At 40.9% G+C, this 72,089-nt stretch overlaps 3 protein-coding genes across 3 annotated transcripts in view; 1 reads left to right on the top strand and 2 right to left on the bottom strand.

The window, feature by feature from the left end:
• The window catches only part of OR10AD1 (olfactory receptor family 10 subfamily AD member 1), an 18,064-nt gene extending 14,555 nt beyond the window's left edge, over window positions 1-3,509 (bottom strand). Inside the window, 1 exon segment of the mRNA XM_065888181.1 lies at window positions 3,390-3,509. Within this exon segment, the coding sequence (XP_065744253.1) occupies window positions 3,390-3,509 (120 nt within the window).
• A 9,111-nt stretch (window positions 3,510-12,620) lies between these two features.
• On the top strand, window positions 12,621-39,007 carry H1-7 (H1.7 linker histone). Its single transcript, XM_065888180.1, has 4 exons — window positions 12,621-12,709; window positions 30,350-30,453; window positions 34,048-34,193; window positions 38,117-39,007. The coding sequence occupies exons 1-4, from the start codon at window positions 12,621-12,623 to the stop codon at window positions 39,005-39,007; spliced, it is 1,230 nt and encodes a 409-aa protein (XP_065744252.1).
• Window positions 39,008-49,550: 10,543 nt separating this feature from the next.
• Window positions 49,551-56,268, bottom strand: ZNF641 (zinc finger protein 641). The gene is made up of 6 exons (XM_065887980.1): window positions 56,252-56,268; window positions 54,108-54,316; window positions 53,394-53,485; window positions 52,086-52,215; window positions 51,177-51,290; window positions 49,551-50,305 (listed from the first exon to the last, which is right to left on the bottom strand). The coding sequence occupies exons 1-6, from the start codon at window positions 56,266-56,268 to the stop codon at window positions 49,551-49,553; spliced, it is 1,317 nt and encodes a 438-aa protein (XP_065744052.1).
• Between the last annotated feature and the right edge of the window lie 15,821 nt (window positions 56,269-72,089).

Below are 72,089 nucleotides of genomic sequence, written 5' to 3'. Positions count from 1 at the left end.
CGCCTATCAATATTCCTCACTGCAGCAAGACTGATCTTAAGATGTAAATCAGTTTGCATTGTTCACTCACTTAAAAAAAGACTTTCTATTGTACTTAGAATAAAATTTAAACTCCTAACAGCATTGGAAGCCATGTATTATCCTCCTTCTGCCTATCTCTCTAATCTCATCTCATTCTGGTTTCTTCTTTTATTCACTATATTCCAGCCACAAGAGTCTTATTTCAGAAAAAAATTTCCAAGCTCTTTCCTGTATCATTCCCTTTGCATATGCTGTTCAATCTCTCTAGAATGCTCATCATCATCCCTTAAGTCTTAGTTTATGTATCATTTTCTCAGATAGGCCTTCTGTGACCCTCCTCTCTAAAGTCTGTCCCCCTGCTATTCTCTACCTACCTCTTTGTTTGATTCTATCATAACTCTTATTTGTTGGTTTACTTATCTCCTCAACTAGAGTATAAGCACAATGAAGGCAGGAACCATTTCTGTGTTGCTCACTGTTGTATCCCCACACCTGGCCTTGACCCTGGTACTTTGTAGGTTTAAAAAAAATGTTGAACAAATGAGTGTATTAATGAATAAATGAAATAATGAAGTTGTTATCCAGTGCAGTGGCCATGGGGAAAGAAAAGAAAGAACACTTGAAACTTTTTAGACCCAGGTTAAATGTCCAATCCTTTCTGAGGCCTCTCCTTATCTCTCTATTAAGAAATTGAGTATAGTGTTCCATGGCTGAACGATCTCTGATTTTTGTTTGTGCCTAATTTGTGGTACTTAACATTCTCTAATTCTTGTAGTGATTGTTTTGAACAACTACTCTCTCCTGTCAGATTTTTACCTATCTTAAAGCAAAGACTGTATTTTATTCATCTATCTCCCATAATATGCAGCACCTGACTTGGCAAATAGTAGACTGAATATATGTTTTGAATGAAAGGATGAGGGGATGATCTGAACATTTTCCTGTTCTAGGATGAGGGGAGGGAGGGGCTCATGCTTCTTGAAAGTTTTCCAATCTCATTACAAAAGTTCTTTGCCCAGGGCATGAGCTTGCCATGCTTCACTTTCTGAGGGAGACCAAAGAAAGATATAAATAATGGATTGACCTCTTTCCAGAATTAATAATCTTGAGTAAAAAGTCTGTTATTTCCCAAATGATTATAACACAGAGCATTTCCCAGCACAACCCAGTAAGGCCAATAGAAATTACTTTGAACTTGCAAACTTTTCTCCCTGGGGAAACCTGGTAATAGTCTTGAACACACTCTGAGGAGGCACTTGGGTCCCAGCCAGTCTCTTCCCTCCTTTGGTGTGTGTGGGAATAGGTTTAAGGGGAAGAGAAGGTAGAATCAAACTGAGACCCTCACGGCCTCATTAGCATTTGTTACTTAGAGATTCCCAGAGGTTCCAAGTATGGACATCCCAACAGGCAGCTTTACTTCAAACCAGTTAAGGCCAGACTGAGTTTTGCTTTTACTCTAAATGAGTCTTAGGAGGTTAGTTAAGAAGATGCCTACAGGAACTCCCTGAGTGACAGCCTAAAGAGGATCAGGAGCAGCTGGGATTTATTAAAGGAGTGAGCAAAGGGCATACATCCAGGAGATGTCCCTGCAGATCTTGTTCTGAACATCCTGAGTAGCCTGGCAACTCCAGGGCCAACTGTCCCTGCTAAGTAACTTAAAGACTGTTCCTGGAAGACTCTCTCTACTCCCACCACAAATCTTTCCTTTGCAGTCTCTTTCGGATTAGTCAGGAAAGGCGGATCTCTGATTTTGGGACATTCCTGTTAACTGTGCATTTCTCTAATCCATCCCAATCACCCATAGACAGATTAAATTCCTCTGGAAACAAGATTTTCATCTTATTTACCCTGTATCACAGATTGTTTGCAATAACAAAAAAGTAAAAGCAATCCAATTATTCAACAATAGATAAACTGTTAAATAAAATATGGACCACCTATATAATGACATTTTATGCAGTCATAAAAATATTTATGAGTTGTTTACTCCATGAATACCTATTTACCTATAATTTTAAGTGAAAAGTCAGGATGAAGAATTCTATATGTAATATGAAAAGGCTATATAAAATCACATTTAGGGAAGGAATAAATGGAAATATACCAAAATGAGAACAATGGAAGTATTATAGATAATATTTCCTACTTGTTATTTTTCTTTAAATGTTTCTATAGTTTCAATAGCATGTATTGCTATCATAATAAGGAAAAACACATTAAAATGGTAATGGAGCCATTCAGCACAGAGATTTGATTGTCTCACATAACACCAAAGAAAAATCACTGATCAATGTATTTGTTTCCTAGAGCTGCCATAACAAATTACCACAAACTGGGTAGTTTAAAACAACAGAAATTTATTCTCTCATAGTTCTGGAAGCTAGAAGTCCAAAATCAAGGTGTTGGCAGGGTTTGTTCCTTCTGGAGGCTCTGAGGGAGAATTTGTTCCATACAGCTCTGGTGGTTGCTGGCAATCCCTGGCATTCTTTGGCTTGTAGAAACATTACTTCATCATCACATGGCATTTTCCCTGTGTGTTCTTGTCCAAATCTCCCTCTTCTTATAAGGACACCAGTCATTAGATAAGGGTCCACCCTCATCCAGTATGACCTCATCTTAACTTGATTACATCTGCTAAGACCCTATTTCCAAATAAGGTCACATTCACAGAGAGGTTGCTGGGAGAATAAATACCCAGACTTTACTCTGTTCTATCTCTCATCTCTAGCCAAATGGTAGAACCTAAATGGAAGCCAGAGGGCAAGGAAGCCTATGATGGAGACCATACACATCATCCTCTGGGAGCACTGAGCAGAGTGAGGAATGGAGTTGTAACGGCAAAAGGAAGCTACCTAGAACACTGCATATTTATTTAGTGTCATGAATGTTTGTATGTTTGGCCTGAGGCCTCAGTTCCTCCCTAGTACTTGTTGGGAGGCTGTTCCTTGCCATGTGAGCCTTTTACATTGCTTCATCAAAGTAAAGACTCAAGAAGATCCAGAGAGAGAAAATCCCAGCCAGATGGAAGCTGGAGTCTCTTATAACCTAATCATGGAAGTGACCCACCATCATTTTTCCTGTACTGTATTCATCAGGAGCAAGTCAGTAGGTCTAGTCCACACTCAAGGGGAAAGAATTAAATAAGAATGTGAACAACACGGCCCCCTTCATTCTCTCTAATAGAGGGCTAATTTTGTTCCCCTCTTCCTAACAACCAAATGCTTCAGAGGTAGCTGGGTCCCTTCCCAGCTCCAGGGGGTCAATCTTAATTAGCCTAAACCAAACATGGTTATCCTATTTCCTTTGCCAAGGGTTACTTTAAGTATAAGTGTATGATACAATTCTGGCAAAAACTATGTGAGGCTAACCTCCTGGGAAGCTTCTGAGAAGATCATCCTCATTCTTGAAAGGGACACAAACACAGAGACACTTCTTGCTCCTATGAATGTAGTTTTTTTGCATCTGATGCCCGGAACCATGTCAGCCATCTTGGAAGCATGTGGGCATCCAGACTAAGAAGGCAAACCAACACTAAGTGAAGATGGCAGAGCAGAAAGATTTAGCAAACACCTGGGATTCTGATAATGTTGCTGAATTAACCAACCCCAGATCATCCATCTCTATAGTCCTTGTTATGTGAGTTAACAATGTATTCATTGTTGTGTCACTTTTGGTTGAATTTATATTAAGTTCAACTAAAAGTATCCCGACAGACAATACTGTGATTTATTTGTTAAACAGCAGCTATGCCACACTGAGTATCTAACTCTTATTAAAGTCTGTGACCTTGGGCAAGTAATTTAACCTCTCTTCAGTTTTCTTATCTGCAAAATGGAAGTAAAAATAATACCTATGTCACATATCTCTTGTGAAGATTAAATCCATCAATGTACATAAACAATGACTCACATATTACAAGGGTGCAATAAATGTGAGATATTATTATTACTGTTGTTGTTATTATTTATGTCAGATGTTAAACTAGGCAACTTACACAGTCATTATTTTCTTTCCAGGTAGATATTACTACTTTTATTTTACTGGTGAAAAAATGAGATCAAGCAGAGAGAAAAAATGTATTCAAAGTCACCCAATAACTATATTAGGTAGGGATTAGTGTATCTCTATTTTATAGATATGGAAATTGGGTTTAGTCACATGTCTAGTAAACAGTAAAGCAAAACTCTGAAGACAGACTTTCTAGCTCCAGAGCCCATGCTTTTAACCACTGTTACATGTACTGCCTCCAAAGATGAATCATAATTTATTGAACCATTCTCCTACTGTTGGATAATTCGTTTTCTAAACTTTCACTGTTACAAGTAAATGAACACCTTGAACACATATCCTTGACACAGTTAAACAACTATTTCTGTATGATAAATTCCTAAAAGTGAAAGAGGGTCTGTTTTTTAATATCCAACAATGCCTTGCAAAATCAGAACAAAAATTCAGAAATTAATAAAAAACTTTTTAACATGATCTAGAGCAAGGCATCTGAATTGGAGAGGAGAGAGATCCTTGCATATTTTTTCCACTTTTGAAAATCAATAATGGTTTTTATTAGAATACAAAAACTGCTGCACATGCCCATTAAAATTCCATTTAGCATCCATTTTATTCGAGATTAATGGGGCACCATTTTATTTTTTTTATTTTTTAAACATCTTTATTGCAGTATAATTGCTTTACAATGTTGTGTTAGTTTCTGCTTTATAACAAAGTGAATCAGTTATACATATACATATTCCCATATCTCTTCCCTCTTGCGTCTCCCTCCCTCCCACCCTCCCTCTCCCACCCCTCTAGGTGGTCACAAAGCACCGAGGTGATCTCCTTGTGCTATGTGGCTGCTTCCCACTAGCTATCTATTTTACGTTTGGTAGTGTATGTATGTCCATGCCACTCTCTCACTTTGGCCCAGCTTACCCTTCCCCCTCCCCGTATCCTCAAGTCCATTCTCTAGTAGGTCTGTGTCATTATTCCCGTCTTGCCCCTAGGTTCTCCATGACCTTTTTTTTTTTTTTAGATTCCATATATATGTGTTAGCATACGGTATTTGTTTTTCTCTTTCTGACTTCACTCTTTTATTATTATTATTATTTTTGGTACGCGGGCCTCTCACTGTTGCGGCTTCTCCCGTTGCAGAGCGCAAGCTCCGGATGCGCAGGCTCAGTGGCCATGGCTCACGGGCCCAGCCGCTCCGCAGCATGTGGGATATTCTCAGACCGGGGCACGAACCCGTGTCCTCTGCATCGGCAGGCAGACTCTCAACCACTGCGCCACCAGGGAAGCCCTGACTTAACTCTTTATGACAGACTCTCGGTCCATCCACCTCACTCCAAATAACTCAATTTCGTTTCTTTTTATGGCAGAGTAATATTCCATTGTATATACGTGCCACATCTTCTTTATCCATTCATCTGTTGATGGACACTTAGGTTGCTTCCATGTCCGGGCTATTGTAAATAGAGCTGCAATGAACATTTTGGTACATGACTCTTTTTGAATTATGGTTTTCTCAGGGTATGTATGCCCAGGCCTGGGGTTGCTTGCTCTAGTTCCTCCTCCAGCTACTCTCACCCTAAGCAGCTTCTTCTTTCTCATAGAGGACAGGGCAGCTTCCTCCACCACCACCCCAGACAAGTGAGGAGGGAGGTCCCAAGAAAACCTCCAGTTAGTTTGGGGGGCTGTATTTAGAAAAGGGAAGCAGGTGTGTAAATCCCTGATTGGATGCTCACAGAATGGTGGAACTCATGAGCTGTCACCAAATTTTGTAGGGATCTTGTCATATTTATATGTTCCTAAAGATGTGTGCCTACATTTTGCCTTGAAATGTCTGATTGTAAGAGGCTTGCTGCGGCAACCTGAGCTAGTAGGGTAATAGGGGGCAATGGAAGTATGATGGTTAATTTTATGTGTCAATTTGACTAGGCCACAGGATGTCCAGATATTTGGTTAAATGTTATTTCTAGGTGTGTCAGTGAGGGTGTTTCCAGAAGAGATTAGCATTGGAATAAGTATGCTGAGTAAAGCAGATTGTGTTTTCCAGTGTGGGTGGGCATCATTCAATCTGTTGAGAGCCTGAAAAGAATAAAAAGGCAGAGGAAAGGAGAATTTGTGCTCTCTGACTGCTTGAGTTTTGGCATTGGTCTTCTCCTGCCCTTATACTGGGACTTACATCATTGGTGCCCCAGTTCTCAGGCCCTTGGACTTGCACTAGAACTATACCACCAGCTTTGCTGCGTCTCCAGCTTGCAGACGGCAGACTGTGGGACTTCTCAGCCTTTATAATCATACAAGCCAGTTCCTCATAATAAACCTCTCGAGATATATGAAATTTATACTGTTAATCTTCCTCCCGGCCTTCCCCAAAGGGACTTAGGGCCTTCTATCAGAGTTACTGTGCACTGAAGAAAATGAAATAATCAAACCTTTCAGGGACTACTGGACACTGACTCTGAACTGATACAAATTCCAGGAAACCCAAAATGTCACTGTGGTCCACCAGGCAGAATACAGGCTTATAGAAGTTAGGTGATCAATGAAGTTTTAGGTCAGATCCATCTCAGAGAGGGCGCAGTGGGTCACCAAAACCTATTGTGTGGTTATTTCTCCATTTCAAGAATACACGCTTAGGGCTTCCCTGGTGGTACAGTGGTTGAGAATCTGCCTGCCAATGCAGGGGACACGGTTTTGAGCCCTGGTCTGGGAAGATCCCACATGCCGTGGAGCAACTAGGCCCGTGAGCCACAACTACTGAGCCTGCGCATTTGGAGCCTGTGCTCCACAACACGAGAGGCCGCGATAGTGAAGAGGCCCGCGCACCGCGATGAAGAGTGGCCCCCGCTTGCAGCAACTAGAAAAAGCCCTCACACAGAAATGAAGACCCAACACAGCCAAAAATAAATATAAAAATAAATAAATAAAAGATTACTAAAAAATAAGAATACACGCTTGGCAGAATTCCTACGTTAGTTCTCTGACTTGCGGAGTGAGGGCTATTATGGTGGGAAAGGCAAAGTCGAAGCCACTAGAACTGCCTCTATCTAGGAAAATCATAAACCAAAAGCACTACCATACTGCTGGAGGGATTGCAAAGATTAGTACCACCACCATCAAGGACTTGAGGGATGCAGAAGTGGTGAGTCCCACTACGTCCCCATTCAACTCTCCTATGTGGCCTGTGCAGAAGGCAGATGTATCTTGGAGAATGAGAGTGGATTATCATAAGCTTATCAGGTGGTGACTCCAATTGCAGCTTCTGTACCAGATGTGGTTTCAATGCTTAACCAAATGCTTTTTTCTTGATACCTGTTAGTTAAGACCACAAGAAGCAGTTCGCTTTCAGTTGACAAGGCAAGCAATACACCTTCACTGTCCTACCTCAGAGATATACCAACTCTCCAGCCCTACTTCATAATTTAGTTTGCAGGGATCTTGATCACCTTTTCCTTCCACAATATATTCCACTGGTCCATTAAATGGTTGCTGTTATTGCAAGTATGCATCATCAGTGAAAAAACAGCCTGTTTTCATGTTTATGCATGAAGCTTTAGAAACCATGGAAATTATATAAGCTCTAAAGTCCCCAAGCACCTTGCCTTCTTGCCTCTGCTGACCTTAGTCCCTAGGGGGCAGGCCAGCTACCCTTATTAACATTTCTCTTCCACATAGAGCTAAATGCATACGTGGACTTAGGGCTCCTCTTGGGGAGCCACACTATTATTTTCTCTTTGCAAGCACACCTGGGAGTATAGGTCCCAAAATTTAGAGCTGGGGATCAGAGAAAAGAGAAAGCCTTCATTTAAGGCTTGAGCCTAAGCAATACCTGCTAACTCATAATTTACCAAAAGTCCTATACTAGGAATTTTTAGACACTGACTCAACTAATTAACGATTCCCATTCTGTCACTTCTTATTTCTAAGTCTAGGATAAGGTCAGTCATGAATAGGCCCAATGAAATTTCAGAAGGAAGAACAATATTAGATAAAGTGCCAGTCTAGTACTATCCTGCAAGATTTACCATTCATTCCCCCACAAGAAGTCTGCCCATAACCTTGGTAGTATCCCATTAAAAAATTCCTCACTTTTTCTTTCCTTAGCTGGATGTTTTCTTCAAATAGTAGAAAGGCAAAAGTCTATAGAAATTTTTTAAATGCACAAAGGTAAGTAAATTTGAGATTTAATACTTGAGGAATGTGGTAGTATTTCCTGACTCCTGCACTGTTTAACAGAGAAACCAAATCTCTCTTTATAACCCAAGAAGTTATTGTGTAAGTGATGGAAAGGGGTCTAGTTAAAAGGAAAAGAGTAGGCAACAAGCAAAAGAGGTGAAAACCAAATAGAAGGTAAGAAGTTTTTTTAAGGAAAGACAGAAGTGAGCAGAAGGGGCAGAGACTTCCTATTGGCATAGACTTCCTCTTAATGATAAATCACTGCTCAATTATTTCCAGTAAATTCTTGTAATTCCTTTTCTACTTATGGGCTATTCACTCTGCTTTATATAAAATTAAAGTCAGCTCCTGCTTAACGAAAAAAAGCCAGCACAAATCATTATCCAGTGAAACAATATCTCAGCAGGTCTCCTGCTTGAGTCCCTCTTCTGATTGAGGAATTTTGCTCCTCCATTCTTTCTGGAAGAAAGATACACTTAAGTCTTCACACACTGTTATATGTGTGTGGCATATGGGTTCCTCCTTTATCCATGTATCAGGGGGCTTCTAGACCACTGTATTCTAGAACTTTAAACATTTGAGATTCAGCCTCATAATTATCGAGAATCTACTAAGCTCCAGACACTCTTTTAGATGCAGGAGATGTAGCAGTGAAGAAGACAGACAAGTCCCTTGCTCTTATGGATTGTAGATTCTAGGGGAAGGGGAAGTTAACTATCAAATCAATAAGTAAACAAACAGGATATTATTCAGATAATAATAAATGCTATACTACTTTATATTGGGTGTTCAAGGAATGACCTGAGAAAAGAATGATATGAAGGAGCAAGTATGAAGATTTTGGAACAGAGGGTTACAGGCAGAAAGAACAGAAAGTGCCGAGTGTTAAGAGGGAAATAAGAAAGACTAGTGTGACTAGAGCAGGGTGAGCAAAGTGGAGAGGAGTGGCACAGGTGTCCAGAGGACAGTTCATGCAGGGAGTGTAGGTCAGGGAAGGAGTCTGAATTTCGTTTTACATGTATAGGGAACAAAATTCTCTATAGTAGGATTCATAAAAACTTCATCATAGAGGAAGTCAAATTAATAAGTTTCTGGTTGAACTTTTCTTTTTGCTTTCAAGATAGCTTATTATATCTAGCATCAATTATGAAATAATCTGCTGAGAAAGAATTCTTAAACAAGAATTTAAAAATACATTAAAAAATAAGGATTTCTGCCCAAAGAAGAACTTTATTGGCATTAATTATTATATAATAATAGAATATTAATATTATATTAATAAGAATTTTTCAACAAATACTTTTATCCTAATAAATAGAATCTACTTAAGTAATTATTAAAATATACTCATGAAAAATATATTCTTAAATAAAATCACGAGAAGTCTTCATATTCCAGAATACATTCTTATTACTCTATTATTTTTATGATCTTTAATCTCTTCCTCTATCTGTCCCTCAAAATCTAGCTATAGTAGCAAGAGATGGGGTAAAGAAAACAAAACATTATTTAAAACACTGTTAGGCAACAAATAACTTTTAAAAAGCTTTAAATAGTAGTATATAGTTAAAATAAAGAGGTAAATTTGTTGAAATGATGATTTGGTGAATTGACAATTTGGCAAACTAGCCATTTGCTTTTGTTGAACTGGCATTCTACATATTGTTAGTGAATTAACTGAGGGCCAACGAGAGAGGTCAAAGTTTACGGGAGCCAGAAAACTGTAACCTGAACACAAACATTTAATTTTGCTCTCTCCTCAACCTTGCATAAGCTATAGGAAAGAGGGTTTTGTTTTTTTTTTTTTCAAAAGATACAAACCTACAGAGTAAACAAAAGATAAAACATCAGCAACAATATATTTTGGAAACTGAAGGTAGATAGATGTGTGGTATCTGATTTTGCAGAGCTAAGAAAGATAAATTCCAGGTCAGTAGCTAGGCAGGGGTATGGAACTGAGAATAAACTGATGTGTACTGCAAAATCCTCTGGAATTGGGAGTGAAAGGTATGAGGTAAAGGCTAAAATAGGAAGAACTGGTTGAAAGCTACCTTAAAAACTTTTCAATCCTTTCATCCCTTTCCGCATTGCACACTGTTGTGAGATCATCTCTCACTCACCCTAGCAGAAACTTGGGAGTTTATTCTTTGCAGAGAAGAAGCAGTGATTTGGTCTCAGACACACTAGGTCTACTTGAAAGCATTAATATTATGCTTAAAATAGGAGGGATTAAAGAAACATATGCTTCCTAAATGCTAAGAGGCCCAGATCTCTTTCCCACCTTAACTTCCAGATGCTGACAGCCACGTCTTAAGCCTCCAGGTAGAAGACTGGAAGAGTCTTCTCTGAGGAATCAGAGCAGCCTAAGAGGAAAGGCCTAAATGTATTGACGTCAGGGCTTCTTAACCAAAGACCCAACCAAATTAAACAATAAAAAACCCCTCAAAGTTGACAAGTTCCACCAAAGAACTTGGAATTTCATCCATGTTTTCATCTTCCACTGTAAATATGAACAGGCAACAAAGTATTACTAGGCAAATGGGGAAAGCTTTCAATATGAAAGATAAAGACCAAATCAAACTAATAGAAAAAAAAAGAGCAGCTAGAAGAAAAAGAAAATATGCAGAGAGAAGAAAACCAAAAGTCAACACCCAGAGAGATGAAATGCATCCATGAAGCAAGTATAAAAAAGAATATTTAGAAAACAAAGAAAGGGCTCTTAGCATTAAATATGATAACAGAAATGAAAATTTCAATAGAATTGGAAAACAAAGTTAAAGATATCTCCCAGGAAGTAAGGCAAAGAGCCAAAGAGGCTACCACGTGGGAGAAAACCATCACCATGATAATTTTTTTTTCTTAGAACCTAACAGTTTCTTACACTGCATGAATTTTCAGATTGAAGGGTTCTTTATCATTGTGATAAAGAAAATAAAAAAACATTGAAGTACACCACTGTAAAATTATAGTACACTGGCACAAAGAAAATTCTATAAGCTTCCAGATAGATAGAAATATGGAAAAATAGGATAGAAATAATAAGTTAAAAAGAATCATAAACCGAAAATGGTTTTGTACTTCTCAAAAGTTACTCCAGAATCTAGAAAACAATGGATAAATACCAAAGAAAAAAGTATTTCCAAACTAAAATACTGTATCCTGTGAAACTACCAATCAAATGAGAGGGTATAATAAACACATTTTTGACATGCAAGTTCTTACATTTATCTTCTTTGCACTTTTTTCTCAGTAGATACTAGAGGACAGTTTACTTCAAAAAAAGGGAGTAAACTAAGCGGAAGATATGGGATGCAGAAGACAGGAGATCCAGCAGAAGTGAGAGGTGAAAGAAATCCCCAAGGATTAAGAGATATCCTAAAATGAGAATTATGTACCAGATTAGAGCAGTGCCACTCAAAAAAATACATATTAAGGGCTGTCATCCCCATTCCCTGTCATTATTCCATTTTTTAATCTTCACAAAGCTACTAGTAAGTGTATTCCCTCCCAAAACACAAAAGCATGAGATCCAGGAAACAGGGAATCCAAATCAGAAGAAAGCCAAAGGGAATTCCTAGGATGGCAGTAAAAGGAAGTCCCAGGATCATAGTTTCAGAGCAGGACCAAAAAGCAATCAGGGCAGAATGAATCTCTTGGAAGAGTCTTAAGTATCTGTCTGTGTGTCTGTCTCTCTCTCAATCCCCCATAGACTCACACACACACACACTCTGGAACTGATATATTAGCTGATAAAATTGCTCTTGTGGAAAATTATAGTGAGAGATTATTGGAAGATATGAGAAGAAATAGCAATCGGTAAAAGAAAAATTATGTAAAAACTGCGAAAAAAACAAAGCAATTATTTTTTTAACATCTTTACTGGAGTATAATTTCTTTACAATGTTGTGTTAGTCTCTGCTTAACAAAGTGAATCAGCTATATGTATACATATATCCCCTCCCTCTTGCATCTCCCTCCCACCCTCCCTATCCCACGCCTCTAGGTGGTCACAAAGCACCTACCTGATCTCCCAGCGCTATGTGGCTGCTTCCCACTAGCTATCTATTTTACATTTGGTAGTGTATATATGTCAGTGCTACTCTCTCACTTCCTCCCAGCTTACCCTTCCCCCTCCCCATGTACTTTAGGGAAAGACATAAGAATGTAATCCTAGTACCTTACAATAATATGATAGACATATCTGGACAGACAATAATCATATAAATACTGAATACTGATTAATAAAAAACTATACTATAACTCCACTGGGAGGATGGGGAAGGAAAAGCCAGAGAGGATGGAAGCACACCAGAGCTAAATCCTCTCTATACCATTCCTATCTACCAAAATAGGATGTCAAAGGACAATGTCAAAAATAAATGAATGAACAAGATTAGAAATTTGGAGATAAGTAAACGGAGATGTATAAAAGCCAGAAGACACAGCTAGAAAAGGAGTCAGAAGTTGTTGCTTCTGAGGAAGAAGACTTGGGGAAGCAAAGAGGAGCAGGGTAGTCACTATATTTACACTAAGTCTTTCAGTACTATCTGATAACTCTTTATACTTAGTGCGTGTATTATGTTAATCAAAATCAAAAGTAATATTTAAAATTCCTGGGTTCCAAGAGAGGCCATAATACCTGATTTTGGCCTATATATAAATTGGATATTCACTCTGAATACCCAGCTTGCTCTCCCCTTGTAAATGCCCACAGCTTACACTCCCCTCTTTATGTCCCAAAATGCACAAAGAAATCTCATGGACATAGAATATGGGTGGGCAAACTATACCCCTTAGGGAAAATCAGTCTGCCACCTTTTTTAGTATGACCTATGAGGTAAGAATGGCTTTTACAACTTTAAGCAGCTGAAAAAAATCAAAAGAAGAATATTTTATGACACATAAAATTATATGAAATTCATATTTCGGCGTTCACACTCACTTGTTTATTTTTTGTCCATGGCTTTTTTTTTTTTTTTTTTTTGCTACTAGTAGAGCTGAGTAGTTGTGACAGTGACTGTGGCCAGAAAAGTAAAGAATATTTGCTATCTGGCCCTCTACAGGAAAGGTTTGTATACCCATAACCTGGAAGCTTAGTATCACAGGATGGGTACACATAGGACCATCCTTCCTCTTTTAGCACCTTTCTGAAATCATATTCCAGAAATACATGCACATATAAGCGAACACACGCTCTAAACTATCAGAAAATCATCTCCTTTAGCTTCACTACTGAAGCTTTTTGTCAAATTTCATCACCGAAATTTCCTTGCAGTCCCCATTTCCCAGCACTATCATTTTGGAATCATTAACTTAGTCTGTCATCTTCTCAATTAACAGAGAAAAACTGAGGACCTGACTGTAAGAAAACTAGGGATGCCATATTCCAGTCTAGTATTACTGTCAGTAGGAAGAGAGGGAAACTAGGAAGGTGGATGATCCATAAAAGAAAGTAATTAGAAAAAAGCAATATTTTGATTTTTTTCATTACAAGAGGGTCTATCTCCCCAAAGGTACTACTACTAGCGACCCTAAGAAAATGAAAACCGAAATGTAGTTTTTTTGTCATTAATTTGAAATCTAGATCCACTCTCCATAAAATTGATTCTAGAAAGTTAGTTTGGTTGGTCCCAATCTGAATATGCTTCTCAGAAGGTGAGATTAAAAAGTTTTGGGTGGGGACAAAGGATAGAGGTCATAAACAGTTCTCTGTCCCATGAGTCCATATCGGGCTTAAACTTCTGAAACTTCCACTCACTTACCTAGGCCTTCCCTCTTCCTCTAATCTGGGATACAGATGTTGTGACTCTTCTTCAGGTTATGGTACAGTTTTCGCTACTGGGGAACTCAGTGATGCTAACTCCACCAAAAGAACTCTCTGATCCTATTTCTGGATTGTGACCTGAACACTATTCCTTGTTTGCTGTAGCATTCAGGATTGAGGCTTCTTGAAAAAAGTGGCCTGACTTTTGCATAGAATAAGAGAAGGGAAAACAGAAAATAAAGTCCTGTTTTCAGGGGTTGTTAAGGAGAATAAAGAAATTTCCAAAAACTTCTGGCCTAAAGCTTGAGCTAGGCAGGGTAATGAGAGTTAGCAGGACCTTCCAGTCACTACTCTACTTTGTTGCCCTCTAGTTTCATTCATACCTATCATGACCTCTGCTGTGCTTCAATATTTAATAACTTCAAGCAAAGAGACAAGTCAATACTGGGGGCTAATGGGCCTCAGGAGAGAATCACTAACCTCTTCTCTCAAAAGATTAGGGGCCCAAAAGAAATATAAATCTTCGTAACATGAAGGAAGGGTACTGGCCCAAACATAAACTCCTTCCTCTCTGTTCATTGTTTTCCTTTCTGGGAGAAAATTCTCAAAAACATTTACAAGTATTCTTCATACTGTATTTGTATGTGTCCTTACAGAAAACAAAGAGGCAATGAGCTCCCTTCCTTTTCTCCAACTCTGCCCTTCTAGTCCCACACCCCCCCTTAATATGAATACCCCATTTCATCTACTGTGTGAGCTCCCAGGACTCTTTCTGCAAGTTTTCTCTTATGTCATGGTCACAAATTCTTCACCACATCTTGGATGCTGGTACCGAACCCAGGACTAGATATTCTTGGGCAGAATTGTTCCTTGGTGTGGTTCTGACCTGAACTCAAGGCATAGCTGCCAGAATTGAGTCAGAACTAATCCAAAGAAGCTATGGCAGAAAATATTGGGGCCAAAAGAGATCCCACTTAGGCTGAACTTCTGATTCCATGTGGGCAATGTTCCTGAGTTTCACTGCAGGTACACTTCTGGCTCCAATGCCTGGCCCTAAAGGCATTATCTAGCTCAGAGAACAACTTCAGGCCAGCGGGAAGCCAGCTTCTTTTTTTTAAATTATTATTTTTTTTAATTAATTTTTTTGGAGTATAGTTTCTTTACAATGTTGTGTTAGTTTCTACTGTACAGCACAGTGAATCAGCTATACATATAAATGTATCCTCTCCTTTTTGGATTTCCTTCCCATTTAGGTCACCACATTGCATTAAGTAGAGCTCCCTGAGCTATACAGTGGGTTCTCATTAGTTATCTATTTTATACATAGTATCAACAGTGTATATATGTCAATCCCAATCTCCCAATTCATCCCACCCCCCTCCCACCGTGGTGTCCATACATTTGTTCTCTACTTGTATATCTCTACTTCTGCTTTGCAAATAAGTTCATCTGTACCATTTTCTAAATTCCACATACAAGCGATATTATATTTGTTTTTCTCTTTCTGTCTTATGTCACTCTGTATGACAGTCTCTACGTCTATCCACGTCTCTGCAAATGGCACTATTTCTTTCCTTTTTATGACGAGTAATATTCCATTGTATATATGTACCTCATCTTCTTTATCCATGCCTCTGTTGATGGACATTTAGGTTGCTTCCATGTCCTGGATATTGTAAATAGTGCTGCTATGAACATTGGGGTGCATGTGTCTTTTTGAATTATGGTTTTCTCTGGGTATATGCCCATTGCTGGGTCATATAGTAGTTCTATTTTTAGTTTTTGAAGGAATTTCCATACTATTCTCCATAGTGGCTGTATCAATTTACATTCCCACCAACAGTGCAAGAGGGTTCCCTTTTCTCCACACCCTCTCCAGCATTTATTGTTTGTAGATTTTTTTTAATGATGGCCATTCTAACCAGTGTGAGGTGATACCTCATTGTAGTTTTGATTTGTATTTCTCTAATAATTAGTGATGTTGAGCAGCTTTTCATGTGCCTCTTGGTCATCTGTATGTCTTCTTTGGAGAAATGTCCATTTTGGTCTTCTACCCATTTTTTGATTGGGTTGTTTGCTTTTTTAATATTGAGCTGTATGGGCTATTTGTATATTTTGTAGATTAATCCTTTGTCCGTTGCTTCATTTGCAAATATTTTCTCCCATTCTGAGGGTTGTCTTTTTGTCTTATTTATGGTTTCCTTTGCTATGCAAAAGCTTTTAAGTTTCATTAGGTCTCATTAGTTTATTTTTGGTTTTGTTTTCATTACTCTAGGAGGTGGGTCAAAAAGGATCTGCTGTGATTTATGTCAAAGAGTGTTCTGCCTATGTTTTCCTCTAAGAGTTTTATAGTGTCTGGTATTACATTTAGGTCTTTAATCCATTTTGAGTTTATTTTTGTGTATGGTGTTAGGTAGTGTTCTAATTTCATTCGTTTACATGTAGCTGTCCAGTTTTCCCAGCACCACTTATTGAAGATACTGTCTTTCCTCCATTGTATATCCTTGCCTCCTTTGTCACAGATTAGTTGACCATAGGTGCGTGTGTTTATCTCTGGGCTTTCTATCCTGTTCCATTGATCTATATTTCTGTTTTTGTGCCAATACCATACTGTCTTGATTACTGTCGCTTTGTAATATAGTCTGAAGTTAAGGAGACTGATTCCTCCAGCTCTGTTTTTCTTTCTCAAGATTGCTTTGGCTATCTGGGGTCTTTTGTGTTTCCATACAAATTGTAAAATTTTCTGTTCTAGTTGTGTGAAAATTGCCATTGGTAATTTGATAGGGATTGCATTGAATCTGTAGATTGCTTTGGGTAGTATATTCATTTTCACAATATTTATTCTTCCAATCCAAGAACATGGTATATCTCTCCATCTGTTTGTGTCACCTTTGATTTCTTTCATCAGTATCTTATAGTTTTCTGCATACAGGTCTTTGGCCAGGTGAAAAGAGATACAGACTTCAGAAGTGCAGCCCTGTGAATACAGGAACTATATGGAAATTAACTATATGGAAATTAAACACTATCTCAGTCTATGTGATAGCATTCCAAATTTCTGTTATACACTGTTCCCTCAGGGAGAAAGATCTTCTTCCAGGATTTCCTCTAAAAGCATTTTTTTGTGTACCCTGCTTTTCTAGTTCTTCAACTATAATTCATGGACATTTGGGGACCAGAGAGAAGCCAAGTTCAAAACCCTTGAAACCAGTGTGCCTTCTACCATGTGTTAGTGCTTTACTCTGATAAAAATCTCATTTGTGAGGTTTTTTTTCCAAGACTATCTACCACAGCCTTATGAAGTATTCGTATCCCCATTTAGTAGATGAGAAAACTCAGAGAAGTAACTTGATTATGTCAGATTTAATGATAGAGCTGCGATTTGAATCTAGGCTTTTCTAAGACCAAGGCCTCTATTCTTTCCATTTTCCATGTTGGGGGTCATCACTCAATTAGAAATTCAATTTCTAAAGTTATCTAGGAAAGAAAGAATGAAACCCTCTAAACCCATCATTTCAGAGGTTAGTTTAGAATTGATAAGAATCATTAGGAGAAGGAAGAGACATGAAATGGAAAGGATAATCTAGCTTAGGCCGGACTGTGTGATACAACTGAATATGTCCACTTTACCAATTTCATGTATCCCAAGTTCCTTGTCACTGGGGATTCAAACAGTTAATCCTCCTGTCCTGAAGCTCAAAGGAAGGGTAAGCTCTCTTTGTAGAGCCAAGCTACACAACATATTCCCTAGGAGCAGGAGGCTTCCATTTGTCTAGGCAGAAAACCCAGATTCTAACATTACCTTTCCCTAACACTGCCTGCCTGGCCTTTATGCACCCCCGGAGGTGTAAGAAGCTGATTTCCATACTTCATTGGCTCACTTAGAGCTAAATCATTGGAGGCAGAGCCCTGGGTACTAGTTTCAATGTTTTTGCTATACAGTGGTGGAACCCTGGGCGGGGCCTTTTATCTCTGTTTTCTCTTCTGTAAAATGAGAGAGCTGACCAAGACCTACTGTCAGTAGTCAAGCAATGGACAAGGGCAGATCCATGTAGCCTCTGACCCACACCATATATTGCTCCCTTCCAAGTTCCTAACCCATAATGGGTAATACTTTTATTCCCAGAGCCCTTTACCATGTTAGGGTACAAACAAACACCAATATCTACTAGCTTTTTTGTGCCAAGCACTGTGCTGAGCATCTTCACATATTTGGGGCTTTCCAATTGGCACTCTCATGGAGAAACAAAAACTAAACACATCCTCACTTCCACACCTAACGCTTGGGTGAACAAAATAAAAGTCCCAGTCAGATTCTGGAACACTCCGCAGTTCCAAGGCAAGAGACTTAAGGAGAGTAGGGCCTGTTCAGGAGGGTGAAATTTAGGAGGCTGTCAAATTCTACTCCAGATTGTCTATAGCTATCTTTCTACCTATTTCTTATTCATATGTGTCTCATTAATAAGGAGCACAACAGCCTTCTTCCTTCAGAGGCAAATGACCACGACAGCATCTTGAGGCTTAGCGGCTTCTCAGGCTCCACATCAGCCTCAGGATACAGGAAGCTCTGAGACTACATTTCCCAGAAACCACCGCTCCGCTTGTGGTCTCAGAACAGCTTTTTGAGGGGGCGCGCATGCTCTGACCATTAGCACCAGATTCTCCTCCGCCCCCTATCTCCCCCAACCCCGCGATTGGAGTATTGACAAGTTAGACCCACCCAGCCTTCAGAGTACCGGAAAGGGGTGAGCAACAAGACCCGAGCTTTTGGCTTTCACCCACTCCAGGCACCCAGTCTTTCTCCACCTCTTTTGGTAGTCCCGGGACCCCACATCATCCCTCTTTTCGATGCCCGTTGTCCTTTGAGGACGGGAGTCCGCTGCGTGCGTCCCCTCAGCCTTAAGACAAGAAGGAGAAACCAAAGCCCCACAAAAGGGGCTTTGGCGAATCTTCATGGAAATTTTTCCTGCAGCTTGCATAATTTTAGTTTTAAGTGTAGTAGGTGGGGAGAAAATTGTTAACAAGAATGAGATAAGCAGTCAATTTTTTATCCAATTGTAATGCACAAGTTCAGTTGCAGGCCTGAAAGGCCCGCCCCGTTACCAAGGCAACATAAATAGCCCAGGGACAAAAATTTCTCTTTTCTTTCATTCTCAGATCAACAAACACTGGTAGAGGCCCATCAAATAAGATCTGGCCCTTGTTCTCTAGGAGACGAAGTAAAGATGACAGTCAATCGATAAATATTTATTAAACTCCTATGTTGGCAACACATTAGACACGGAAGTAAAACAATAAATAAAGTGCTGCCCTTGCTCTCCTGCAAACTATTCTAAGACAGAAGCGATGATTGTTGTGATAGTGTGGTATGGGAACAAAAGGCAAAGACTCCTAACCCCGACCATTAAAATGGAGGGGGAGAGAGTCAAGGAAAGCCGTCCGGAGAAAGTGATGGATGTGAATTAAGTTCTGAAGTGACCTATATTTGTAAAGAACTTCAATCCTCATTATCTGTACACAAAATTAAAGTCCAAAAAAAAAATTGAAGTCCAGATGATTAAAGAGCTAAACATTAAAAAAAATAAAGTAGAAGTATTAAAAGAAAATATAGGATACTAATACTCTTTCTATGATCTAAGGCAGGGAAACAAGTCACAAAACTAAGAAGTCATCAAGGAGAAGACTGATAAAACTGACAACATAGAACATACTGTATAGTACAAGGAACTCTACTTAATACAATGTGGTGACCAAAATGGGAAGGAAATCCAAAAAAAAAGGGGATATATGTATAGCTGATTCATTTTGCTGTACAGTAGAAACTAACACAAGATTGTAAAGCAACTATGCTCCAATAAAAATTAATTTAAAAAACTGACAACATAAAATTAGAAACTTATCAATAACAGAAGATACCATAAACAAGGTTAAGAGACAAGAGACAGACAAGGAAAAAAATATCTGTGTCATGCACTAGAGCAATCAACATCCAGATGTTTGTGCCCACCAGCCAAAAGTACCAGGAAACACAACAGTAGGCAAGCAGAGTTGAGTCTAATACTTACTGCAGCAAGGAAGACTGCACACCATGGGCAACAAGGGAGACATTTCCGTAAGATGGGGTTAAGAGGGGATTGTTTTGTGATTTGGGCTTGTGTTACATTTGCGGAGAGTCTTTCAGAAATCGGGGCAATTCTATGATTGGATATCTTAATTTTTATCTGGGATGTGAGAGAAACCGAATGGAGCTGAAGCTGTAATTGGTAAAGCAGCAGCAGGCCCTCCTGTTCCCTGGGAGAAGGGGATGTTTGGTCACTTTTTGTGATTTGTACAGTGTTCTTGTTTTTATCTGTGCTCAGATAATTTCAGAACGGTTGTATTGTTGTCCTGCTCCATTGGAATCACAGAATAACCTTGTCTGACATTGGTTATTCTCTGTAGTTGTTTATATTAAGTAGGGAACGCCTGGGCCTAGGTACTAGTTGCAGGCTAGCTCCTCCTATCTGACACCTGTCATTTTTGTTTCTCGTAGAAGTCAGTAACAAAACAATAGACAACACAATAAAACATTAGGGAAGTATAAGAACAATAATTCACAAAAGAAAAAATAAAAATGAATAATTAAACACATGAAAAGATGCTCAACTGCACCAATAGGAAAATGCAAATTAAAACAGTAAAACACTGTTGGTGTTAATTTAAATTGGTCCAGGCTTTTTGGATGGCAATTTGACAATATCTACCAAAATATTATATGCAAGTACCTTTCAACCAGGAATTCCATTTCTTGAAATCTCTCCTAGAGAATTATATGCACATGTACACAAAGAGGAATATAAAAGGATATTTATTGTAGCATGTTTATAATAGTAAAAACTGGAAAACCTAAATAACTGGCAAAAAGGAATAATTCACAGTAGTTTAAGTTTGATCTTATTTAACTTTCTGTTATTTAATTAAAAAAAAACACTTGAAAGTCAATATTTATGGCTCTAAGTAGCAACATAGGAACACAATTATAACATTTAATAAGGAAAGCAGCACTCATACATCAGTATGATTCTATTTTTTAAAAAATTTCCAAAGAAAAAAAAAAGATTTAGGAAATACTCCTAAATACGAATAGTACATTTAGATGGCAGGGCTATGGGAAATTTTTTTTCTTTCTAATTTTCAGTATTTCCAAACTGTGATTAATTAGTATGCATTTCTTTTAGAAATGAATAAGAACATTTAAAAAATGTAGCAGCCTACAACACGTCAGCAAGTACTAATCCAGACTAGCTGGACTGGCTAAACGATTGTCAAAAAATAGTCCCTATGCAGAGAAGAGTTCACAAGGGAAAACAAGATTTTCCAAAAGTACCCAGACTCCATGACCCATTTTAAAATCTGGTTGCTCTTATGCACAGGTGCTGCCATGTTCCAAACTGATTTAGTGACCCTGGTGACATGTTAATACTGCTTTATAAAGCTTTTGTTATTTTTAATTACCAAGCATCAGGCCCTATTATTTTTATCACTGAGCCTTACCCAAATCCTTGGCTTTATTCCAATTCTGGGCTTTGCCAAATAGGGTCAAGGACTGGGTGAGTTTCAGGAATGAGGTTAGGGAAAAATGTGTAATATGACTAATAGGATATAAACCTATTCATGATAAAATATTTAAAACTGTTTCTATATGCTTAACTTTCACTGAAGCTTAATTTTCATATTTTCACTTCCTTCTGGAATATCTCCTTTTATTAACTCAATGCAAAATGCTCAAAACCAAATATATCATTTCCTCTCACCATGAGCCATTATTTAATAATTAACACAGAACTTGGAGAAGAATATGATCAAACTCCAGGCCTTTTAAAATTTTGACAAAAGTGTATCCCACGGTTGCAGATATCATCTGAGCTTATGCAAGTAATTCCACCATAAATAAGAAAAGAGTAGAAAATGTAACCAAGAAACAAGTCTAAGGAAGTCCAACTGGTAAAGAGGTATAAGAGCAGGGCTCACACATATTTCAGGGTTATGGTGTGGTAAGGGTCAGGCTCCAAGTGAAACTGCCACATAGACTTTGAAATGGTTTTATAGAGAGGGGTAAGAATAAGGGCTTCAGTGGGTTTGCTGAAGGAGTTCACTATATAACACTGTGATGGCAGGTTAAACTTGATGGTAGAAAGCTTATGAGCATAATCAAAAGTTTAGACCCAATTAAAAGATATAAGCAAAGTACAGCTGCTGTAATATGACTGGATCCAAACAGTATTATACCTACATTGCTGGTATAGCTCTAGAGAATGAGATGAATGGGCAATTTCATTTGGGTAAAAGGATATTCTCATATCCTTATGAGAATAATAATAGTGATAACAATAAATATAATAACCAACAGTTTTGAATGCTTAATATGTTGTAAGGCCATGATAAGTGCTTTACATTCAATCATTTAACCAATATTTATTGAGCACCTGGTATGTGCTAGTAGGCACTGTGCTAGTGAGAATAGGGTGGTTAACAACTTGGACAAGATTCTTGCTTTCACTGGGCTTATTTTCTAGTAGAGCTCATGAGTTATCTTACATAATCCTTCCAACAATGTCTCATAGGTATTATTAAACCTATTTTATAGATAAGGAAACCTGACGAACAGAGAAATTAAACAACTTTCTAAAAATCACAAAGCCAGAAAGTGTCAGAGTTGAGAAATAAACCTAGATGGCCTGACTCCAAGGTCACCTTAAAACATTTATGTTATGATCAGGGTTAATTAATCAAGGGTAATAAAATATTTCTATCTACATGTATATCAAGGAGTTCTTATACTGCTCAAAATGCAAAACTTTTGAGGGGAGAAGAAAGTTCCCAAAAGGAAAAATTTTTCTTAGGTCCAAGACCAATTAGAGAGCCCTCCAACACTTATTTGTGATAGCCTAAATTTTAGAGTTCAACAACAAGAGCAAAGCAAAACTACCTTTTATAATTTTTGAATTAGAAACATCAAATGAGGTTTTTATAAGTGAAATGTGGTGAGAAAAAAAAAAAAAACCTACCCTTAATATCCAGGAACCGATTTGATACAGCTAAGCTATGTTGTCCCGGACATAAACAATCTCACAAGAACATCCACTTCAGATAAGATTATTCAACAACCCCACAAAATACCAAATATTTCCCTGTCACCTAAATGAATGATTGCTTCTTCTTTACCATTATAGCTTTACCTTTGCTCTAGTTTCCTCTCCCTATAGATAAAATTTATTGATATATCCCATCATAGTGTTGTCCCTGCTTTTTGACACCACCAAATCTAGAATGTCTGCTTTCTTAGACTCTCCCCAAAATTATCAAAGTCAAAATCCCAGAATAAGTTTTTGCTAACATCCTCTTACTGAGACACCGCACAGCTTCCCATGGTGTGTGTTCTACCTTGCTACAATGAGTAAGATTCAACTAATTTAACTGCAGGTGTTCCTGTAGCTTTTGGCTGAAGAGCGTAGACAGCATAAATATAAAAGTAACTGGTGATAAATTCCACTAGACATGTATTGACCCTATATTATATGCAAGGTAATGTGTTAGGTTCTAGGAAGTATTTGTGCCAAGGAGCTTATAATCTACTGAGGGACAAAAGGAGCACACTAATGAGGCACAAAATGCTTGAATTTTAAGCAGAAGCAAAGGTTATATTATATTGAGGGAAATCAGAACAACTTCATGAAGAGGTATATTTTGAAACTGGTCTCAAAGTAGAGGAGAATTTATGATTTCCACATGTTGAAATGAGAAGAAGGATATTAAGAGCTAAGGTAAAAGACTTCCGTATTTGCTTTCTTAAATGATAACAACACTGTCTATAAAGCACTGAGCGCTCTAGAAATATTAGCCTTATTTATTCCTCAAAATATCTACATTTTGTAGATGAAATCGAGAGGGGTTAAGTCACTTCCCCAAGGTCACACAGCAAATAAGTGACAGAGCTATGATTCAAACCCAAGTCGGCCCAACTCCAAAGTCTATGCTCTTAAGCATTACAACAGTGCAAGCCAGGCTTTGTGGCTGAAGTTGTGCTCTGAATCTTTGAACTGGGCTCCAGATCCCAAGCAATGTGTTGATATAAACTGAATTTCATTTTTCTGAACTCCATTTTCACTTCTCATTCCTATTTCATCTCTGGGCCAAAGTAAAGAAACAGAGATATCTATGGAATTATCCTACAGACTCAAGCCTTGGTCAAGCCAATTATAATTGATGTAGTACAAGTTTCCATAACCTTATGTCAGCACTAAGCCTATAGGAAGCCAGACCTTCAGAGAATCATAGTATTAGGAAGAATAACCTTGAAAATCAAACATTTCTGGGATGTCAAGCCTGTGGTCTCCAAACCTGTAGGAATTCATAAACAATTTTCAATATTTCAAATGTTCTCATAGAAATCACATAGCTACCTAAGTCTGTGCATGCGAAATAAAACCTTGTTTTTTGGTTTTGACTGACATAGCAACTCAGGGTGGCAATCATGTTTATCTTATGCTAATCAGAAACAAAAATTTCTTTAATTAATAAGAAATAGAAAACAGTTTCTTAATAAATATGGTATGTACCTTACAAGACAGAATCTTTCAAAGCATGAGACCCAAGGAGGAAAAATAGTAACAAGTTAGGGTTCCTGATGGTCTCACTGCTGTAGTCAACCTGCCCATTTTGAGGATACCTAGGCTTGGAGAGGTGAAATAATTTGCCCAAAGCTACTCTCCTAGGAAACACAGTTCAGCAAAGGTATGTAAACAAATGTTTTTTACTGTGTTAAAATAACATAAAGTTTACCATCTTAACCATTTTTAAGTGTCCAGTTGAGTGGTATTATATATACATTCATTCACATTACTGTGCAGCCATCACCACCATCCAACCCCATAACTTTTTCATCTTGTAAAACTGAAACTCTATACCTATAAACAATAACTCCCCATTCTCCCCTTCCACTCACCCCTGGCAAACACCATTCTACTTTCTGTCTATGATTTTGACAACTCTAATAAGTACTTCAAATACGTGGAATCATATGGTATTTGTCTTTTTGTTACTGGCTTATTCCATTTAGCATAATGTCCTCAAGGTTCATCCATGTTGCAGCATACGTCAGAATTGCCTTCCTGTTTATGGGTGAAAAATATTCATTAGATATATATACCACATTTTGCTTATCCATTTATTATCAATGAACATTTGGATTGCTTCCATGTTTTAGCTATTATGAATAATGCTGCTATGAACACGGGTATACAAGTATCTCTTTGAGACCCTGCTTTCAATTCTTTTGGATATATACACAAAAGTGGAATTGCTGGATCATATGGTAATTCTATTTTTAATTTTTTGAAGAACAATACTGTTTTCCATAGCAGCTATACCATTTTATATTCCCACTAACAGAGCACAAGGGCTCCAATTTTTCCACATCACTTGTTTTCTGTTTGTTTGTTTGTTTTCAGCAGTAGCAATCCTAATGGGTGTGAGGCTGTATCTCATTGCAGTTTTGATTTGCATTTCCCCAATGCTTAGTGATGTTGACCATCTTTTCATGTGCTTATTGGCCATTCCTATATCGTCTATGAAGAAAAGTCTATTCAAGTCCTTTGCCCATTTTTGAATCAGGCTGTTTGCTTTTTTGTTGTTGAATTTTAGGAGTTCTCTGTATATTCTGGATATTAATCCTTTATCAGATATACGATTTGAAAATATTTTGTCCCATTCCGTAGGTTGCCTTTTTACTCTGTGGATAGTGGTTTATTTTTTTTTTTTTTTGCGGTACGCGGGCTTCTCACTGTTGTGGCCTCTCCCTTTGCGGAGCACAGGCTCCGGACGCGCAGGCTCAGCGGCCACGGCTCACGGGCCCAGCCGCTCCGCGGCACGTGGGATCTTCCCGGACTGGGGCACGAACCCGTGTCCCCTGCATCGGCAGGCGGACTCTCAACCACTGCGCCACCAGGGAAGCCCTGGATAGTGGTTTTTGATGTACAAATTAAAAAAATTTTTTGTAAGTCCAATTTGTCTATTTTTTCTTTTGTTACATGCCTTTGGTGTCATATCCAATAAATCATTACCAAGTCCAATGTTGTGAAGCTTTGGTCCTATGTTTTCTTCTAAGAGTTTTATTATTTTAGGTCTTACATCTGGGTCCTTGATCCATTTTGAATTAATTTTTGTATATGGTATTAGGTAAAGGTCCACCTTCATTCTTTTGCATGTAGATATACAGTTTTACCGGCACTATTTGTTTAAAGACTATCCTTCTCTAGTCAATGATCTTGGCACCCTTATCAAAAATCATTTGACTGGGGCTTCCCTGGTGGCGCAGTGGCTGAGAGTCCGCCTGCCGATGCAGGGGACACGGGTTCGTGCCCCGGTCCGGGAGGATCCCACATGCCGCGGAGCGGCTGGGCCCGTGAGCCGTGGCCGCTGAGCCTGCGCGTCCGCAGCCTGTGCTCCGCAACGGGAAAGGCCACAACAGTGAGAGGCCCATGTACCGCAAAAAAAAAAAAAAAATCATTTGACTGTGTATGGGAGGGTTTATTTCTGGGCTTTCTATTCTGTCCCAGTAGTGTATATGCCTGTCTTTATCTGCACAGGTATTTTAAACCATAGGGCAATAGTGTTCTGTGACTGCTTATTCTTTAGATCAGAGAAGAATGTGAAGCTGGTGGCTGGCCTGAAGGTGGAGAGGTGTGTTTTTTGTAAACTTCAGTAGCCTTCTCTGAGAATGAATAATATCAGTCATTATGTTCAGTCAGGTTTCTTCTGCTGTTAGAGAAATATTAACCCCTATCTGTTACATTTTGTTTGTTTTGGTTTTTTTTCGGTACGCGGGCCTCTCACTGCCGTGGCCTCTCCCGTTGCGGAGCACAGGCTCCGGATGCGCAGGCTCAGCGGCCATGGCTCACGGGCCCAGCCGCTCTGCGGCATGTGGGATCTTTCCAGACCGGGGCACGAACCCGTGTCCCCCGCATCGGCAGGCGGACCCTCAACCACTGCGCCACCAGGGAAGCCCTCTGTTACAGTTTTTATAAGAATTTCATGTAAAATAAACCACTCATTTAGTAGAATGCCTGAAATTCAATAAATTTTACCAATTAGATATGCTAGACAAGTAGTTCTCAAAATGTGGTTCCCAGATCAGCAACAGCATCAGCTGGGAATTTATTAAAAATGCAAATTATTAGGACATAAAGATGGCTAACAGGTACAGAAAAAATGCCCAACATCACTAATCATCAGGGAAATACAACTCAAAACCACAATGAGCTATCACCTCACACCTGTCAGAGTGACTATTACCAAAAACACAAGAAATAATGAGTATTGGCAAGGACATGGAGAAAAGGGAACCCTCGTGCACTGCTGTTGGTATTGTAAATTGGTGCAGCCACTATGGAAAACAGTATGGAGGTTCCTCAAAAATTAAAACTAGAACTACCGTATGTTCCAGCAATACCACTCCTAGAAATTAATCTGAAGAAAACAAAAACACTAATTAGAAAAGATATATGCACCTCTAATTTCATCACAGCTTTATTTACAATAGCCAAGATATGGAAGCAACCTAAGTGCCCATCAACAGGTGAATGGATAAAGAAGATTAGGTATGTACATGTGTACACACACACACACACACACACACAATAGCATATTACTCAGCCTTTTATGGCTGAGTAATGAAATGAAATCTTGCCATTTGCGACAACAAGCATGGATGTGGAAGGTATTATGCTCAGACAGAGAAAGATAAACACCATATGAGCTCACTTATCTGTGGAATCTAAAAAAAAAGCACAAGCTCATAGATACAGAGAACAGACTGGTGGCTGCCAGAAGTGGGGGGTGCGGGTGGGTGAAATAAGTGAAGGGGGTCAAAATGTGCAAATTTCCAGTTATAAAATAGCTAAGTCATGGGGTTGTAATGTACAGCATGGTGACTAGAGTTAATTATACTGCATTGCATATTTGAAAGTTGCTAAGAGTAGATCTTAAAAGTTCTCATTATAAGAAAAACAATTTTGTAACTATATATATAGATGGTAACTAGACAATATATACAAATATAGAATCACTATGTTGTACACCTGAAACTCATATAATGCTATATGTTAATTATATAAAAACAAACAAAATGCAAATTCTTGGGCCTAACCCTAAATGTACTAAACCAGACACTTCTGGAGTAGGACCCAGCAATGTTTTTTTAACAGGCTCTTCAAGTGATTCTAATATGTATAATTTGAGAATTAGTTCCCAGCATGACAAAAAAACCGAAATTCTCCTGAAGATATATTTACAAGTATCTTGTTTATCATTTATACATTCTCAAAGGCATAAACTAGCAGTAATACTGGGAGTTAATTTTAATAACACTGCTTGTCAAAACTTGCTGATGGGCAGGAGAATGAGAAAAAGAAAGCCTGAGTGCTCAAGGCCACTACAAGCACGCTAGATGGAGAGCCTGTAGTGGGAAAGAACATCAAAAGGCGAGGAAACGCAGGAAGGGAAAGGGTATTTTCGTTAATTATTCAGAAATCTCTAAGCGCTGGGGAAAGGCCGTCTCCTGGCTCTGCCCACGCCATTCATTCTGACTAAATGCCTTGTTTCCTTTTCTCTGCCCAGCCTAGTCCTTTGATAAGCAACTCTTCCTCACCTCAGGAGTCTCCTGAGCGGTCCACTTGGCCAGCGTGTTCCTCTCCCCGGCCTAGCGAAGTAACCTTTGTTCTCTGCGTTCCTTTTGCTCTTTGGCCTTACCCTAACAGAGACTTTTCACGCCTTAACTGTTTGTCTTTTTTTTGCTCCGGGTATCCCTCTCGGCACGTGCTCTTCGCCAGCGGTTACCAATTCCCTTCACAATTCCCGTTCTAGGCTCTGAGGAGCCTCCTACCTCGGGGCAAAGGGTGGGAACACAGCAGGGGCGGGGCCAGGGGAAAGCTGCTCTCATTGGCCAACGTTTGCTTCCCTGCCCCCCCCCCACCTCTGGGGAGGGGGGGTTCCTGGGAGGGGAAGCACTGCCCTAATTACTGGACTTCACTGCTATTGGGCTCGTGGTTTCCCGGTCCTCAAGGCACTGGGTTACCTTCCTCTGTGGGCGGGGCAGCTCTGGGAGGTTCTACCCTCTCTCTGAAGGAGGTTTTCTGGAAACCATCGATTTAATGTGGATTACTCTGAGCTCCTGAGGGCCCCGCAACCGCCCTGGCAAGCCTTCTGCCTACATCACTCACAGGACTTCCTGTTGTGACTCCTCACTTCTGGAGGTGAGAAAGATTAAGAATTTTTGAAACCGGGTTTTAGAAGACCCGTTAATGGAGGTTTCCTGACGGTTTTTTGATGTTCTTTCCCACTACAGGGTCTCCATTTAGCGTGCTTGTAGTGGCCTTGAGCACTCACGCTTTCTCTTTACCTCATTCTCCTGCCCATCAGCAAGTTTTGACAAGTAGTGTTATTAAAATTAACTCCCAGTGTTACTGCTAGTTTATGCCTTTGAGAATGTATAAATGATAAACACACTGTGGAAGGAATGGAAGAGGCAGATGGAGATTCATTATGTAATCAGTGCGGGTAAAGCGAACAGGAGGAAGATTCGCTTTTTTGAGAAAATTTCTCAAATTTTCTTTGAGAAAATTTTCCTGTCTTTTATGGATTGAAAACCCTTACATCTTTGTGACCACGGGAGGAGCAGTCCTCCTTGGAATCTTAATTTATTTGGGCATTCTTTCCCTGTCCTTAATTTTCTCTTTCTAAAAAAGGCCTACCGTAACTTCTTCAGAGTAGATGCTTTCACTTTTAAGGCTCCTTTAGGAATACTCTTATTTATTTATCTATTTTTATAAATTTATTTTTTATTTTTATTTTTGTCTGCATTAGGTCCTCGTTGCTGCACACAGGCTTTCTCTGGTTGCGGCAAGCAGGGGCTACTCTTCGTTGCGGTGCGCGGGCTTCTCATTGCGGTGGCTTCTCTTGTTGCGGAGCACGGGCTCTAGGCGTGCGGGCTTCAGTAGTTGTGACACGTGGGCTCAGTAGTTGTGGCATGCGAGCTGTAGAGCGCAGGCTCAGTAGTTGTGGCGCACAGGCTTAGTTGCTCTGCAGCATGTGGGATCTTCCTGGACCAGGGCTCGAACCTGTGTCACCTGTACTGGCAGGCGGATTCTTAACCACTGCGCCACCAGGGAAGCCCCTATTTATTTATTTATCTGTAGCACTTTTTGTATATTCCACATTCTTAATAATGCACCTATATGAATCAGAAAAATAGGATATAAATATTATTTGAAAAGAAAAATAACTGTTGAAGTTCAGAGGCTGCAGACAGGGCAGAATTAGTTTATCTAACATATTGTTTCAATTTTTTAGGACTCAAGGTGCCTTCTTCAACCTTATCCAGCTACAGGCACAAAGAGACTTGGTACTGTATCTTAAGGATCTTAAGGCAACTGAATCCTGGCGAAAGGACACAGGTGAGGAACATATGAAGAATGGCTAGATAAAAGCAACTAGTAGATTAGGAAAAAGGAGCAGCTGTATCTGAAAGTTCTTAAAGTGCCGAAATAATAGTTCTCAGCAGACTAGGTATTTTATCTGTAGTCTGGTCCTTTTCTTCTGGAAAGTCATATTTTAGAATTCTGATATATGAAATGAATGTGATTTTACCCTCTTTTGGATAATTAAGGCCTTTGGATACTAATCTTGAAACCTAATTTTTTTTGCTAATGTTTAAACATACTTTATTGACAGAGACCCTAGAGGCTTTTTCCCTATTGGTTTTAAAAATAGTTAAAAAATAAGTTTAAACCATAACTTTTATTCTTTTGATGGTTGAAGGAGGAAGCATGTAAGAAAGTGGGACAGGAACTATGAAAGGGAATGTTTCCCAAGCATCCAATAAGGGAAATTGGAAATGAGTGGCAAAGAAGGAGTATCTCGGTTTTCCTGAAATCTATGAAAGGTGGAATCTGATAGGCCAACAGGAATCCAGTGTAAGAGGAAAAGCTTGCCAAGTATTTTATATATGAAAACTTTGGGTTGATTTCAAGTTGGAGTTATCCTTGAGTGTTGGACCATCATATCTGTTGTTTTAGAAGAGCAGTGTAGTTGTTGAAGGACAAAACTACTTCTGGTGGTGATGAGGGTGGGGATTGAAATATGTGGGATTTGTTTCCAACATGTGCTGTTTTGTGTCAGTTTATGCTAGATAAATGATTCTCTAGCACATAATATGAATAGTAGAATTCTATGTTTTTTTTTTTTGAATTCTATGTTTTTAATAGTATAACTTCTGAATCAGTTTAAGTGCTTTGTAAAGTTAGTTCTTTAATCTGTTAAGTTTGTAGCCATCTTGCAGTTGTAGTATTGGTAGATAATCCAGATTTCTAGCCTAGGTCCACAGGTCCATGTATTTATTTCTTTTAGTATTTGTAGAGAAGATTGCACCTCTTTTTGGCATATTTTTGTATATTAGTGTCAAAGGAGACTTTTTTGTATAATACTTAGCTGTAAAAATAATTTCAGAACTCTCATATATATTGATATAGAGAATTTGTCCCCAAGAGGCAGGGGGTGGTATGAGGCAAGACCATGCGTGAGCTTCCAGCCTTCCAGCTCATGCTTAATTGTCCCATACAATTTCACTTACCAGACACAAACTCAAAAATAAAGTTATTAAGAATTTTAAGATAGCAACCTCAGTATTAAACTTCATGCGTGAAGCCCTGTGTGACTGCACTAGTCACATGCCCAAGAACCTGGCCCTGCTAATTACATTAAAGATATTTTCTCCAGTGTAAAAGATGAGGGATACACAATCCTTATGTATTCCTGTTTTGTTATTTATCTTGTGCAAAATAGAAGGCTCATTCACACTGATGACATTCAAAGTGTTTCTCCATGGTGTAACTGCTCATCCATTATCTAAGGATAGAGAAATTGCCCCCTACTCATTGGTAACATTCATAAGATTTCTGTCCAGTGTGAATTCTCTTAGGTTGTCTAAGGGATGAAAGATCAATAAGTGCTTTTCTTTTTTTTTTTTTAAACATCTTTATTGGGGTATAATTGCTTTACAATGGTGTGTTAGTTTCTGCTTTATAACAAAGTGAATCAGCTATACATATACATATGTTCCCATATGTCTTCCCTCTTGCGTCTCCCTCCCTCCCACTCTCCCCATCAATAAGTGCTTTTCAACACACATTGCATTCATAGGAATTCTCCCCACTGAGTACTCTCTTATGCACAGTGAGCAAAGAACTTCAGTGGAAGGATTTTCTGTACTGATTACATTCATAGGACTTTTCTCTGATGTGGTTTGTCATGTTTCCTAGGGGATGAAGTAGCACTGAAGGCTTTCCCACAGTCAGTGAATTCCATTTTGTGCTCTGTTGTACACAGTAAGGGAAAAGCTACTCCTGAAGGATTTTTCATATTGATTACAAACATAGGGTTTTCTCCGGTGTGAGTTCTCATGAGTGCTTCCTGAAGATTGTTCCACAATCATGGCATTCATAGAGTTTCTCACCAGTCTTATGTGTGCAGTGCAGGTAGAATTTACACTGAAAGCCTTTCCATATCAATTACATTTATAGGGATTGTCCCCAGTATGAATTCTCGTGCCCTCCAGGGACAGATCTAATGCTAAAGACTCAAAAACACTACTTATGTTCATAGTGTTCTATTCTAGTGTGAATTCTCATATGTATCCAAAGAGATGAGTGATAACCAAAGGCCTTCCAATAGTTCTTACACTCTTAGGGTTTCTCTTCATTATGTATTCCCATATGCATAGAAAGTTAAGAGTAGTACTGAAACATCTTCCACATTAATTACATTCACAGCATTTCTCACCAGTAGGAATTTTCTTGTGTTGAGTAGAGGAGGAAAAACCCTTTCTTCCTGCAGTATCTCTCCAGTGCCCTCTACTGACGAGGCTTAACATCATGTCAGCTGGAAAAGGAAAAATATTTAAAAGGCCCAGATCCATTTTCACATATCTGGCAATAAAGGGTGAATTTGGTGGAGAGGCAATAAACTGGTAACTGGAATAGCTAGTATGGTAGAAATTATGGTAGGAAAAGGAGAATATGTATTGCTTGTTCAAAGCTTTGATTAGTGAGATGATATAAGAAAAGAGAGATGGTGCTGCAATTTCTCTTCCCTAGGTGGAAGAGGAAAATTTGAGATCCTTGTTGGGTTTATTTGTGAGGTGTGGAGAATTCTCATTCTGAAATTTTTCTTTTATACACCATTTACCTTCTCATCTGTAAATGTGAATAATATTATCCACTTTTCAGTGTTGTTGAAAGAATCAGTGATAATTTATAACTAATTATAATGCCTGGTCCATAGGCCTTCAATAAATAGTAGCTCTTCTTCCCTAGATGGATCAAAGGCTGACAAAAGTCCATGGGAGAGTAGTTGTGTTAAAATTTAAAAATGGGTATGATTTTCCCAGGAAATGGAGAATTGTTTTTTTTGTTTGTTTGTTTTGTGGTACACGGGTCTCTCACTGTTGTGGCCTCTCCCGTTGCGGAGCACAGGCTCGGGACGCGCAGGCTCAGTGGCCATGGCTCACGGTCCCAGCCGCTCCGAGCGGCATGTGGGATCTTCCCAGACCGGGGCATGAACCCATGTCCCCTGCATCGGCAGGCGGACTCTCAACCACTGCGCCACCAGGGAAGCCCGAGAATTGTTTTTTGAATTGAAATATTTAGAACTGGAATTTTGAAGAAAAAATTGGGGGAAGTTAATGCAGTATAATACAAGAATGTGTATTGTTAAATGGGAATGCAAATAAAGCCTGCTTTTGGCTGTATTCTTTAGCATGGACATTTATTTACATGATTACTCAATTTGGTGGAAAGGAATTTTTAATAAGTGAATTCAATTTTGTGGAACTTTAGGTGTTTAGAGATTAGGATAGAAATAAAGTTCTTCATGGTGGGATTGGTATATCAAATTGGGCATGTAGGTATGAGATGTTTTAATTCTCGCACTATAGGAGTTAACATATACATGGTAAATGATTGCTACTTTGCAAATTTCTGTTTCTGCTTCAGCTTCATTTGTACAATATTCTGGGAATTTGAAAAGGTGTGGATGGCTGGGAATTACGATAACAGAATTGAATGATCCCCAGGATGTAGTGTTATTGGGGGGCTGCAGTATGACTGTGTCTTACGATTTCCCAAGCCTCATGTTGAAAGTATAAATCCTCAGAGAAATGGGTTTTCAGCTTGAGATGTAACTGACTGTAGTAGAACAGTTCTTAGATGTCCCATATTTTAGACTCATGGAAAGACTTAACTATTAATAAGCCTTGGTTGAAAGGCTTAATTTGTATAGCATATCTTTGTTTGGGTTAGATTTCAGTAATACCAAAGCCCATATTTCTTTCTTGCTGTCATTTTTTGGGGGGATATAGATTTTATGTATGTGGGGATGGGTATGCTTAGAGCTTCTCGGGAGGGGTTAGGGAGACCAGATCTTCATATCTGCAGGCTAATTGCTGAGAGGTTTGCCTGGTCCTCCAGTAAGATCACCTGGATCTAGATTCTCTGTACTCACTTCTGAACAGTTGGGCTGAGGATTAAAATGATGAATGTCCAATTGCCAGACTGTCTCCATGCTTTTAAGGAATCTTGATATTTTATCTTTGCATTCCTTTTTGTGAAACCACTTTAGTCCTCCCGAAAGCCATGAGTGGACTAGTGGGCTTATTTGCTCAGATAACTGTTGTGGGGTTATTTGCATTAAAGTGGAAGGCACAATAGTTCAGGAGAGGAAAAGGGTTTTAGAATATAAAACAAAATGAGATGGCAAGTTACTTTTGCAAAAAAAGAGCTAGCAGTTTAAGGTCAGTTGTAATAGATTGTTGAACAGGTTTCTGTCATTCAGTTTGGGGGGAGATAAATCAAATCAGTGCAAGATAACTGAGTCAGAAAGACCTAGCCCCTGGGAACCCCAGGCCTGTGGATCAGGGAAGGGCAGTGAGATATAGATTGAGGTTAGATCAGAGTGTGCTACTAAATTTTGCTGTGCTCTGACATGGAGTTATCCTTGGTAACGTTAGAGTTATATAACTCTGTATGAGGGAATGAGATTAATAAAACCTTGATGTTCTTAGAATTTAGTATAGTAATTAAAGGTTGCTTATTGTCTAAGTCAACGAAGATACTCTATAGACACCTCATAGAGGCATGACTACCCTAGAGGAAGGGTCTTGTTTCCAACCAAGGACAAAACGATCTTGCTCTGGAACTTGAAGCAGAAGGATTACGACCAGACATTATTCCCAAGTATGCTTTTTCCTCTCCCCCCACCCCCTGCCACCTCCAGCCCCCAGGACTTCCAGAAATTAAGAGCTATTGCTCTTTGTCACAACAGGGTGGTGCTGTCCTCTCTAGGTGATAACTTCTAGTTTGTAATCATAGACTATTAAAATTGGAAGGGATAGTTCAGTCTTATATTTCTGCAGCTGGGGTTGGTAATTCCTGATTGGGGGTATGATGTTGGTTTGCACTGACTGTTTTCCTGAAGAAATCATTTTTTCCTGAAGTATCTTTTCCTTTTGGGGTGTCAGATAATGGGGGCTAGCAAGTAGATTTATTCTAAAGAGGGAGGGATTGGTGCTATGGAAAATGTCAACTGGCTTTCTTGCCCTCTGAACCAGCTGAGTGGTGGTGGGGCATTTGTTTCCTACCTCCCATTTATGGTTATTCCTCTATTACTTACAGCACATTTATACAGAAATCTATGTGAAATGAATGGTTATATATAAATCAAAATGTTTGCTCTTTTTTGCCATAGGTGTTTTTGATATTTTTTTCATGTATTTCTTTTCCTTTGATTTCAACCTCTCCCAAAGGTTTCCAGTTGGCCTCCTTTCTAATCACAGGGGTATCAATAAACATGGTTGTTTGATCTGGTTCTTGTCTTTCTTTTGTGATGATACCATTATGTGCAGCCAACCTGTTTTTACCTGGAGTCAGCTGATTTGAAGGTCAGACTTCATTGACTTTCCTCCTGTTCTCAAAGCAAACACTTTTGTTTCTTTTTTTCTCTGGTGGTTGCCCCATCCTGTGACCACTGGCCTATGCAACCATGAAGAATAGCCACAAATGGGAGAAATCAGCACCATGTGGTTCTGCCTCTCCATCTGGCAACTCTTCCTTGATGCACTGTCCCTGTGCTGGTGTGTTAGCCCCTGCCCCTGGAGATCCTCAGCGTGACAGTACTCTGCCCTGATTAAAAGATTGGGAGAAGGTACAGTGAGTGCTTATGGATACTCTTGATTCTGCGCTGTGATTATAAACTTCCCTCTAGTCTACAATGGAGATGTATAAGGGGGTGGGGAGGGTCAACCTTGGAGAAAAGGAAACCTAGCATAGTAGTTTTAAGAGCTCAGGCCTTAGAATTAAGTAGACTTAGGTTTAAATCCAAACTCTACCATGTACTACTGTGTGACCACTGACATCTGTGTCATTATTATTGTATCTGTCCGTCACACCTTGGCCCTAACCCACCTTTCCAGCCTCATCTCCTGCCACTTCCCTTCTCATTGTCTACTCTCCCCCACCCCCCAACACTTGTGTTTTAACCAGGAACTACCTGGGAGCTTGTTGGAAAGGTAAAATCTCTGGATCCATCCCAGATCTAATGTATTGGAGTCTGCACTTCATGAAGTAAGTGCACATTCAAGTTTAAGAAGCACTGGTCTAAGCAACTTCCTGGAACTTTGATTCCTGGAAGAAACAATGCCACAGTCTAGCCTATGACTGCAGATTATATGTGAATGTTCTCTGGGAGAGTATGATATGCTTTGCAACTTGAGGTATTCTTTGAATTATTCCCAGCTAAACTGTGTCCAAAATAAGAGGTCCTCACCAGCAAGGAACTTAAGCAGACTCAATCAAATGCCTGCTATATATAATGAAGGATAGTGTTAGGTACAGCATGGGGCATAGAAATTCAAAGACTGTCTGACTCTCAGGGACCTTTTTATTTAGTTGGAAAGACATTAACATTCAGAGTAAAATAATTTTATGCTAATTTTATGCTTTATATTTGAGTAGCCCTTTTTTATCTACCATCACCTCTTTTGAATCTTTGCAATAATTCTGTGATATTGGTAGGAAGGGATTATTAAGCCTTTTTATTTTATTTTTTTAGATAAACAAATAGGATTCAAGAATATTAAGGGATTATTAATGTCATATGGCTATTAAAGAGCTAGGATATGTATCCATATTTTCCAGCTCCAGGTCCAGGTTTTTTTATTTTTTAAATATTGTGCCACATTGTACCATCTAATACCAAATTAATTTAAAATAAAGAAAAAACAGTATAGGATTGCAGAAGTAATTGTGGGAGTTAAAAGGAGAGAAATTATTTGACTGAAAGAGTCTGAGGAGGCTTCAGTGAAGGAAGCACTTAGTAGGACTTTGAAAGATGAGCAGGATTTATCTGGACAGGGAAGGGATAGGCAGTCAGGACAAGAAGCAGAAAAGCACAAAGTCTGTTCAGAGAATAATGATTAGACCAATGTTCTTAGGCTATTTGGAGTCTGGATTGTTCCAATCCAATTGAATGAAGCATCTGAACTTCCTAGGTGTGGGGATTATGTTTAGGATAGAGGGACCACAGTGGGTTCTTCCTTTGTTTCATACTCTTGCAAAAAATCGACCGTGCAGAGAGTCAGGGAGATATGACTGCATATATCTATCTGGTGGGACCTAAAAGTGGGAGTTTCTCGGCCGGGTTGTGTTTTATAGACTACTACACCTACTTTCTAAAGGCATCGTATTACTTGTGGATGGTTGGGAGCAACTTCTCTCACTTTGGAGAATGTGGGTAGATGGCGTGCAGGACCACAGGAAAAATAGTGACCTTCAGAAAGCGGCTGAGATCAAGATCAATGAGAAGTATGAACATAAGAGCAGGAAACAAAACCCTGGACATTATGGTGATTCTTTAGGTCTGCATAGGCTCTGAAAATCCGGATTGGTTTAGACCTAGAAGGAAGTGGCGTCTGATTGGCTATTCAAAGTGAGAAAGACCCGCTACCTGGGTGGAATCTGCCGCCCTCTTACTAGGACGTGACTTACTTGCCTTTGTGACGTGGCCCAGCCAGCCTCAGCCTTAGCTCACACCTTGGTGAGTGAGGTCCAAAGCCAGCGGCCCCGCGGAAGTGGGAGCGGGGCCATGGCTGAGGGGGCCGAGACCACGGGCGAATCCCAAGGTGCTGATGTTAAAACCCAGCAGACCACGGAAAACGTCCTCGGGGGACCGCCGAGGCGGGGCCCGCTCTCCGTGCTCAAAGTGTCCCAGCTGTTGCTCCAAGCCATCGCTGCACACAAAGGGCTGACTCTGGCAGCTCTCAAAAAGGTGCTCAGAAATGCCGGCTACAGAGTGCGCAGGAACTACGGCCACCACTTGCACGAAGGGTCCAGGTCTCGTGTGAAGGGCACCCTCCTCCGGATCAGCGGCAGCGACGCCGCCGGCTGCTTCAGGGTCTGGAAGATTATGAAGTCGAAGAGAAAGCCGGGACGCCAGAGTTTGGAGGAGGGTGTCCGCTCGCCCAGGAGAAGCCCTCTCTGGACGCAAAGCCCACGCAGGCGCTGCGGGAGACGCAGGGCGGCCAAGAAGGCCCAGGAAGTGTGGAGACAGAGCTTGAGGGCAGACATGAGGATGAGGAGGATAAGGCCAAGGGCCAGGGAACCGGTGAGTTCCAGAGCCAAGGAGGAAGGGAGGGCCAAGGCAGTGGACAAGGGGAGAGGACGGACCGAGGAGGAAGACATCAGGCCCAGGACCCCAGACGAGAAGAGGCCACGCTCGAAGCCCAGGGAAGCGAAGAAACAGGCCCCGGAGAAGCCGGTGAAATGTACCATCCAGAAGCCAACCTCCGTTAAAACCGACAGGGCTTCGAATAGGCAGGGGAGGACTCATGACCCAAGGGCTGCTCGCACAAAGACTTCCTTTAAATCTGAAGGTCCTCAGAATGCAGCCAGGAATCCATAGTGCGGGAGCAACTTCCCTTCCTCTGGGCACAGATGCCTTTCCCCACAGGCTCCAATGAGAGCAGCTCCACACTCACTGAAATGGGCAAAACTATTTACAAGACCTTTCCACCACATTGTGTCTGTTTCCTCTCTGCCACACCTGGAAGGGAAAGGGTGGGTATTGAGGTGAGACCTGTAGCAGAAGCATGACGGGTGAAGAGAGAAAAAGGAGTTGAGATTCGGTTCCTGTTGCAGGAGCCAAGAAAATGCCTTTCAGAAGGAAAGAAAACAGGTAGAAGAAAGCCAGCAACTTCATGGGATTAGACGAAGTGTTGAATTAATGTTAGATACCCTAGTAAATACATATTGAGTTCTGGGGGGACGGGCATGTAAGGAGAGAAGTGTGGGCATCACTGGGGCAAGAGAAGAACAGACAGCCTTTAGGCTAAGTGGTCCCACTGATCCAAAGTGTTCTTACCTGAAATTCCTTTTAGGAAAAAATCCCTTCTCCCAAAATTGATTGTAATGGGTTTGTAGTTTTTGCCCTGATTTGATAATTGTTTTAACTTAGAAAATATGTCTCATATGTTAATCCTTAGTTAAGTAACTGTGTGTGAAAGCTAGCACAAGGCTTGACACATGGTAGGTGCTTATCACAGAGAGTTAAATATGAGTATAACTAATTTGTGATGGAGTGATAATGTGCTACAGCAGAAAACTACACTGGATCAGTACTTAATGAGACCAGGATTCTAGTCAGAGTTCTGCCACTCTGACCTTAGCTGAGTTATTCACTTAATCATTCATGGTCTTGGTTTCCTTCTCTGTAAAAAAAAGTTGGAATTGGACTAGGATTATTTTAGGTGATATTGAGTGTCAGTAAAATGATAAGAGGGACTTAGACATCATGGTATATGCTTTGATTGACAAAATTCATTAAGGGAATTATCAACTGGGAAAGTAATAGCTCCTAGAGAGGAAACTATTAAGATATACAGAATGCATATCAGAAATATAAGACGGAGAAGGCTAAATAATGAATAGCTAGGTCTTTGCTCTTCTTAAAAAAACAACATGTACTAAGCTTTATATACCAAATTGGAGCAAATGTATGATTTCTTTGGGTTCTGAAAGCAGGGGTTAAGCCCAGTGTGAGAGTCGTTCTCAGGGCATAGGCCATGACAGGACACAGAAATGATGCCTAGGGAAGTAAACATCAGTGTTTTTTTAGAGTATACCTGACCAATCTTTCCCCAGGAAAGTCTGATATCTTCTACAAGGGGGAACAGGATTTGTATTTAAAACAAACAGACTTAAGTGATGCTGATATTCACTCTCACACCCTTAAATGGGAATCACTGCTTTAAGCCTATACAGTGTAACAGCAAAATGCTTGCAGTGTATCTCATCAATAGAAGATTTGAACTTTGAAGTCTGCCCCTGCTGTAGTTAGGTTTATTGTGTACTTGAATTGTCTGTGAGTGGCAGAATGAAGACACCTGAAAAGTGTCAGAAAATAGACACCTGAAAAGAGGCAATGAGAAACATTGTCTATTGAACAGAGAACAAAATTAATCAAATGCTCTTATGATAGCCAGATGTATTGCTCCTTCATAGTCCCAGGATGTTTTTACCTAAAGAACAAGATGGTCTGGAATTGGAAATCCTTTTCCCCTAAGTTAGGATGGGAAGGACACTGACAACAATTTGTTTTCTAGATTTCCTAAGAATCTTCATGCTTCTGTTTGTATTATGATGATTTCTTCATTTAAGCAAACTTCATTCACTCAGTAAACTTATCAGATTTATTAAGTGCCAGACTTATATAACTTACATAGCTAACAATAGTCATTTCAGATTATTTTTCATTGATAAGCTTTAGGGTGGTTCTGATGAAATATGAGAAATGACCTTAACTCATAGGTAGGCTATCCAGATTATCTAGACCATACTTCTGTGGAAGAAATTCCTAAGAATAGCTCATCTCATCCCTGTTGTTCACAAATGACTAAGTGTCTGCAAGATTCTCAACCCTTTGCTGGGACTAAAGATGGATAAAACATAATCCCCACTTTTCAGTGCTCACATTCTAGTGGCATATTCGGGTATTTAACTTTGGTCAGAGCAAATAGAACATCCCTGACATCAATTCTTTGCTCTTCTTTTATCTCAACTGCCTAGTGTAACGATGACCAGAAAATTGTTGGACTTTAGAGTTGTAATGTCCTCTAGCATCAAATATTCAATAGTTGTTGAAAAAACAAATACAAATGGCCTTTAAAAATATGAAAAAAGTGGGCTTCCCTGGTGGCGCAGTGGTTGAGAGTCTGCCTGCCGATGCAGGGGACGCGGGTTCGTGCCCCGGTCTGGGAGGATCCCACGTGCCGCGGAGCAGCTGGGCCCGTGAGCCATGGCCGCTGAGCCTGTGCTCCACAACGGGAGAGGCCACAACAGTGAGAGGCCCGCGTACTGCAAAAAAAAAAAAAAAAAAAAAAATATATATATATATATATATGTATATATATATATACATATATATATATGAAAAAAGTGTAACTTTACTCATAAGGGAAATGCACATTAAAACAATAAGACAGCATTTTTAATCTAAAATGTTTAAGAACCTACTCCATTGGTGAGGCTGTGGGGAAACAGGCACTCACATACAATGCTAGTGGAAGTGTAAATCTCCATGACCCCAGTGGAAGAAATTTGGCTTTCAGAATTACAAATTCAGATGTCCTTTGACCCAGTGGAACCACTTTTAGGAATTTACCTTTTAGATATTAATGCATTTGTGAAAAGACTTATGTCCAAGGTATTTAGTGCAGCCTTGCACTAAATGATATTAATGGAAATATCACTAGGGGACTGGTTAAACTGTGAACCTTCGATACAGTGAAACAGCATACAGCTACAAAAAGGGGGAGATTCTCTATGTATTGTTATGACAAGCTCCCCAAGATAGATTAAGTGGAAAACATTCAAGACATTGAGTATACCAACTACCTTTTGTGTAAAATGAAGGAAAACATATCTCTTTGCAATTGTATAAAGAAACTCTGGAAGATTACACAAAAAAAATCTAAGTGGTTCTCTATTGTGAGGGAAGGTGATGGGAATTGTAGGAAACACATAGAAATGTGTTTCATTTAACACATTTTCAGATTCGTATAAATTGTAACTTGTTCAAAAAAGGTAGAAATTTCCACATAATTGTCAGTTATAGCTTTTCCGTTTATAAGGTGGTTTATACTTTCGCATGCACTATTTCATTTTACTTCACTACAATCTCTTAGATTTTAAATTGAAAAGGTAATGTTTAGAAAATGTACAATTTAGAAATTGACTTTTAACTGCAAATCCAGTGCTCTCTTCACTACAGTTATAGGTGTTGAGTGGGGCCTCACCATCTACTCATTAGCTCTACATCTTTTTTTATGTAGGGAAAGGTCGGAAGTTTAGAATTCATTTATACACTTGAGTGTTTTAATAATTTAGCGGTTTCTTGTAGGGAAAGGTGTTCTCCAACACATTGGGGGGAGTGTGTTTTCAGAACATGAAAATATTTCCATTTGTCAGTGGTCTCAAAGCAATAGATTTGTCCTATTCTTCTTTCTCCTCTGAGGACTTCTAACATGGCAAGGCTGTCTGGTTGGGCTGCAGATCCAGCCAAAACCTAAGTGCCTAGCAAGGACAGGAAGACAGGTTGCTTGGGGAATTAATTGATGGACACCATGCTGGAAAGGACTTTAAAAAAGCCAAAGGATTTGGAAGAGAGGAACTGAAGACTGACGGAGTGTCAGCATGAGTCCTGTCAATGCTAGGAAAGACACTGATAGGAGAGTTAAGTAGAAGGAAGTCAGGATTTCAGTCGACCACTGGAACTGGCTGAGAGAACAGGCCCATCAATGAACAATCACAGTTGTGTTTCTCCTCCCTCTGTCAGTCCCTTCCCTCTTCCCCTTTTTGGTTAGGGGAAAGATCAGACATGTCAAACGTTTTACTCCAAGTGCCTGGGGGGGGAAGTAAGAGTGAACGCAAGAAAATAATGAAACATATGCAGTACGAGGCAGGTAGCAAAACAGCCTGCCTGGTGTTAAGAAAGCTGAAGAGGCAGATCACCCCCTAAGCGTAGGACTGAAGCTCTTGAAGGCAACTCCCATGAAGAAGAGCAAAGCCTTTGGGCTGCACCCAATGCCTGCAAAGTGATTCCCTCTCCCCACCCCAGTGAAGATCCATAGGTGAGAGGCCATGTCAGTGGGTCACAGGCTGGTGGTTTTACCCAGGCCAGGTTTCCATGTTTTTTCCCCCACACTGTTTCTTACCCTGTCCTCTTGATACCCTCTACCAGATGCCCATCCTCTTCACCCTCAAAGGTGAATGCATCTGGTGGACCCAGTTCCTGTCTAACCCCATCTGTGCAGGTTTCCTCTGGATCCCCCCAAACTTCCAATAATTGCAAATTTGTCTAGGGGGTCAGTTCAGTCACCACCACCACCTCAGGCTCCAGACTCAGGCTCAGCACTCTAAGGGTCTCTCAAGAGTGGATCAGCCCTTAAACGACCCTGAGATGGAAGGCCTCCTTAAATTCATGTGCTAGGCCCTCACTCACCTCACCCTTGGCCCGGCCTGCTCAGCACTCTGCTCCCTGAGTCTCCAGAATGGGTTGCCTCCCTAGCTGATGGGAGTGACATCTGGGAGCCAAGACACTAGGAGGGAGGTGGGGAGACCTAACTTGTGGTATCTTGAGGTGTGTGTTTTGGGAGGGGCAGCGAGGGGGCTCCTGCATGGCTGCGTGACTCCCCCTGGAGCCATCTGGTGTTTCCCACTCTGCTGCAGCCTTTTTATCAGGAGAGAAGAGCTAAGAATGGAAGCGAGAGGAGAGGATGGAGAAAGGAAGTCAGCGACACAGCCAAATACATCCTTTATTCAACTGACAGGGATCGTACTGTATTATAGATCTCTAAAGATACAGATGAAGGTCCCTGGTTGGGTAATCCATGGGAAGTTCACTGTCCATCAGAGGGAACCAAGTCAGACAATAGCTAGAAATCTGGCAGGCACTAGGCTGTTGGGCTGGATGGCCAGTGGGCATACACCCCCAGAGTTGCCTGGAAGAGGGTCCCTTGGCGCACAGTGTCCTGAGGTGTGGCAGGAAAGTGGTGGCAGTGGAGGGGTCGGCTGAGGAACATGCTAAGTACAGGGGCCATCACCATACTCAGTCTCCCAGGCCTGGGACAGCCAGTGTCTGGGACGTAGTAAGCACGCAAAAAATGGAAACTTCATCAAGGGAAGAAGAGCCTGTAGGGAGGGAGTAAAGAGCCTGGATTTGGCAGTACAGGCAACCTTGGCCAAGTCCAGATGTGTGGAGATGTGTATGAGAGAGGGAGGTAGAGTGGGGAGATGGCAGCTGAGATGCTATAGCCAAGCCAAGAATCTGAGGGAAGAAAGTGGGAACTATGAGCAATGGACTCTACTTAGGCTTGAAGATGACAGAAAAGAAACGGGACAATAGGCAGAGGGACAGGTAGCAAGTGGGCTCACAATGGAATGGAACTGGCTAGAAACTTGAAGTGAGAAAGTATAATGGAAGAAGGATAGGAATCGGGAAGAACAGATACCCTTGGAAAGGTGTGGCATTCCCCAGGCAAAACAAAACAGAAAGCCAAACCAAACCAAACCAACTGAAAAACAGAAGTGGGAGTGAAGAGTGGAGGAAGAGCTCTGCTTACTGGATGGAGGCTGTGGCAGGAAAGGAGAGAGGGAGAGCCTGAGGCCTGGAATTGAAGAAAGCTGTAGCCAACCTTCTCTGCCTTAGGAGACAGGGGTTGATTGCCTCCCCCAAAGAAACCTGGGTTCACTCTAACCTTCTGACGTTGCAGAGCCCCACAGAGGTGGCAGGTTTGCAACTGTCTTCATGGGTATGTCTAGGAGAGGGGGTGGAGGAGGTATCAGGGCCAGGGCCTGCAAGACAGATCCCTTCCTGTAGCCTGAACTGGACAGAATCTTCAAAGCAGGAGGAAGCACTTTTGACATAGGTACCATGGCTTAATTGGTTACAACCTCTACCTAGTAAACAGAGTCTAGGTTCAAATCTTGCTTGTGTCATATCTTACTAAATAAGCCTGGTTTCCTCTTATGTCCTGGGGACTCTCTAATACTCCTGCTGCCCTTGCCCATGATTTGGGTTGGCCAAATCATGGTTAGGAATCCTCTGCATGGCCCCTTATTGGTCTCCAGTGCAATTGTGGGGTAGGAATACGTGGGTCCTTAGGGGCTTGGGACAGATGGCCTTACTCTCTACCTTTGTGCTGAATGCCCACCCTGCCTACCTCCAGGGCAACTTATTAGGCCTGCAAAAGGACCAGATAACTAACAAAGGAGGACCATTTCTTTGGATTTTTCGGTTTTACATTGGATTTACCTTCTTTGAGGTGTCTGCTCCTTTTTGTCTTTTCAGATTTCTAGACCCATGAATTCTCAATACCCATTTAAGAAGCTCCAGCCCCAACCAATTACAACAGCTTGGTAGTTACCCCACCACAGTTTCTGAAATTGGTGACTAACGCAGTTCTTTCACTGACTTAAGGGTGGGGGAATAACTTGGGACTCAAGAGGAATTGAACTGAGGAGCAACTAGCCTAGGATTTTGCAGAAAATAAATCTGAGAACAGGGGTGTGAAGATTCCATCTCTTCCTATTTGAAGATGGTGAGGAACCACTGATTAAAATAGAATTTGAATCTCCTAGCCAGTGGTTCTTAAACTTAAGCCTACATCAAATACCCTGGTTAAAAGGCATGTTAAAAGACCGATTCCTGGGTTCCATCCCCAAAGTTTCTGATTCAGTTTGTCCAGGGTGAGAATTTGCATTTCTAAGACAAGTTTCAGGTGATATTGATGCTTCTGGTCCGAAGATTGCATTTTGAGATCCATGGCCTAGTACAGCACTCTGAGGAATAGAAGTAAACTTTGCCATCTCAGGATCTCTAAGGGGACTAAGGGAATAGATTTCACTTTTCCGTTGTTGCCCAACCCCACTCACCCCCATCCAGTGTACTCAACTGAATAGAGATGGAAAGAACTTGTCTTCTGGAACCTCTGGTTCTGAGTCAGGGCTCACCTTGCCCTTGATAGAAATAGGAAACAATGGTTTGACTGTAGGAGTGCTGGAAAAGGGAGAATTTTGTCCCCAGTTATCACCCCTTTGCTCCCTGAAGGCGTAACATCACTTTAACAAGGGAAAATCTTTTCCCTTTTCCACTTCCACTATCAAAACTACAGCTTAAAATGTAGATAGCTCTGAGAAAGCTAACCCTTTGGTTACAATCTCCATTGTAAGGGATTCTTTGCAGATACTCTGATGGGGTGGAAAGGCAAGGATACTTGGGCTCTGAATAGGGTAGAGGCACCACACAGAGGGAAAAAGATGGACTTCCCTATTTTACGTTTTGCTCAGAGAGAACACGGAGATATTTTTTATTTAAAGGGGATAGGATAGGGTAGACATGTGGCAGAGGCAGTTGGGAGGAAGACGGGAGTGTTCCCTGTGGGAAAAATCACTCAAATCTCTTTGCCCAGCTGATGGCTGTTGCTTATTTTATTTTTCGTCCAAGGGAAGTGGTGTTGGACAGAGGTAGAGAAGACAGCAGTACAGCAGAAATGACCTAAAGGGATGCCCCTTCTGCAGAATGCCCTTAGACGCCATGTTGCCTTTCAGTTGGGTGCTATGAGTGCACCTACACTTTGGGGGCTTCACTTTCTCACCTTACAATTACTAAAACAGATCAAAGGCTGGAGGTTAACACCTGGTTGTTAAGAGGCGTGATCCGATGGTACGGACAGTCACCTCATACAAGTCTTTAAAACAAGGTTCGTGAGGAGCTGGATTTGTCAGCATGTCATATGAATTTTTTAAAAAACATAGAGTGTAAGAAATACCCTTCAAGTCATTAAAGACTAGACACTCCTTATATCCTATTGCCTCTGGTATCTTAGTCCTTAAAATGTTTAGTGATCCTCGCCTTGTAATTCTTGACACAAATATATAATGACCATATTGGGACAGGGTGACTCCCGTTCTTTGACCCCTGTTTAATGAATCCATGGATGGGCTCTGAACCTGTTAAATGTGTATGCAAAACTAAGTGAATTACTAATATCTTTTTTTCCTCAAAAGTGAGTTTCTGGTTTTTATCAGATTCTCAAAAGGGCCTGTGATCCAAAACAGGTTCTGAACCATTGCTCACATACAGCTGACTTGTATTAATGAATGAGGCATAGTGGGAGGGTAAAAGAAATGGCGTAGTCCAGTTTTGCCAGTGGAACCCAATATTTTCCTGTGCCCTGGGGCATCTCCTAATACTGATCCTAAGATGCTCCTGTCTCTGAGGACCTGGGACAAGGATGCCTTACAAAGGGCTGGCCATTTTGCTCTATTCATAGGAACATAAGCAAGAGAAGTACATTCTGCGCAAAGAGGGAAGGCTGCTCTGAGTAGAAGGGAGGTAGGGGCTGGGTTGCTCAAGTCATATCCACTCTAAGAAGCCCAGTGAGCAAAATGACCCTATTTTTGGCTCCATTTGGGCCCAGGACTCTAAGGAGCTATGATTCACCCAGTTTTTCCTAAGCAAGTGGAACAGTCATTAAACTAGACTGTTGCAGCTAACTTCCTCTTGCCTCTCTGGTTAATTCCACCAACTGTGGTTGAGAAACGTGTGTTAAGGAAAAACCGGAATCTAAGCATTAAAGAGAAAATATCCTACTTCCATCCTCTTTGCTTTTCTCCCTCCCTAACCCCAAACTGCTCTTACATACAAGGTAATTTTTAAATGATAAGATTGGTATTAACACATCATCAACAAAGAGAAACAATGACCAACTCATCAACTAATGGATGCTAGAATACTTATGCAAGTTCTGGAGTCAAGAGTCTTAGTGCAGACACCTTTCCAGAATTGGGAGGAAAATCAACCAGAAAGCTCATTACCCTGCATCAGCTGAATAGCTAAGCCACAGCCATTTCCCCTAAAGTTCTGTTTAGGGGAATGAGATCCACAAGAATAACTCTGCCCCCTTGATGAGGCAGTCAAGGTCAAACAAGAGTGATGATAACAACCTGCAGGCATTGTGACTCCTGCCTTAATTTCCCAGCACTTAAAACAAGACCAAAAAATCCACTAAGCACAAAGCTTATATGTACATTGCTTAAAATCAGTTAAGAAACAGCTCACCTCACTGAGGATGTCTCTTTCTCCCTCCACTTTGGCAAAAAGAATCTGTGGCCCAGAGATTCAGACCTAGACTTAAATATCCAGTTGTCTTGATCTCAGTGATACTGGGGAAGGCTTTATATCTCAACTCCCACAACTTAACCCTTTCCACTAGGGCTCCCTTGATCACTCAGCTTACTTACCATCTTGAAACAAAACAAAAAAATCCTTACAATCCCCACTACCCTCATCCCCAGAACACAGCCCCTAGAAAATCTAGCTTATACAGTTTGCACTTTGCATGCTCTCTTCAAAGACCCTGCACACAGATACACAGACACATAAAGACACTGTCAAGAGGAAAGGGGTCTGTTCAAGGGGATAAAGTATTTTTCTTCTGTGTGGGCCTGGGTTACTTGGGGGTATAAGGTCCATCTCTTAGCACTGTAGTGTGGTCTCTCAGCTGGATATATGTATACGCAGGGTGAAGGGAGCAGGAATAGGGGTGAGAAGGTTATTGTTTCTGTTTTTCAGCAGGTTGGGTGAGAGGTGTGGATGTATGTTCAGATGATCGGTGTAAGGATGATGGGCCCACACAAAAATGAGGTCGGCCCCTCAGCTTTCATCTGGATAAAAAAGGGGGCTCTGGGTGCCTGATCACTGTCTCTTTCCTGTTTCCTCGTTACTCTCTAACCCAGTGTTCACCAGTATGTTTCATGGAGTCACCAGTTCTGTGGGATGTGAGATAAAAAGGATACTGAAGTCAAATAAATTTAGGAAACACTGCATTAAAAGAGGCTTAACCATTTGCTCTACTGCATAAATTTTCAGAGCCTTTAATATGCCAATATGGTCTTTCTCTTCATATATATATGTATATATGTATATATATATATATACATATATATATATATATATATAGAGAGAGAGAGAGAGAGAGAGAGAGAGAGAGAGGGAAAGAGAAAGAGAGAGAGAATAGTTATGTTACGGAAGGGTGATACTCAAAATATTTAACGACTGGTATGGCATAAGCTCCAACCAACCAATCCAAGCAGTTTGGGCCTTAGCCAAAAACTGCTGGTACCACTGTACCCTGGAGAATGGGCTCAGGCTGAATATCAGCCCATGCAGTAGGCACTGTTTCCCAAAAGTTTTGCCCAAAGAACTCTATGTGGCATCTCACAGAACTGGTGAGAAATACTCTGGCCAATGCTGGAACCTCATCTTTCTAGGGATGGACTGGGACTCATGACTCTGGCCACGGGGGTGCAGGAGAGGGTCAGCTCTGGCAGAGACTCCTGGTAGCACCGGTTGAAAGATGTGACCACAGCTGCAACAGAAACAGATTTTAAAAGACAGATGTCCCTCTGTCCCAGCTGCTCCGGGGACTCTGTCCCTGGTGGGTCAGCAGGTGCCTGTCCAGGTGATGTTTACGGCCGAAGCTCTTCTCACAGCGCGGGCACTGGAAGGGCTTCTCCCCGGTGTGCGTCAGCCAGTGTCTCACCAGGTGGTGCCGTCGGCCAAAGCTCTTCCCACACTCAGTGCACACGTGGCACTTCGGCACTGGTGGAGCGCGCTGCCGCTTCCGAGCCCCAGGGCTCTCTCCAACCTCTTGGCCCTTGCAGGACTTGCCTTCTGCGTGTACTCTCTGGTGGCTGGCCAGATGGGAGTTGCATCGGAAATTCTTGCCACACTCAGAGCACTTGCTGGGTTTGTCATGTAGGTGGGTTTTCTGGTGTCGGATCAGGTGATGTCTTCTCCCAAAGCTCTTCTCACACTTGAGGCAGCTGTAGGGCCTCTCCCCAGTGTGTGTTTGCTGGTGCCTGGCAAGGTGGGAGCCCCACACAAACTGTTTCCCACACTGGGGGCATGTGTGCGGTCTTAACAGGGAATCCATTTCTGTGCTACACAGAAGGTTTGAGAAGCTATCTTCCTGAAGAAACGGTGGGCCAAGGAGCATGCCTCTGGAGCTCCTGGGCATGGAATCCCAGCTCTCATCCTGCTCTGGGTTCCAGAGAACGGTATCTTCAGACACACTAGATAACATTCTGGGAGGTTCTGCTTCTAGTTCAGGGGTATCCCCTTCGTGCTCACTTCCATCTCCTGTGGAGAAGGGAAAATACCGACCCCAAGAGGGGAGTCACAAGGGAGTACCCCAGGACCTGAGTCAGAGGTGAGGTTGTATGATGCCTATTAGGGCCTAAACCTCACCCTATAAAGGCTGAGAGAACAGATTTTAATGTTGTATAAGACAGTGCAAGAGGTACAGAGGTTAAAAGCCTAGGCTTAGGAGACAGATACCCAATTTTGAATCTCAGCTTTCCCACTTAACTTCTATAGGCTTTCATTTCTTCTTCTGTAAAATGGGAATCATTATAAGATAGATGTTATAAGACAGATAGGATAGTACCTGCATATAGTAAGCACTAGTAAATGGTCTATGCTATTGTTGTTACTTATTTATTACTGTTATTTATTTAGCACTTAAAAAAAAACTATTAATCACCATCTTCCTGCCTAAGCATAGATGGAGAGAGTTAAGAAACGTGCTACAATCATCACTGGCTGGGTGACCACCTGTCAGCACTAGAGACATTGTGGAAGGCATTTCCACAATGGGTGGCAGGTTGAACAACAACAATTAACATTTACTGAGTGCTTATTATGTGGCTGGTACTGTTCTACTATGGTTACATATTTAAATCTCACGATAATTTATGGATGAGGAACCCAAAGGTAAGTTAATTACTTTTCCAAGGTTCCACAGGTATGGTCCTGGATCCAGATCCACAAAGTTTAGCTCCAGAGCCTGCCCTCTAAACCACTGTGTTACACCGTCTTGCTTTTGAAGAAAAAGATCTCTAAACCTTTCAGTACTGTAACTCTCTGAGGCAGAGGAGGGATTAGAGGGACATGTAATGATGAAACTCCAAAAGGGGTGAAGGCCGTGGCTGAGTGTATTCTACGTCATTACCTGTATATGTGACCTTCAGAATGTCCCTCTCTTCTAAGTCCTGGGGGTCAGGAACCCATTGCTCTTCCCCTCCTTCTAGTTGAGAAAGCATATCCAGTTTGGGGATTGGAAATCCTGCCCATGGGAAAGGAGAACAGAGATGTCAATTAGTTCAACCGTAATTCTCATTTCTGAAAAAAGCTTCCTAGATTATTCCCTGGAACTCTATAGATAAAAGAAAGGCCAGGGGACTTCCCTGATGGTACAGCGGTTAAGACTCCATGCTCCCAAGGCAGGGGGCCCGGGTTCGACCCCCGGTCAGGGAACTAGATCCCGTGTGCCGCAGCTAAGACACAGCGCAACCACATCAGTAGAGAAATATTAAAAAATGAAAAGATAGAAGGCCAGATACAAGCCTTTCCCTCTTCCCCCCTCCCGTTTCTGTTCAGTCCCTCTTCTTTCTTTCAGAAAATCATACTTTCTTCCCAATGAGTGCTCTCTTCCACTCAAATTTCAAATACTTCCAGTCCAACTGTCTTTTCTGGTCATAACCTCACTTAATTAGCCCTACTGCAGCTGTCTCACCACCTACACTCCCATCTTTCCCTAGGTGGTTTCGGAGTTTCCAAGGACTCAGTTCCATCTCTTAGATGTCCTTCTCTCTGCTTTGAAAGAACCTCCCAATTCCCAACCAAGAAGAGCCTAAAGTTCTCTTCTCTAATAATTCACATCATTTTGTTGTTTTTAAAAATATGACACTTTACTTCCATTCCCTTTGAATTAACTCTAGCATTCTTTCTCTAGTGGAAGCTTAGACAGATTCTCTGCCTAGAAAAGAACCCCAAATAGACGCTCTCCAACAGCCCTGGAGCAGACGACTCCATTCTCCCAGAGTACAGTCATTTAGTGGCTGGGGAAGGTCATGCTTACTTAGGGAGACTACTATCCCACAGTTTTCCTGCATGACGTATTCTCCATAAAAGTCTGTCTGAGAAGGGTCCAGGCTCCGCCACTCCTCCTGAGAGAAACACAGTGACACATCCTTGATGGTTACCAGGCCCTGAAACAAAATGTAGCATCATCTGTCAGCAGCTGTTCCTTAAGGGAAATGGGTTCTCAGTATAAAAGGCTCAGGTAGTAGTAGAGGGGAGAGGGCAAGAGAGTGTCTAGAAAAAGAACTGCCCAGAGGTCCCTGGGCAGGGCACATGGTTTTGGTGAAGAGGAAATGAGGAAAGGGGTAAAGGTAATGGTCCGTGAATGAGTGAGGAAAACGGCTGTAGAGGATTTCCCCAAATTGGGACCATGAGAAGTTGGAGGCACCACAAACCCTTTGGTCCCTCTGTTTAGTTACAGGTGTCTGCCCAGTCTCTTCTCACCGGCCTTATTCTTTTCCTTGTAGAAATTGTGTCCTAGCTCCTCCTTTCTCCACTTGACCTTTCCTTTCCTATCAGCACAGAAGAATACAGATAAAGTGCCCTTCCTTGCCCCCTTCCCCTACTGTGCCATATCCTTAGGCAGCACAGCGTGGCAGTTCGCCCAGATTCTGGAGCCAAAGGACTCCTAGCTCTGCCACTTATTAGCAGTATGACCTTACACAAGTGCCTTAATCTTATCCTGTCCAATTTTCTCATCTGTAAAATGGGGATAACTGAGTTTCTCTCAGGGTAAAATGAGTTAATATACCTAAAGCACTCAGAGAACAGCAAGCATGGTAAGCACTTTGGGAGTATGGATACTACTACTACTATTATTACTGTCTTCCCATGGCTCTCCCCTTGCCTTCTGAATCTAAACCTGTTTTCTCTCTCTGGCTCTGCCCCTTTTTACATCTTTCTATCTTCTATTCTTTTCCATAAATGCTCTATCATCCACGCAATCCTGTCTACTTTATGTTCTTCTAAGCTTCCTTCAGGTCCTCTTTTCCTAATATTTCCAGATTTATTTCTTAAAGGACGTTAATGAATTATTCTTAAATTCTCCCTGTGGATAGCACAGCCATCCATTAAAAAAAAAACAAAACATCTAACCTCTAGGAATTCCCTTCTTCTCATCATGCCTCCATTCATTTTTTAAAAGGGTATTATGAGCCCCTTGGAAAGGGGCAGAATCTGTTCAGACATAAAATGGACATACCATTAGTGGTCATGTGAAATGACAAATCAGTGGAATGATGCAAAGGCTGTAGAAAGGCAGCGTTGAGAAAACCCTGAGAGAGGCCAAAGGAAGAACACAGCCCACCTGTGATCCAGCTGCAAGAAGTGCAGCTGCCATCTCCCAATCTCCAGTGCTCCCTTCCTGGGGAATGGCAGGAACCCAGGGAGCCGACTGAGCTGGTGAGGGGAGAGAAGAACCATTAGAGATGGAGCATCCATCCTTTCCCAATTAGAGCCTGGGCCCTATTTTAGAGGGGCTTAAGGGTCACTTTTTTTTCTATATTTATACCCATTGGTAAGACTCCAACGCATAAATGTAGTAGAAAAGACCCTCCCTCAAAATATCCTGAAAGGGTACTGAGTGGTTGTTAGTAGAGCATTTATCTCATCCATTTCTACTCGACTAGCTGTGGTTTGAATTTATATTATTTGAATGTAATTTTCACCTTGTAAAGTGCATTTTACTGAGTTTGTTTTCCAACAGCAGTCAGTGTTTCTGTCACTTCCTTTGTCTCCCATATTTGTTACCACTAACCATGTAGCATGTGGAGGGAGTGATTATGTAAGAAACGGGAGGAGCCCAGTTACATGGTTTGCAGAATCCAGGTGTTCATTATATTAGTATTTCTGTGACCAGAGCCCAGAAGTTCCTTATATTTCTGTGACCTAGTCCTGGTACTGACTATGCTGTGCAGTCAGTCTATGGCGATTTGGGGATTTTTAACTCTACTTTTCAACAGAGATTAGAAGACTATTCTCTGCACTGTGCTTCCCACACACACCCCCTCCGGGCTCTCACCCTTCTCCTGAAGCGACTGTGGCTCCTCTTCAAGGTCACAGCACAGGTGCTCCAGTGGCCCTGGTGCTGTCCTCCATGGCCCCTCTTCCTGGCTTCCCCTTTCCACCTGGGGCTCTGCTCCATCCAGCTGAACACTCATTGACTCCCATCCTGTCCCCAGGGCTGCAGTCTGTTCTGAAAGCATCTTTGCTACAAACCCAAATTGTGACCTGGAACAAATTCATATCAGTTATGCCCATGAAAATGGAAAGGGGTGATATTCCTAAGGGAGTTATGGAGAACAGCCCAGGGATAAAAGATGACACTGGATAGGAGGAGCTTGATGAAAGATGAACTTTAAAAGCTTGATGTGTTCCAATCAATTGAAGCTGAGCCAGAAAAGAGCAAGTGCTACATAGCAAAGTCACAAATGGTTATTTTGGGGCTGGAAGAACTTCATTTTTAAAAAAAAGAACAATCCTGGAAATTCAGAAGCTATCAATTAATTTCAACAACTGAAAATACTTAACTGGAAATTTCAACCACTGAATGTAAGCAATCTGGAAATATGCAGGACTGGATGCAAACAGACTTGCACTCAACAAAAACAGATGTAACTACACATAAGATTTTCTGCCACAAATCCCATTCTCATCAGTTAGTTTAGAATGAAATGATTACTATAGGTAGAAATCCTAGTCAAAGGGTGTATTTTTTATGAGGCTGTACCAAATGGTGCCTTACTTAGGACAAGCCTCAACAAACAGACATATAACTTGTCACTCTGTTGTAGAAAATGAGAACTGGTAGTAAATATGGTAGAAAGATCAATAATTTGGAAAGCAAGTATAAGACTCTAAAGCAACCCTAAAAGATAAGAGAAACTGTTGGTCAGTGAGGAGCTAATGTCTGATTGGGAAAAGAAAAAAAGAACAGAAAGGGTTTGGACTAGGTAGAAAAGGGGAAGCAGGTGCTGCTAACATGACCCTGGGGTGAATTAACAGCCCTGTGATTTAAGACACAGGAAAGAACCTGAGACACAGGATAGAACCAGTCAGATCTCATTATAAAAATGTACTCAATTTTAAAGAAGTGTATGGTCAAGCCAGAGTGTGTTCCATCAGAAGAAACAAAAGTGAAGAAAGGGATGGGAAATATGTACACTGGGGGAAAGTTCAAAACAGTGGACACAGTCTTCTCTTGACTAGGGAAGAAGGCTGATGAATGATGCTGCCAATGAATAAAAAGAGATGTTTTCTATCTCTATGCAGATCTCTTCTCTTGATTGCAAGAGAAGAGATTTAGGTTAGATTAAAAAAAAATTCCTAATAGTCCTGCAGTGCATAGGACCTGGTTGAAGGCTTTTTGCTCTGGACATCTTAGGAGCAGGACAGGTTGTGTTGTGATAGCGGTCTCCCTGCCTTACAGCAGGGCAATAGTCGATGAGACTGTGAAGAGTCCCTTTTTGCTCGGCAACGTCATATTTTTGTGATTCTTACTCAATGCCCAAGCAGTCAGAGCCAGTGGAAAGTCTTCCAAAAACAGGTCAGAACCTTGGTAACTGTTCTGGCTCACTCATATCCATCCAAAAACATTTGCAAGAATCCAGGAGCCCAGGATTGGTAATGACAACTGTCAAGTTGTTTATTTTCTTGCCTATTTGTCTTCGACAAAAGAGGTAGGTGGGAACTCTAAGCTCAATGCACAGGAAGGGAACAAATTTCCCTTTCATCTCAGAAGTCCAGAGATGTCTCAGGGCCTCATGGGAGCATCCTGGACTGATTCCCAGCTTACAAGGTTTCCTTTTCAGAGACTTCTCATGAGAAAGGAAAATTCCCAATAAAGCAATAAAGGGAAAGTTCCATTTTAGCTTTTTCCTCTGAATTCCAGCCCCTGTATTCACTTAACTTTTAACATGTAAAGCATGGATTCCCCCTCTTCACCAGATGTCTTCCTCATTCTCTAGCTCCGTTTGAAAGTCCTCCTTCAGGACTTTACCTCTAGGTAAATATCTGGACACCTGAGACCCACTTCTCCATCTCTCCAGCAGCAGAGTCCCTTGATAGGAAGCCTCTTTCGCAGGCCAGATGTGAGCCTCTCCAGACCACTGACAGAAAACCTGTGGAAGTGCTAGCAGAAATATCAGCAAAGGAGGGAGCAGGTACTTGTCCTCAAACTGCATTTGCTAAAATATTTGCTCTCTCAGAGCCAGCATCTGGGCAGTTAAGGTGTCAGCCCTAACCTGGTTTCTCCCGGCTCCAGGATGATCCCAGGCCTACTGGAGTCGGGGTTCTAAGACACTTCCCCCTTTTCCTCACATATCTGGGGGGCATGGCACCTGCAGAAGTTGTTTCTGCAGCAAGTGTTGTTGGATAGAGAAAGGGCCATGCTACCGAAATGAGTAGTCCAAGGACACGGGGACAGTCGCGCTGTCAGAGAAGCCTGGCCCCTGTCCCGGGCGGGGCGTGGGCGGGACGGGCGCCCACTCCAGAGTAAGGTTGCTTCTGCCCTCCTTGTCACAGTGCCCCTGGAGAGGGTCAGATTTCAGAGAACCCGAGAGAGGCAGAGCTGGAGCAGGGGAAGTGAGGTCAGAAAACAGGTTTCTCGTGAACTGGGGCATGAGCAAGTGAAGAAAAAGGAGCCGCGGGGTAACCTGCGAGCGGTGACAGCGGTGGGAACCCGCGGGGCCTGACAGCGACGATGGGGGGACGGGGAGACGGGAGGGGCGAGCACAGAGTGTCAGTGTGGCCGACCCACCCCCCCCAGAATGGCAGCGACCCAGAAGCCGCGACGACCCTCCTCCCCGCCCCCACGGGTGACCGGCCCCACTCACCGCCCCGGGAAGCCAGGCGTCCCTCCCTCCAGCCGCGACTCCCTCCGCCCGGCCCCACTCACCACGGTCGGTCGGCTTGGCCTGCGGCCCGGTGCCTCCCTCCCGGCCGCCGCCTGCCCCTCCCCTCTGCCCTCGCTTCCTCGGAGCCGGCGGCCGTGGAGCCAGCGACAGGCGGAGACGGCGGCCCGGCGGGCGCGGGCGGGGCGGGCACAGGAAATCCCCGCCCGCTTCCGGGGCTCGGCGGCCACGGCGGCGCCGAGGGGCGTGGGGGCCGGGGCGAGGGACGGGCTGCGCCTCCAGGGCCCCCAGGCGGCCCGGCCCCGCATCTCAGGCGCCCACCGCCCCTGGACGCCGTGGGCCCAGGCGCCAGGATCCCGGCCGACCTTGGCGGCTCGACCCCGCCCTCTCCCTGACTGACCATCTTCCGTCCCGGCCACGCGGCCTCCCGTGGGGTCCTTTGCACACAGGTTCATTAATTATCTCGACATTTAACAACCAATCCTCACATGCCAACGATCGATGTGAGAGAGATTTCTCGAGACAACGGTCTGGAATTCCTCAAGGAGCTCACCTTCTAGGTTTCAGGATAGCCAGGGTGATGATAAGGGGCTGGAGAGAGCGTTGAGGAGGAGTCACTAATTCTGAACGAGGTTGACTTCACCAAGACGTGTGTCTGAAGTCGGCCTTGCGCCTGCATTGTCCAATTTGCTGGAGCCACCAGCCTCCGGATTGAGGTGTGTTGTAACATACACACCTGATTTAGAAGACTTAATTAACAAAATGTACAATAGCTAATAAGCAATATTTTGAATATGTTCGGCTAAAATGTATTGTTGATATTCACTTCACCTACTACTTTCACCTTTTTTTTAATACTTTATTTTTTTAACATCTTTATTGGGGTATAATTGCTTTACAATGGTGTGTTAGTTTCTGCTTTATAACAAAGTGAATCAGTTATACATATACATATGTTCCCATATCTCTTCCCTCTTGCATCTCCCTCGCTTCCACCCTCCCTATCCCACCCCTCCAGACGGTCTCAGAGCACCGAGCTGATATCCCTGTGCTATGCGGCTGCTTCCCACTAGCTATCTACCTTACGTTTGGTACTGTATATATGTCCATGCCTCTCTCGCGCTTTGTCACCGCTCACCCTTCCACCTCCCCATATCCTCAAGTCCGTTCTCCAGTACGTCTGTGTCTTTATTCCTGTCTTACCCCTAGGTTTTTCATGACATTTTTTTCCTTAAATTCCATATATATGTGTTAACATACAGTATTTGTCTTTCTCTTTCTGACTTACTTCACTCTTTGTGACAGACTCTAGGTCTATCCACCTCATTACAAATAGCTCAATTTCATTTCTTTTTATGGCTGAGTAATATTCCATTGTATATATGTGCCACATCTTCTTTATCCATTCATCTGACGATGGACACTTAGGTTGTTTCCATCTCCTGGCTATTGTAAATAGAGCTGCAATGAACATTTTGGTACATGACTCTTTTTGAATTATGGTTTTCTCAGGGTATATGCCCAGTAGTGGGATTGCTGGGTCATATGGTAGTTCTATTTGTAGTTTTTTAAGGAACCTCCATACTGTTCTCCATAGTGGTTGTATCAATTCACATTCCCACCAGCAGTGCAGAAGTTTTCCCTTTTCTCCACACCCTCTCCAGCATTTTTTGTTTCTAGATTTTTTGATGATGGCCATTCTGGCTGGTGTGAGATGATATCTCATTGTAGTTTTGATTTGCATTTCCCTAATGATTAATGATGTTGAGCATTCTTTCATGTGTTTGTTGGCAGTCTGTATATCTTCTTTGGAGAAATGTCTATTTAGGTATTCTGCCCATTTTTGGATTGGGTTGTTTGTTTTTTTGTTATTGAGCTGCATGAGCTGCTTGTAAATTTTGGAAATTAATCCTTTGTCAGTTGCTTCATTTGCAAATATTTTCTCCCATTCTGAGGTTTGTCTTTTGGTCTTGTTTATGGTTTCCTTTGCTGTGCAAAAGCTTTTACATTTCATTAGGTCCCATTTGTTTATTTTTGTTTTTATTTCCATTTCTCTAGGAGGAGGTGGGTCAAAAAGGATCTTGCTGTGATTTATGTCATAGAGTGTTCTGCCTATGTTTTCCTCTAAGAGTTTGATAGTTTCTGGCCTTACATTTAGGTCTTTAATCCATTTTGAGCTTATTTTTGTGTATGGTGTTAGGGAGTGATCTAATCTCATACTTTTACATGTATCTGTCCAGTTTTCCCAGCACCACTTATTGAAGAGGCTGTCCTTTCTCCACTGTACATTCGTGCCTCCTTTATCAAAGATAAGGTGACCATATGTGCGTGGGTTTATCTCTGGGCTTTCTATCCTGTTCCATTGATCTATCTTTCTGTTTTTGTGCCAGTACCATACTGTCTTGATTACTGTAGCTTTGTAGTATAGTCTGAAGTCAGGGAGCCTGATTCCTCCAGCTCCGTTTTTCGTTCTCAAGATTGCTTTGACTATTCGGGGTCTTTTGTGTTTCCATACAAATTGTGAAATTTTTGTTCTAGTTCTGTGAAAAATGCCAGTGGTAGTTTGATAGGGATTGCATTGAATTTGTAGATTTCTTTGGGTAGTAGAGTCATTTTCACAATGTTGATTCTTTCTTTTAACTTTTAAAATTATGGGTACTAAGGTGTTTATATTTGCCGCTTACATTTTATTTCTACTGGACAAAGCTACCTCGAAGCATTAGACAGATTTGACTGGAAAAGATGAGAAAGGGCCTACAAAACAGAATAAACAGATTACTATTAGAATCTGTTTATAATCTACAAATCACATTCATTACTTCATCATCTGAACAATTCTGTACAATTTTATTTTATAGACTTAAAAAATAAGTGACTCACTTAAGGTCATAGGTGACAAACATTCCTTTAATATATATTTATTTTTTGCTATGTGCCAGGCACTGTAACTAAATCCTGGAAGTCAAAGGTCCCAAAGGAATTGTCTGTCTGTGGATTCAAGAACTCAGTCTGTGGAAACACATGTCAACAAATATTTGCAATAAAATGTGACAAATGCTGAAGTAGAGGAATATACTTTGCACTAGGAGCAAAGAAGTAAACATGTATGGGTGGGAGGTCAGAGATAAGCCTGACAGAAGTCTTGAGGGAGAGGAGTGGGGAGGGCTCCATTAATGAAAAAGAGGAGAATGTGGGCTTCCCTGGTGGCGCAGTGGTTGAGAGTCTGCCTTCCAGTGCAGGGGAGACAGGTTCGTGCCCCTGTCCGGGAAGATCCCACATGCCGCGGAGCGGCTGGGCCCGTGAGCCATGGCCGCCGAGCCTGCGCCTCTGGAGCCTGTGCTCTGCAACGGGAGAGGCCACAACAGTGAGAGGCCCGCGTACCAGAAAAAAAAAAAAAAAAAAGAGGAGAATGTGCTAGACATGCAGTTGAGGAAGGGTATAGACCATGTTGTAGAGCAGATCATAGGGTATTTGGGGGAGGTGTCAAGCCAGGATTTGTATCTCAGGTCCTGGAACTAAGTCCAGGGGTTCTTTGCATTTATGTTTCCACAGGTGAGAAATACAAGGTATGTTAATCTGGGTATGTTAACAATACCAGTGTCTCAGTGGTTTAACATAATAAAAGCTTATGTTTCACATAAGTCACAGTGTGTAGCAGGCTTGTCGGAGCCAGTGGGTGGGGTGTCTGCTCCTTGCAATCATGGAAAGACCAGGTTTCTTCTGTCTTGTGGTTCTACCATCCCCTGTTGCCTTGGAATCATCCAATCTGTGGGCCTCAGATAAAGGAGGAAAGCTGTGGCTGACTTATTGGAGATATCAGGGACAAGCCCTGGAAGTGCTCTACATCATTTTCACCCATTTCCTTAGCCAGAATTCATGACTAAGGTGCATGATCATATGGTTCCACCTAACTGCAGGGGTGGCTGTAAAGTGTGTGCACCCCAGTAGAAAAGGAAATGGGGTTTGATGAACAATTAGCATTGCCTCTGTCACACATATAATTAAGTTAAATAACCAAGCTGTCTTTACTTGAAAGAGAGATTTGGGGAGAGCTGGCAGAGTATATCAAAAGAGGAAAGAAAAAGGAGGCAAAATAGTCATCTTTGGCCTGATGGCACAATAATGGGTCATTAATATTTAATAAACATCTACTTTATGCCAGAACTTTGTTTTTTAACATCACAGGGAAAAAAATATAAAATACCTTTATATTTAGCTTATTAGCTTTAATGTGCCATCTTTTTAGCTTTCAATCGGCAAACTGTAGATATTATCTCAGCGTGGGTTTAGGAGCATTCAGTGAGCCAAAAGGCAAAATTAGGAATTGAACCCTGGCCTTAGACTTATAATCTGGTGCACCTGTCACCAGAGTGGTACTTTACCTTTCACAGTAATATATGGACGAGTCCAAACTCCTGTGTAAGGTGGGGTAATTAAATATGCAGTGAGTAGCAGGCAGGTGATTCCATCTTTTTAAGACTTTCTGGTGGAAGAGTTTCAAGATCAGCTTTGAAGGCAAAATGTAGGAACAGCATCTTGGGTAGAATCAGAAGGCAGAAGTGTACCTGCTGTGGGGTGAAGAACACACAGGTGTGGACATGCCTATCTAGAGTAGAGAAGAAATGGGGAAATTGATAGAAAGATTAGAATAGTGTGTCAAGGACTTTTAATTTGCCATATCAAGTAATAGAGAGTCACTATATTTAGTGTTATAAGGAAGTGATATACCTGGTGGGTCCAATTATATCATTCTAAGGAAACTTGGTCATCCAGGGCTGCCCTGTTGATAGAGTTCAGAACGACCGAATGGGATGAGTTGGACCCAAAGCCAGATTCTAGTGTGTGGAGTACAGTTCCTCAGGACACAGCTGTGTTCTTCCTGGGGCTCAGGGAGAGGTCACAATCATTTAAGGTTCCGAGTTCTCCTTCGGACTTCCAAAGACCTTAAGAGACTCAGTCTCTTGCCTGTCAGCCTTAGCTCCTTCATTTCTGAACTCTTGTTCTGATTTGGTTTGAATAAAAACATATAATGCAGGTGTTCACCAGTTTAGGATTGTGTTATAAGAGTTTCTTTATTAGTCAGTTGATTGCAATGAATTAGCAGCTTGGCTTACAAAAACCTTTTCCGCTATAATAAACCATACCTCCAGTTGCTAATTAGAGTCTAATCACCATTTATAACACTGCTTTTCGGAAGCATTCAAAGTTTTGAAGCTTGATGTCAGAGATGAGTTTTCTACCAACAGGGCAGTGCAGCTGTTTGTGTCCACTATGTCTAGGACTGTAAAAGAAAGAGGAAGGTTGAGGGAAGTGTCAGGTTAGGATTCCTGTGGAAAGAAAGGGTAAGGGTCCCCTAGTCAGTAGTCGATAATTAAAACTGGTATTTGTAGAGCACTTCACAATTTACAAAGTGCTTTTTTGTACATGTGATCTTCACAACTCAGGGAGATAGGTAAATTATCTTTATCCCTAGTTTATATTTAAGGAAACAGTGGTTCAGACATTTAAAATCGTAGAATCTCACTTTTTATTTTTATAATCCTGGGCAGATTTATGTAGATATACCTGTTTCCTAATTAATAAAATGAAAATCATTATACCTACTTTGTAGGGTTGTTGTGAAGAGTAAATGAGATGATGTAAATTGCCGTCACTCGCCATCTGCCTCTACAAGGATTAGGTCACTAGCCACTGTAGTTGCTGACCTTCAACACACCCTAAAAGGAGTTCAGGGTGGAGGTCAGGAATGAGGCACTCTGTGCTCTGGGAAAAACTGACAGAACGGGCCTTCAGATAGTTAGATATTTTTAGGAGAAGGTTTTGTGAGCCCAATTTTTTCCATCTTCTCATATCTAGGAAAGCACTAAAATCATTAATGGAGACATCTACTCCTTGTGACTATCAGCAACCTTCTTGTGACCAGCAGTAACCTTCTGCCAAAATGTGTGCTTGATTGCACGTATCGCCCTTCAGCAAAATCACATATATACTGACCTCCCCCCCCCACACCTCTTCGAAGCAATTCCTCAGAGCTATCTGAGCGGCTGTCTCCCAGGCTATAGTCCTCATTTTGCCCCAAATAAAACTTAACTCACAGCTTTCACACTGTGCATTTTTTTTCAGTTGACAAAATAGACAATTTAATACATAGTAAGAATAGAGTAAATGATAAGACTTAGGAATTGAAGCTGCATAATGGGTGAAAAGAAGACTTTAGTAGGGTGGAACAGAGCAAAGATGGGATGAAAGATCAATTTCATTCCTGAGTCACAGTGAGGTAGACAAATTGGTTGAAGCTGAAGGTGTAGGGGGCAGAGTAGGATGCTTTAACTGGAGATTAGGATGCGGGTTGCAGTCGTTGGTACTAACTAGATATAGGATATGATTGTGCAAGTGGGTGACTGAGGTGGTGGACAAGATCATTTAAGGTAAGAAAAAGTCAAAGAACTGGGAGGCTTGGTATTAGCAAAATATTTAACTGCCAGTACTAGGGTAGGCATGGATCCATCAAAATGAATGTAGCCTATCGTGCTATGCAGGGTCTTGGAGGCACTAGTGGCTATGAAAATGTTTCAGTATTTTAATGATCATACTTGTGCAGTCGAACCCAGGCCATAAGATGGATCGTCCACATGGATATTACCAGGAATGATGATGGGGTTATGGAGAGTGAGATAGCAAGCTAGTTGAGGGAGTCTTTAATGAAAGAAGGAGAATGACCAGGACTATGGTAGGTGATAATAACAAGGAAGGGTAGTGTGTGGAATGGCTTGATGTCTCAAAGGATCAGGACATTATTTAGGGAGGAAGGAGGAAAGTGGTACTTGAGGCAGCAATGAAGAGCAAAGAGAATATTTACTCGATTTTACTGATGACAAATCCTGAATTCCAGAGGTCACAGTGGAAGGAGTTAGATGTTATTTGGGGGGTTAGAGTCTAATTCAAATTAGGCAGTGTAGAGGACTATGATAGGGTAAGAATCTCTATGATGAGGAATGATCTGGAGGCCAAGGATTCTTGTGTTGTAAGCAGAGATATAGGACATGAGGGGATTAGTACTCTCAGGGGTAGGTGGATAATCAGTTCTAATTATAGCCCCCTTCTTGGGACTGGTCTAGTCATCTTGTCAGTGGTGAGGTAAGGTATAAGGGTTGGCTGGGGGTGAGTAGATGAGGTGTGTGTGGTAGAATGAGGATCTCATTAGAAGTGTGCTGCACTTGTGGACCCTCTTCCAATCCTATTGTGGACAGAGTTAAGGCTAGAGAGGCTGTCTTTCCAGAAGTGCCAGAGTTCCGAGGTCCCTTAAATCATGCTTGGCAATGGTGGTGATGGTGTCAAGGCTGAGGGAGTTCTGTGGCTCACCCTTAAGTCCTATTGTCCTTGATATTGAGGGGGAGGAAAGGAGTGGCCTTACAAGGAGTTAACAGTTTCTTGTGTACTCTTTAAATAGGAAAATTTTAATTTAAAAGATAGTGCTAAATTGAATGGTGGGCACAAAGTTGTGCTAGAAATAGCACTAAACTAAGAACCAGAAGATTTGTTTTTAGTTCTGGCTTTGCCTCTGGGTGACAGATTAGAGCCTTAACCTCATCAATCAAATCGGTGTAATATCATGCCATTTTTTCCTTAAAAGCTGTTGTGAGGACTAAATTAAGGAAAAATATAGGCATATGGTATAAAACTCATAAAGCACTATTTAAAGGCAAGAAGTTGGCAATTGGCGCTACTTGGCAGAAATAATCTGTAGTCAGTGTAAATAGTGAACCAAGTACAGGCAGCTGTCAGTTAGTGACAGCTGGTGTTGCAGTCAGGGTAAGACTAGATGTTTTATAAGATTTAAAGTTTTTTTGATGATGGGACACAACTCAAAGACAGATAGATGAAAGGCAGAACTCTTTGTTACTTATAGCTCCAAACCAGACAAGGCTGTCACACAGGGCCACACAGGAATTTGCACCCAGGGATAGGTAACAGTAAGCTGGAACTGCAGGAAATGCTTATGTATGGCAAACAGGATGGAGTAGCTAGGTTTCATACGCTTCTAGGGTATTGGGTATTTTGAATAATTCTTCAGGCCTAAGAAAGAAGGGGCTGTCCCTCGGTATAGGTATGGAGAAGGGGGCCTCTGGCAGTTGGGTATATATGTATTATAACCCAAGAGTGGGCACTTCCCTGGTGGTCCAGTGGTAGAGAATCCGCCTTCCAATGCAGGTGATGCAGGTTCATCCCTGGTCGGGGAACTAAGATCCCGCATGCCGTGGGGCAACTAAGCCAGCGTGCCACAACTACTGAGCTCGTGCGCCTCAACGAGAGAGCCTGCGTGCCACAAACTACAGAGCCCATGCACTCTGGAGCCCATGCGTCACAACTAGAGGGAGAAAATCTGCAGGCCATAACTAGAGAGAAGCCCGCAAGCCACAACAAAGATCCCGCAGGCTGCAACGAAGACCACTCAGGCCGCAACTAAGACCTGACACAGCCAAAAAAATAAAGAAAAAGAAATAACCCAGTAATGTTAGAGCCTGATAAGGGAGGTAGTTGGGATGGGGATTTGACAAATTGCAGGTTAAGTGGAATAGAGGGTTTCAGTCATGGCAGGAAGACTGGGTCAAGACAGCACTTGGTTTTTTTTTTGGCCATGCTGCAAGGCTTGCAAAATCTTAGTTCCCTGACCAGGGATCGAACCCAGGCCCCCTGCAGTGGAAGCACGGAGTCCTAGCCACAGGATCACCAGGGAATTCTAGCACTTGTGAAATATCATGTTACAGGCAGACGGCTTCAAAGTGGTGTAATCTCAAATTGCCATTATTTTATAGTGCAAAAACTTACTCTAAGCAGATTTCTCATTGACATAGTATAGTTTCTTAATTTAGTTATTGTCTTTTTTAAATTGAAGTATAGTTGATTTACAATATTATATTAGTTTCAGGTGTACAGCAATGATTTAATATTTTTATAGATTTTACCCCATTTAAAGTAATTATAATATATTGGCTATACTCCCTGTGCTGTACAATATATTTGCCTTTCTTATTTAGTTTATACCTACTAGTTTGTACCTCTTAATCCCTTTCCCCTATCTTGCCTCTCCCCTCACCCCTCTCCTCACTGGTAACCACTAGTTTGTTCTCTGTACCTCTGAGTATGTTTCTGTGTTGTTATATTCATTCATTTGTTTTATTTTTAACATTCCACATATAAGTGAAAACATACAGTATTTGTCTTTCTGTCTGCCTTATGTCACCAAGCATAATACTCTTCAGGTCCATCCATGTTGTTGCAAATGGCAAATTTTCATGCTTGTTTTTATGGCTAAGTAATATGCCATTGTGTGTGTGTGTGTGTGTATGTATGTATGATTTTTTATATATATATATATATATAATCACAGCTTCTTTATCCATTCATCTGTTGGTGGACACTTAGATTGCTTCCATATCTTGGCTATTGTGAATAATGCTGCTATAAACATTGGGGTGCATATATCTTTTCCAATTAGTGCTTTTTCATTTTCTTTCGATATATAACCAGGAGTGGAGTTGCTGAATAATATGATAGTTCTATTTTTATTTTTTAGGAAACTCCATACTGTTTTCCACAGGGGCTGTACCAATGTACATTCCCACCAACAGTGTACTAGGGCTCTCTTTTCTCCACATCCTGGCCAACATTTATTATTTGTTGTCTTTTTGCTGATAGCCATTCTGACAGGTGTGAGGTAATAACCCAGTGTGGTTTTGATTTGCAGTTCCCTGATTATTAGTGATGTTGAGCATCTTTGCATGTGCCTGTTGGCCACCTGTATCTCTTCTTTGGAAAAATGTCTATTCAGGCAATCTGCCCATTTTTAATCAGGTTGGTTTTTTGATATTGAGTTGTATGAGCTTTTTACATGTTTTAGATATTGCCCCTTATCAGACATACCAATGTAAATATTTTCTCCAAATTCGGTAGGTTGTTGATGCTTTCTAAGCTTCTAAGTTTAATCAGGTCTCATTTGTTTGTTTATTTTTGCTTTTGTTTTTCTTGCCTAAGGAGACATCCATAAAAAATATTGCTAAGACTTATGTCAAAGAGTGTACTGCCTATGTTTTCCTCTAAGAGTTTTATGGTTTCTGGTCTTACATTTAGATCTTTAATCCAAATTGAGGGTTTATTTTTGTATATGGCATGAGAAAATGTTCCAATTTCATTCTTTTACATGTAGCTGTCCAGTTTTCCTGGCACCAGCTATTGAAGAGACTGTCTTTTTCCCATTGTATGTTTTTTCCACCTTTGTCATAGATTAATTTACCGCAGTGCATGGATTTATTTTTGGGCTTTCTATTCTGTTCCATTGATCTATGTGTCTGTGCTTGTGCCAGTACCATACTGTTTTGATTACTGTAGCTTTAAAGTATAATCTGAAGTCAGGGGGCATGATTCCTCCAGTTTTGTTCTTCTTTCTCAAGATTGATTTGGCTATTTTAGGGTCTTTTGTGGTTCCCTATAAATTTTAGGATTGTTTGTTCTTGTTCTGTGAAAAACGTCATGGGTATTTTGATAGGGATTGCATTACATCTGTAGATTGTTTTGGGTAGTATGGCCATTTTAACAGTATTACTTTTTCTAATTGTAATTCATTAACATGGCTGTCTTTCCATTTATTTGTATCATCTTCACTTTCCTTCATCAATGTCTTATATTTCTCAGAGTACAGGTCTTTCACCTCCTTGGTTAAGTTTATTCCTAGGTATTTTATTCTTTTTGATATGATATTGAATGGGTTTTTTTGCTTTCTCTTTTTGATAGCTCATTATTAGTGTATAGAGAAGCAATGGATTTCTGTATATTAATTTTGTATCCTGCAACTTTCCTAAATTCATTTATTAGTTCTAAATTTTTTTGGTAGAGACTTTAGGGTTTTCTATATATAGCATCATGTCACCTGCAAATAGTTACAGTTTTATTTCTTCCCTTCCAACTTGGATGCCATTTATTCCTTTTTCTTGTCTGATTGCTGTGGCTAGGACTTCCAATACTATATTAAATAGAAATGGTGAGAGTGGGCATCATTGTCTTGTTCCTGATTTTAGAGGAAAAGCTTTCAGCTTTCACCATTGAGTATGATGCTAGCTTTGATTTTGTCATAAATGGACTTTGCTATGTTGAGATATGTTCCCTCTATACCAAATTTGTTGAGGTTTTTTATCATTAGGGATGTTGAATTTTGCCAAATGCTTTTTCTGTGTCAATTGATATGATCATGTGATTTTTATCCTTTGCTTTGTTAATGTGGTGTATCAGATTGATTGACTTGTGAATATTAAACCATCCTTGCACCCTTGGAATAATCCCACTTCATCATGGTGTATGATTCGTTTTATATATTGTTGAATTCAGCTTGCTAATATATTGTTGAGGATTTATATATATTAATCATGGATATTGGCCTATAGTTTTCTTTATTTTTGGTAGTGTCTTTGTCTGGTTGTGGTATCAGGGTAATGGTGAACTCATAGAATGAATTTGGTAGTATTCTGTCCTCTCCAGTTTTTTTGAATAGTTTGAGAAGGATAGGTATTAGCTCTTCTTTATATGTTTGGTATATTTCCCCTTGAAGCTGTCTGGTCCTGGACTTTTGTTTCTTAGGAGTTTTTTTCATTACTGATTCAATTTCAATACTAGTAATCAGTCTGTTCAGATTATCTGCTTTTTCCTGGTTAAGTTTTGGAAGATTGTATGTTTCTAGGAATCTATCCATTCCTTCTAGTATGTCCAATTTGTTGGCATGTAATTGTTTGTAGTATTTTCTCATGAATACTACATGAATACATTGCTTGTAGTATTTGTATCTCTGTGATATTGGTTGTAATTTCTCCTCTTTCATTTCTTATTTTATTTGGGCCCTCTCTTTTTTCTTGATGAGCCTGGCTAAAGGCTTATCAATTTTGTTTATCTTTCCAAAGAACCAACTCTTGGTTTCATTAATCTTTTATATTATTTTGGTCTCTATTTTATTTATTTCCTCTCTGATCCTTATTATTTCCTTCCTTCCCCTGACTTTGGGCTTTGTTTTTTCTCTTTTTTCTAATTTCTTTAGGTGGTAGTTTAAGTTGTTTGAGATTTTTCTTGTTTCTTAAGGTATGCCCATATCACTATAAATTTCCCTCTTAAACTGCTTTTACTGCATCCCATAGACTTGGAAAGTTGTATTTTTGTTTTCATTTGTCTCAAGCTATTTTCTAATTTCCTCTTTGATGTCTTTGTTGACTCATTGGATTTTTAGTAGCATATTGTTTAGTCTTCACTTGTTTGTGTTTTTTCCATTTTTCATCCTGTGATTGATTTCTAGTTTCATGCAATTATAGTTGGAAAATGTGCTTGATATAATTTCTATCCTATTACATTTGTTGAGACTTGCTTTGTGATCTAGCATGTGAGGTATCCCAGAGAAAGTTCCATGTGCACTTGAAAAGAATATGTATTCTGCTGTTTTTTGTTTGTTTGTTTTATTCTGCCGTTTTTTGATGGAATGCCCTTTGGATATCTTTTAAGTCCAACTGGTCTAATGTGTCATTTAAGGCCATAGTTTTCTTATTGACTTTCTGTCTGGATGATCTGTCCATTGATGTAAGTGGGGTGTTAAAGTGTCCTCTTATTATTGTAGTAATTTCTCCCTTTATGTCTGTTAGTACTTGTTTTATATTTAAGTGCTCTTATATTAGGTGCATATTTGTTTATGAGTGTTATATCCTCTTTTTGTATCGATGCCTTTATCATTACATGATGCCCTTCTTTGTCTTTTGTTATAGACTTTGTTTTAAAGTCTATTTTGCCTGACATGAGTATTGCTACTCCAGCTTCCTGTTTTCATTTGCTTGGAGTATATTTTTCCATCCCTGCACTTTCATTCTGTGTCTTTATCTCTGAAATAAGTCTCTTATAGCAGCATATAGATGGGTCTTGTTTTTTATACAAACAACCCATCCTGTTTCTTTTGATTGGAGCATTTAGTTCATTGACATTTAAAGTGATTATTGATAGGTATGTACTTATTAACATTTTGTTAGTTGTTTTCTAGTTGTTTTGGTAGTTCTCCTCTGTTCTTTTCTTCTTTTAGTCTCTTCCCTTGTGGTTTGATGATTTTCTTTAGTGGTATGCTTGTATTCCTTTCTCTCTAGTTTTTATGTATCTATTGGAGGTTTTTGATTTGTGGTTACCATAGAGTTCATATATGTTGACCTATTATAGCTTACCTACTCGTTTTAATCTTGTTATTTCAGTTCAAACACATTCTAAAAGCTCTACATTTTTACCCTTCCCCACTATGTTTTGTGTTTTCAATATCATGTTTTACATCTTTGTGTCTATCCTTTAACTGTTTATTGTAGTTATAGTTGATTTTACGATTTGTCTTTTAATCTTTGTACTAACTTATTTAAGTGGTTGATCCACAGCCTTACCATATATTTGCCTTTACATGTGGGATTTTTCCTTTCCTATAATGTCTTATTTTTGTTGTAGTCTTTCTTTTTCAGTTAAAGAAGACCCTTAAACACTTTGTAAGGTCAGTTTAGTTTTGATTAACTCTTTTAGATCTTGCTTGTCTGAGAAGCTCTTTATCTTTCCTTTAATTCTGAATGATAACCTTGCTGGGTAGAGTATCCTAGATTGTAGGTTTTTCCATTTCAGCACATTAAACATATTATTCCACTCCCTTTTGGCCTGCAAAATTTCTGCAGAAAAATCAGCTGATAGCCTTAAGGGGGTTCCCTTGTATGTGACCCTTTGTTTTTCTCTTGCTGCCTTTAAAATTATCTGTTTAACTTTTGGCATTTTAATTATGACATGTCTTGGTGTGGGTCTTTTTGGTTTCATCTTGTTTGGGACTCTCTTTGCTTCCTGTACCTGGACATCTATTTCTTTCTTTAGGTTCAGGAAGTTTTCAACTGTAATTTCATCAAATACATTTTCTACCCCCTTTTGTCTCTCTCTTCTCCTTCTTGGTGTATGTTTGACATTGTCATAGAGGTCCCTTAAACTATCCTTATTTTTTTTAATGTGTTTTTCTTTTTGCTGTTCTGATAAGATTGTTTCCATTATTCTATCTTCCATATCACTTGTGTGTTCTGTATCATTAAGCTGCTGTTAATTCCTTCTAGTGTAATTTTTATTTCAGTTATTGTATTCTTCAGCTCTGACTGGCTCTTTTTTTATATTTTCTAGTTCTTTTTAAGAATTCTTGCTGTGTTCATTTATTCTTTTCCCAAGTTCAGTTAGCATTCTTATTACTATTGCTCTGAACTCTTTATCAGGTAAATTACTTATCTTTGTTTCATTAGGGTGGTTTTTTTCTTGTCCTTTTGTTTGAAACATATTCCTTTGTCTTCTCATCTTGTTTTTAACTTTCTCTTTCTTTATGAAATTAGGTGAAGCAGTTACCTATCTCAGTCTTGAAGTCATTTCCTTGTGTGGGAGCATCCCTATGTAGTCTGCATGTGCCCAGTGGCTTTGGTAGGAGAGCTGGATATGAAGTGAGCATGGGCCACATCTTACCCTGGGTTCTGCTGGCAACCACCACCTTGGTGGGAAGTAGGGATGGATTTGAAGGGCTAGAGCCAGAGCCAAGTGTGATCAGGATTTTTCCTATGCTTAATGGCTATTACCACCCCATTGGAGGCAGGTTTGGGGCCCAAGGTGCTGGAGCAGGACCCCTGAAGCAGTTGTATTTCTCCTGGGTGTGATGGTAGTCTTTGCCTTGGTTGGGTTATGGCTGGGGCCTGAGGGACTGCACTTCTATGCTGGTTTCACTTTTTCCTCTGTGTATATGCCTTAGTTAGAGGCTGGGTTGGGGCCTCAGTGCCTGGTGCTACACTATTAAGCTGGTTTTTCTCCTACAGGCTTTGGTGGTCTCCACCCTGGAACTAGTTTTGCTCCTCCCAAATGTAGGCAGGGACACATACACTGGAAAGGTTGCTTCTGCCCTGGTCAGAGGCAGGTCTGGAGTTCAAGTCAACTCTGTTCCCTCTATGTGTGCACACTCTTATTGGCAATGGCAGCCTTTGCCTTAGTTTAAAAGTAAAAGGATGGGAAAGGATATAACATTATTTACAATTATGAGAAAGCAAAGGCGTTATAGAAATCTAGGGCAAAGTAGACTTCAGAACAAG

The sequence above is a fragment of the Phocoena phocoena genome, chromosome 11 (genome assembly GCF_963924675.1).
Source record: "Phocoena phocoena chromosome 11, mPhoPho1.1, whole genome shotgun sequence".
NCBI lineage: Eukaryota > Metazoa > Chordata > Mammalia > Artiodactyla > Phocoenidae > Phocoena > Phocoena phocoena.
The sequence above is the reverse complement of the archived record's forward strand: the minus strand, read 5'-3'. Positions and strand labels throughout refer to the sequence as shown.

Bases quoted from the DNA above. Each gene is read 5' to 3' on its own strand.
- H1-7 (XM_065888180.1), top strand. From the start codon at position 12,621: ATGTATAAAAGCCAGAAGACACAGCTAGAAAAGGAGTCAGAAGTTGTT. The intron at 12,710-30,349 runs GTAGTCACTATA...TCAATTTTTTAG, and splicing joins GGGAAGCAAAGAGGAGCAGG to GACTCAAGGTGCCTTCTTCA. The intron at 30,454-34,047 runs GTGAGGAACATA...TTTCTGCTTCAG, and splicing joins ATCCTGGCGAAAGGACACAG to CTTCATTTGTACAATATTCT.
- ZNF641 (XM_065887980.1), bottom strand. The intron at 52,216-53,393 runs GTGGGCTGTGTT...ATTTTGTTTCAG, and splicing joins TTCTTGCAGCTGGATCACAG to GGCCTGGTAACCATCAAGGA. The intron at 51,291-52,085 runs GTAAGCATGACC...TCCCATGGGCAG, and splicing joins TGGGATAGTAGTCTCCCTAA to GATTTCCAATCCCCAAACTG.